Raw genomic sequence first — 71,256 nt, 5'->3', positions numbered from 1 at the left:
ATGCTGTTTGGGCTGTCTGCCAGGATTTCTGTAAGAAAATGACAGAAAAGAAATTATGATTATTTAACAGTTTACAATGCAGTCCAGAGTGAATTTGATGGGCCAAAGTAAAAATCATGTCCTTAGCCTCAGGGCTTTTCCCCTGCTGACTTTCAAATGCCTGTTGTAAAACGTGGACATGTTGGCTTTTCTCAGGGAACTGGCCTGAAGACTCTTGTAATGGAAAGTGTCAGAGAACCTAATTGCAGGCTTACTACTTGCTCCCCTTATAACAGAGGTAACTATACAGTACATACACATTTAAATACGCATTTGAAGTCATCCAGCTAACTCCAGACTGCAAGAAGTCATTCCATGTGTGGACTTACATGTGCCACAAAAGACCTTTTGCAACCTGCTGAGAGCCTTAGATTTATCTTGTGCCTCCAAGACTGCCTCTGTCATGCCTGTTCTTCTACTTTTAGGCTGCAGAAAGGGAATGGCACAAGATCTGCTTTGTGTTGACATGTTTAGGCACAAAATGACAGACAAATCTTTGAAAAGCACGTGCACCTGAGGTCCACACGGGCTAAGAGAAGGGAAGATTTTATCTTCCTAAAGCCGTGTTCCCAGGAAAGCAGTCCTTGGCTTAACCCGTCTTTGCTAGATGGGGTTGGCAAATACACAGCTTTCTCTCTCCTTCCCAAATTGCTGATTTCAAGGTTACCTCTCTTTCTGTCCATACTCAGGTCTGATGGTACTCCTTTTGCACAGAGATAACTCGCAGCCCAGATGGCCTCAGCTGGGCCCTTGGCAGTTCTGCCTGGACTCCAAGCCCAGATCGGCTTAGGATAACTGCTTCTGGGGGTACCTCTGTGTGTGTGTCTGCACCTGTGTATAAAATGGGGAAGCAGCAAGATCTTTGGCAGATCTGCTCCCTGCTGCTCATCGAGCGCTCAGTGGCTCCAGCCAGCATGACAGTAATACACACGTGTGCAGTGAACCAGATGTCCCACTGATGGGCTCCATCCAAGGATCAGGTCTTCTCTGTAGGGTGTAGGTAGAGCTGGCGGGTCTTGTCTAATGCTCTGCTGAAACTTGGCAGAGTGCCACGGTTTTCAAGCAAAGCCCAGTGCTTGGCTGTAGCAGTGGGTCAGGTGGGGGTCCTGCAGCTCATGGGCTCTGCTTCTGGAGTCCTCTTCCACCAGAGAGGCTGAAACATGTGCTCCTAAAGAAGGAGTTTCCAGATGGGGAGCAGAGCCCACACCAACTCCTGGGAGCCCTGACTGGCCTGGCAGCCTCTCCTGCACGAGGGGTTGGTCTGCAGCAGCATGGACAGAAGTACCCTGGCAATGCTCACTGCTGGCAGAAATGTGCAGTACTGGCACTGGTGTGGTTTGGGCCAGCACTTCATTTCAAGACAAAGGTGAGGCTATGGTTTGGGCACTGCTGGGGCGGGGACAAACCACCCAGCCCAGGTCTAAGTCACTGGGAGCTAAGCCAGCGGGGGGAAATAACATCTCATCCCTGCAGGTTTCTCTACTGCTTGCACTGGTCTCGTTCTTGTGGCAAATCCTGCCATGGGGGCATCAGGGTAGCAGACTGAAGATATGATGAAGTCAGCACATGAGGAGACAGGTCTGTGCAGTGGGGACAATGTCCATGGGTGCACAGCAATGATGGGGAACAGGACTGTGGGTAGGTGGGAACAAGGGTGCTGATGAGCCTGGGCATGAGGGACCACCGTCCCTTTCTGCTCACACAGGTGAGACATGGGATGTCTGTTGCCTCTACTTCCCCCACTCGCATCCCCTATCTCCTGTGTTTGTTGGGGAGCACCTGAATGAATAAAAGAAAGAAGGAGGGAGGAAGAAACTGAGTCAGAGCATGAGGTTATTCCATGCCTTCTCCGTAGAGACAGGCAAAGGAGACTGTAGTTAAGAAAAGGTGCAAGGATGCCAGAGAGCAGCCCCCTTAACCACACATGGCATAGAAGGAAAGCAGCAAGACTCAGCAGGGGTCCTCAAACTATGGCCCGCGGGCTGGATACAGCCCCCCAGGGTCCTCAGTCCGCCCCCGATATTTAGAGAACCCCCCACCCCTCCCCCGCCGGGGGTTGGGGGGGGGGAACCAAGCAGCCGCAGATGACTGCCTGCCACTGCATCTGCGTGCCGGCCCCCTGGTTAAAAAGTTTGAGGACCCCTGAGCAAGAGTGTCCCTGGTTGCCCCTATCCCACAGCCTTGCTTCCCATCTGGTGCCTTTGCAAAGCTGAGTGAAGAGACCTGGCAGAGAACCAGAGTGCAGAGCAGAACTCAATTTGGAGATCCACTGGCAACTTTGAGCAGCAGCTTAGTTGGCTGTCCCTTGGGATGGCCCCAGTGCAGTGCATGAGGGTCCCCACCATGTGCCAGTTTGGGGGTGGGGGGGCATGCAGACATGCACTCTAAGGTGTGGAGGTGTGGGGCTTGCTAGTGGCTATGCCAGTGTGAATGCAGGGCCAGGATCCAGACAGAGGGTGTGCGGCAGGCAGGGACAGCATTTGCAATCAGCTGCCCGAGCTCTTGGTGGGAGAGGAAAGAAACAGGGACATGCAGTTCTGTAGCTGCCTCTTCTGAGTCTTGCTCCTCACATATGCAGTAATTCCTCCAGAGGAGGCATGTTCCAACCCTTTTCACCAGCAAGAGAGGAGCTAAGCACCTTGTGTCTCTCTGTGCAGGAGTGTGCATGCAGCCGTGCCTGCCTGTGCCTCCCTCCACAGGTGTGCATCTCTACATGGGGGCAATGTGGGGCTGCTGTGCAGAAGGCAGGTGCTCTGGCTGGTGTATTCAGGATGGGGAGGTTTCACCTGCTGCAGCATCCCCCAGTGAAGGTTAAAGGATCTTGCTGATATTCTTGGAGATGCTTTTCAAATTGGTGCCCTTGGTCTGGCTTGCACAACTCAGAAAACCATGAGTTTTAGACAACCCACCCCCTCTCTTCATGTTGCCTCCTCTCCTAACCGTGCCAGGTCCTGTTTCAACATTAAGCTTTTCTCATCACAAGGAAATGTTTTTGTCCTTCCTCTAGATCTGCATTTTCAAACATTCCTTCAGCCTCAGATCACAAGAGATGCTGGGAGAGATACTCTGTGTAAAAAGTAGGTGTCACTGCACAGGGGAACACATGTTGGGGTTTTGTACACTGCTGTATGGGACCCACTTACCAGCTGAAGCTCTAAACCATCTCCCAGGCTACAGTGTGAATCGGCAAGCCCATCCCTCCCTCTGTGTAACATGTTTTAAGAAAAAAAAGTCTGAGTGAAAGAAATGAAAGCTCAGCAAAATGCAAACCCAAGCCCAGCGCTCAACAGGGAAAGCCAAGGGGAAAAATCATTAGATAGGGCATTACATGCATGGACACGTACTGGATGCAGACACACACCTGCACAATGCGGATGCACTCCTAGAGACCGTGAAATGCTTTCATAAACCATTCAGATGTCTCTACATGCACATAAAAATACAGGGGTTTTTAAACCTTTGTGATTTCTGAACCCCCCGTGACAGAAAAACTGCAAGCTTACCAGTATCCCTGAAATATTTTCCCCTGCTCCATGGTTCTGCAGAGCAGAGCAGTAGAGATGCTCAAAGTGAAATCTTCTTTCACCTTAGATGAGAAATGTTAGGGGCAGTGTGAGCTCCCTGTCTTTGGATTTTATTTCTCAGACCAGAATCAGAATAGACTGATCTTGCTGGTGTTTAGGACATTGTACTAAACTTACCTTTCCTCAGAGTAATTTCAGAAGGGCATGACAGCTCTAAAGGATGCAACATTATTGAAGAGCCTGAGTCAGGTGCTGTCACTGCCTGTTAGCTGGAGGTGGGTTATGTTGGATGGTACAGTCAATCTGCAGTGTTTGTTAAGATATGCATTTTTTCCTAATTCTTCTTCCAAAATCCTAACACCTGATCTGCCCCCCTCTAGAAGCTATGGCTTTGCTGAGTTACATCCTCCAGCCTACTCAGATCACTACCCACACTGCCATCAACATCTTCCTGTAACCTCTCCCTCATGTCTCCTAATTATGCCTGTGCTGATTGCAGCCTGCATTTCCATAAATCACGGTTATGTGTACATCAGATAGCACTGAGGACCTCAAACAAGTATGTCCCTCTGGAAACCATGCTGCTTCTGCATGAGTCAGCTTTGCCTGGATGAACCACTTCCTGGACTACCAAGTTAACACTACTACCAAGAACAACACCATCTCCCAGAGAGAGCTATCAGGTGATCCTCACTGGTTTTATGCCTGTAGTGAGCTCTTGGTACCTTCTGGTTTGGAAGAATGATTACCAAGACAAACACTCTGGCATTCTCACAGCTCTGACCTTTCTGTGACACCAGTGGAGCTCCATAGTTCACTGATTTTGCAGAAGTCAGAAGCACTCAAAGTATATCTCATTAACCTTCTCAGGCTAATCATGGCAGGGGACAGGACCTCAGCAATTACGAAAAACATAAATGCACCAGGAAAGAAATGTTTCAGCAAAAATGGCAAGAGCTGTGTAAATGCCAGACCTCAGTGAGCTGGTTGACTGTGTTTCTGCAAAGAGCTTTTATTCCCAGAATGAGTTGCAAGGCAAAAGCAAGTACTTCACCCTGCCTGTATTCTAAGCAGAACCTCTCTCCAGCATATGCTAGGTGCTGTATAAATATAGAAGGAAGAAAATTCCACCATCTCCTGCAGCCTACACATGTAATTGACAGGCTGTTTGAAGCAATTCCTGCTTCTGCAGGTGCAGTGAAGAAAGCAGCCTTCCCCAGGTGGTTGTGGAAGGTGAACTTGAGGTTCAGGAAGGAATGTTGTTTCTGCGTTAATTAATTTTGCATGTGGAGCATTTACAACTATTTCTTGTCTGCTTTGGCTGATGTGGCTAATTAATCACCTTAAGTGTCTGTAAACAGGAGATTTTTGCTCTCTGTGGCATCCCTTCTCCACCTGCTGTAGACCAGCCTATGTGAGGATACAGACCTGTAGCATCACAGGAATTATACTTTTGGTAATGGCTGTGATGTCAGCACTGTACATGTGAGAGTCAAGACTCAACCAGCTTGGGTGAAGGCTAAGAGGAATATTCTATTCTCAGGGCACTGGAGAAATTTTTGCTGCTGAATGAGAGAAGTATGATCCTAGGAGGTGGAGATACCAAGAATCTTTGTATTCATGTAGATTACCTGAGGGACAGAGATATAATGATTAAGCCTGAGTTTTGACATCTGCAGGCTGAAAAGTCAAGGAAAAGAGGTTATCCATAGAAGAACTCCTCCTCTTGCTTCTGTTTACTCAAGGCCACTGAACTGGAAAGGCTCATCTGGTCCCATCCCTGCTGCTCTAGACAGCAATATCATATAGCCCTACACAAACCAGTTGTGTTTATTCTTGACTCCATTTTAGTTGTTTTCACAGCTCCTTTTGGACAGCTGTTCCAGAACTTCCCTTCTTTGATGGTTAAAATACATCTTATTTTCAAGGCAAATTTCCTCACAACCAGTTGTTCTTGTACCAACAGCGTTTTTCTTCTTAAAACCCCCCTTTCTTCCTCGCTTGTCTATCTGTCTCCCCTTTATTTATAAGGAGCAGTCATATTCCCTCTTGGCTTTCATTTATCTAGGTTAAACAAGTTTTTTAATCTTCTTTTTTAAGGCAGGCTCTCTGTTCCCCTAATCGCTCAATCCAAGGTTATTTCCGATAACTAGCTTTTCTGTAAGGTTCCTCACTGCTTTGCCTAAACCTAGTGTAAACCAGCATGACCTATTACCTGTTGAGTAATTTTGGGTTGAAGAAATATGTCAGCTATCAAATCCAGAGAAAAAGACATCAGGGTACTGCTGTTAAAATTTGCATTTGTTCTCCGCCTTTTCTCTTTAAAGCTAGTCTCCCATAATGACTTAGTTCCTGATATAATTTCTCTTTAATAACATTAATGACATCATCTCTATCCAGACTGAAAGTCAAGCTTGTGGAGCTACAGTAGATCTCTGTAGTTCAGTCCTGGTGGAATATCTTGCACCAGCCTTCCAAAAACTTATCTCAGTCCCAAATGATTCCACTTTATTCATGCATGATTTATTTCTTCACAGTCTACTGCAACATTAAGGTTAAAACAGCATTGCCCAGGTTTACCTTTACTTTTATGTACCCTGAGCAGTGCATACTTCCATTGGCAGTGTCCCAGTTATAATTGCTATTTCTATGGTGCTATTATTCCTACAGTAGCCCTTTTCTGGTCCTGCCCAGTTGTTCTGGTTTTCCCATGTCCTCATTCAGGACCTGTACGAATTGTACTGACAAGACTCTTATTTCTCCCTGGACTCTCCCTGCTTCCCAGAGGGGTTAAGTATGCTTTTCCATCAGCTTCATTACCAATAACACTGCTATTTTCTGCCTGCTGCCCAGCATCTTACCTTTACTTTTTCTATATTTGATCTTCCCTTTTTCATGTATTAAAATCAGGTGTAAAAGTTATGTAAGTTTTTCCCAATTAACTATCTGACAGCAAATATAAAAGACAGGAAGTTTCATATTTACACCATTCACAGATACATGCTGTATATGTTCTCTCATCTAGCTCTAGACACATGTGTGTGTCTCCTCATTTCCATACTATCTGTAAGCCCCATGGCCTTTTCTGTGTTTATGTCCCCAGTGCACCCCAGAGGTGAAAAAATACCACTATCTCCATTTTACATAATGTGGAGTGGAGGCACAAGGGTGCAGATCAGATTCCAAAGGTCCTTGGTGGAATAGGGAATTTCTGCCTTCTAATCCATGCTCTGTGTTGTTGCCTTAGTGTTTCCCCACTAGAATGAACAAGCCCCTCAGCTTCTGGAAAAAAAAACACGTAATAAGGGAGGAAACATAGAACTTTTGGGGAAATGTAGAAAGCAGTTCAGGTCCTAAGAGAGTTTGGGATGGTCTTTCTTTTATTCTGTAAATGAAACCAAATCCTTTTTGTTCCTTTTGTATTTCTTCTATACCCGGAATGGCAGGAATTGAGAGAAGATTTTAAATTAAAAGATTGTAGCTCAGGGCATGGTGCAAATGGGAGCCTGAATGAAATAAAAACTATCAAAAGACTTTGCCCAGACATAGTTCTCCTGCAGCCTGGTGAAAAGCAAGCACCTGAAGGGTCAGGCCTTCCCCTGAATCTTCACCCCAAATATGAATGTAATGCTTCTGAGCATCTTGCCTGAGAAATATATCTGAACATTTCTGGTTTTATCCAGAACTGTCTTCTGTGGCCTAGTCCTTGAAAGCCAAATTTCTAGGAGGTTTTGGTTTTCCATCTGTTGACATTAGTTAGAGGTTTCTCCAGATGCTCCTGTGCTTTGAAGTCCTGCATGCTAGGAGGAGCTTAGAGACTGGCTTCTGCTCTGGCTGGAACATACAATTTTGGAAGTTCATGTGAGCAGCTTGCACTTGTCTGTACTACCCATCTGGGTAAGGATTTTGTAAATGGTGAGACTGGGTGCTGGTCATTTGAACACGCAGTTGCTTTTGCCAGTGTAGGATGTAAGTTATCCACTGAATGAGACTACCAGCTCCTCTGTGTTATAAATATCTTATTGACCTGATAACACTGAAAAGAGCACATGTAGAAGAATAAGGAAATACACTCTCCTGGTATAAATTGCAGCAAGAAGATTTAGGTTAGACATCAGGAAAAAAAAAAACCAACTTTTTAATGGGAAGGATAGTTAAGCACTGGAATAGACTGCCCGTGGAGACTCTGGGCTCTCTGTCAGTGTAAGGACAGGTTAGACAAACATCTGCCACAAATGGCTGTTACAAGCCTTAGCTTCCCTTGGGAGGAGAGAAAAGCCTCTGTTAAGAATTAGTTTCAGGGAACTAATATGATATACCTTTCATTAAAGATGCACGTTAACATACTGCAGAACACTTATTCTGGGTGCATTATACCATGGTTAAGGCAATTTACCAGCCTGCTGGAAGGCTTTTGAAAGGCTCTCATTTTCCCCTGGCATAGGCAATCTTACCTTTTGTCTGCATTGGATAGCTTATATACTTTGGCAAACCAATAGTATATATGATTAACATTTTGTTCTACAATAGCTCTCACTTTCATACTTTGCAAATTTACTGGACTTCTACTTCCAACAGCTTGTTTTCCAAAGTAGGATCTTATATTTAAGGTAAAAGTTAGCTGCTATCCTCTCTCAACACCTCCAAATTAATCCCAACTGAAATAGCTTTCCAGATCACATGTGGTACAGAGCAAAGGGAAGTTAAGGTGAAAATCTGACTCTTAGTAGACCTGCCCTGCCATACAGGAGCATACCTAGAGACTGGAGAATATGATTAGAAAGGGGATTTTAAATATCCCTAGCATCCTTACTTTTGCTGATTCTGTGACCCTCCAGGGCTCCCGGTGGGAGTCTGGATGACGACTCTGACTGGAGAACACCCAGTGGATCTTGAAACTGCAGGGTGACCAATACGTAGGATGCCTGGGATGGTTTATTTTTCTTCTTTTTGCTGAGGCAAGCACTGGGCAAAACCTAAGTAATAACAGTTCACAAGCTGTTAATACCAAATACCCTGAGACTTCAGGAGTGCCTTGCTCTGCTCTGCACAGCTTGACAGGTTATATTTTTTAAGAGTAGGCTTCATTACCTGGACAAATCTGTGACATTTAATTCTGTTGTGGCTAACCTCTGTCCCCACAGCGAATTGCTCCTTTCCTCTCATGGCAGATTATCTAGCATATGATGCACATTTGTATTTTCTCACTCTTGCATTGCCTCCATCCTCTGCACATGTGGTGTTTCTTATTATCCTTACTGTCCTTGCCCACATGCTGCTTAAGCCTGCTCTTCTAACTAAGTGCATACACATTTGACCTTTGCTTCCATGAGCATCTAAAGAAGTCTGCCACCTCTTAATTCACAAACCTTTTCTGACTTTGCTTATTCATATCTGTACATGTCTGCAGGTATATGGCATGCCTGATTGTTCAGGTTAGCAATGAAACATAGTATTTGCACGTATTTTTGAGACACTCCATAGTTAATTTGAAAATTTAGGTCAGAACATTCCCTTACATCCTGTTTTTCTTCCTTATGGGCAATTTAGAATGATTTTATATGGACAACTGTATTTGCAGGTTAAGTCCTTCAGGACGAGGGAGGCTGTGGCAAGACTGTCATTGTTATCCTAATTTCATAATGTTGGCCATGTAGTACAACACTGTGAAACGTGCCTGGCACGCAGCCTTATGAACTCCCCTTTCTGTCCCAGAGAACTTCTGGGTAATTATGAATTGGGTTTGCCTATCTGATCTAATTTATCACTTAGGGGTTTATATCATGCCTATTACTGTGATATCTAAGTGCTGCTGAGATTCTGCAAGATGTCTCTTTCATCAACCACTTATTTCTATGATAAGTTAATGTTACTGAGCTGAAGTCTGGGCTGTTCTGTGCAGCATCTTAATCACTGGTCCCTACTGAGCTCCATGTGTGCAGTTATTCTGCTTGTCTGGTGGCTTCACTGAACTGGTTTTGGGGATTTAAGGTCAGTTACTTGAGGGCTAAAGTTGTACTGCAGAAATCTCTGGCTCAGATGATGATAAATTGACCTGCTTGGTCAACGAGTGGGAAATCTAGGTCTGAGCAGACCCTGGGTAGGCATGTGAGTGTATGCTCTTTATTCCCTCAGAAATGCACTCTTCACATCCAGGCTTAGATATTAGCATGAGTACAGGCCATCTGCTGCCCCAGACAGCACTACCTGTCTTCTGCAGACAAAAGGGGCCACCAGTTCACAGGGCTCCCAGCCAGCCAGCTTTCACCTGCTGCTCAAAAGGTATTTTAAAATTAAAACAACTTCTACCTGCCCACTCAAGTAACAACAACACAACAAAAACAGACACCTCCCTCAAAAAAAACCCAACCCAACTAAACAAAAAAACAAAACAAAACAAAAAAATAGAGAAAGGAGAAAATAGCTATGTACCCTGCTTGCTGGTCCAAGCAGTATGAGGGTGCTGTGTTTACACTGTAGGGATGGATGGGGAATCTACCGTCTCTGGGTGAGTTCTTCTGCCTTTCCTCTCTGTCCACAAGCCTCCAGAGTGGATTTTTCTTTCATGGCCAGATGAAGCATTTGCTTGTTTGTTTTGAAGGTGACAAGTGTTTTATGTGAATTCTAGCTGGTCTCAAATGCCAAACCCCAGCTGGGCTTTGAGTTTCACAGAATAACCGCTGACACCTAATGAGCCTCTAATAAGTGCTTCTCCCTCCCTTCCTGTCATTTAAATAAATAAATTACTGAAATTTGGGGGTGGTGGGAGGGGTGTTGGATTGCAGTGGAATGAAGCTTTTCTATTTACCCACCAAGCAGGTACACCACTAAGAGCAATCGTGCAAGCTTCCCACACACTCACACTGCCTCTGCCATCAAGTCAGCGTATCTCAGCCCTGGCTTGGAGGGCTTTCTTTGAGGATTGTGCAGGAAAATTCCTTCTAAAGCCCATTTAGTTTCTTGCCCTCTCAGCTTCAGCTGCCAGCCAAGGTGCTAATTAGTGTCAACTGTGATGGGGGAAATTGAGAACAAAGGCAAGACTTTGATAGTTGAAAGCATAGTTGATGTTCAGAGTTTTTTTCTTTTCCTGGAATATTTGCAAGGAATGGTTTACCATGGGCAGTGGCTGTGCTACACGTATCATTTCTTCAGGGACTGGAGTGGCTTCAAAACAGCTCTTATTTGTGGCAGTAGGTATAAGGCAACTGAATCCCAACCCCCTTTTCTGACCACTGAAGATATGATCTCTCTTTGCTTAAAAAATGGAAACCAAGAAGGTCTAAAATTGCAATATATAATTAAGCAAAAACAGCAAGAGTGAAAAATCATAGATGCTTTTTGACTTTATTTTTCGTATGTCAGAGACACAGAGCATTTCCTTGTTTCCAGTAAAGGTACGTAACCAAGTCATTGTGAAATGACAAGAGCCGTTATTTCAGTAAGGCCTTAGCAGGGGATAGCAAGAACTACAGCTAGCAAGCATCTCTGTCGGTGTTCTTCACATTTGAAGACTGTCCTGAAAATGTAAAACATCTCCCTCTTCAGTTGCCTCCCTTGGAAGAACTCAGTCCTGACTAGGAATGGGCAACCTTTTTCTAGAACAAAGAGTTATTGCTGGACAAAATGAAGTTTGACTAAAATGAATCTGTTTAATGAATTTCACTGAAAACAAATAAAGACAAAATTTTTTACAAAATAAAGAAGTTCTGTTTTGACTTTTTCAAGTGAAGTATTTCAATTTCTGTTTCAAAATTACATTTTTTCCACCATTTAAATATATTTTTCCTCTTTTTTAGCAGGAAAGAATTATTATTGTGGCTAGGCTGAAGTCAACATTTCAAGGAGACAAACAAGCTCTGTTTCTGTTTTTTGGCTGAGAAAATTGAAAGACACCATGTCTGTTTGACCATAGTAGTGGTGTCCCCCTTGGTCATCCACTCATTCTCCCAGAGGGTGAAAGTATCACAGAGATGAGACAACCCAGACATCTTTCTTGTTCTCTACATCCCTCTGGTTTGAACCCACTTACTCAGAGCCTTCTCCCCAGGAATGTCCTTAATTTAACTGAGCCATGAGCTTGGGTACTCCAGAGTGGTCCTCCTGCCCAGGCCTGTGTGAGCTGTGGTTAATGCAGAGGGATGGGGCACCTAAAAGTCTGTATTCTGTGGTTTATGTCTCCACAGGTGGGGAAATGGAAGGAAAAAAAGTTGCAGATGAAGTATTATGTGTGGCCCCGCTTTGAGCTGTATCCCGACTCTGAGGAACGCGAGGATGATCACCTGAGTATCGTGACCTTGGAAGAGGCACCGTTCGTCATTGTGGAAAATGTGGACCCCCTAAGTGGCACATGCATGAGGAACACCGTCCCTTGCCAGAAACGCATAGTGACTGAGTATGCACCCCTGAGTTTTTCTGCTCCTATTGGGCTTTCCCTTCACAGCAGAATGTAGAAAGTCTCTTAGACCAATACCATCATACCCTGATAATCCTTCCTAGAAAAGCCACTTCTCTTTGCCCCACCTAGCCTGTGTCCATTCATGACCGGCTCCTTTCGGCAAATCATTGTAGTATGCCCCCTCACCCTCCAGCACAGACTGCACAAGTTAAATTCTCCACATCTGATTATGTAAGGGGGAGGGCATATTGACACAAGAAGGGAATTAAGGGAGTTTTCCCTAGTGTTTTAACCCCTTGTTGTTGTGATGGTTCAGGAACAAAACTGATGAGGAGCCAGATTACATGAAGAAATGTTGCAAGGGGTTCTGCATTGACATCCTCAAGAAAATCTCAAAGTCTGTCAAGTTCACCTATGACCTCTACTTGGTGACTAATGGCAAGCATGGGAAAAAGATCAATGGGACATGGAATGGAATGATTGGAGAGGTCAGCAACAAAGGGGGGCATGGTGGGCTTCATCCCTCTGCTGGGTGACATGGGTCAGGTCTGGTCTGCTGTCATTATTGGGTCACCTTCCATGGCAGGGACAGAGGTGGCTCCATAGAAATGATTGACCTGGATTCTTTCTGGGCACCAGGTGAATTAATCGGCTCTGACACTCTGACCTTGTCTACCTTTCCTATGTGACGATTAATTATTATTCTCTATAGTGTCACATATTTGGCCTTCACAGTCAAAGAAAGAGGGTGATATCCATGCACCAGAGAGGCTGCAACCTGTATTATGCTTAGATCATATATAAGGTGCATAAAGAATGAAATAAGACTTTGCAGTGTTAGAGGGAGGAGAAAGCAAGGACAGAAAAATGAGATAAGACGTCTTCTCAATGGATGATGTGTTTATCCTAAGACCTCTGCAGATTTATTTTTTATACACATACCAGCTTTGAGGGGAAGATTAATGTCTGTTGATTTCCTGAAAGAAGGTGTCCTGATGAAAGATTAGAAAGGAGGGATGATAGAAACAATATAGGGAATGGGATTACAAGAATAAAAGGATTGTATGGAAAGGCAGAAAAGTGAGAAGGGGTTTGGCTGTGATGCTTGAGAGGTGCCTCAGGTCTGTGTGTGATCTCTTCCTTTCCTTCCTCCAGGTTGTCACCAAACGGGCCTATATGGCTGTAGGATCCCTCACCATTAATGAGGAGCGTTCAGAAGTAGTAGATTTCTCTGTGCCCTTCATTGAGACAGGAATCAGCGTCATGGTGTCACGTAGCAATGGAACTGTCTCACCTTCTGCCTTCTTAGGTATCATTTTAATCTAAAATTAACATTTCACCTAGTGTTCATCAAAAATTAGGTGAAGGTTGCTCGTGATTCTTAGCCTGAAAGTTCCTTTTTGGGAGTACCTGTGGGACAGGGGTATAAAAATAAACTCTGATGTTTTAGTTCTAAATCCCAAGCAAGCAAAATCCAGGTAAATGCTAACAGGCACTGTTAGGAGGTCCAAGGCATGCCTCAGCAATTGTGTGCCTAATCCCAGCAAAGTCTGGGTTCACTTAGAGTTGTCATCTACTCTGCAGCACATGGTTTCCCAGTGACTCAGCTAATAGCATGTTTTAGGAGTGTAGGCCAGAAGAAAAATGATTCAAACCTTGTAGCTGGTATGCCATAGTACTTAGTAATAACAATTAGCAATAAATTGTTGCACTTTGCGAGAAATTTTCTGTAAAGAAGGTATTAACTTGCCTTCCCTTGACAGAACAACTGGTAGAAGTTAGAGATCTAATAGAGCTTTTCAAGAAGAGTAGAGCCATCGGTTCTGTGCTGACACTGTCTTCCAGTAAAGTGATTTCTAATGTCCTTTGGTGGTGGAGGATGATCAGAGAATGCAGAAATGATACTGCATTTCCCTAAGACTTCCATGTCTTCCTAGTATCTACTATTTGGCTTCATGAAATGTTTTATGATGCAGCAAATGCAGTGTATGTTTTATATAATTACTGTCTGGTCTTTGCCAGTACGCTGAGAATATTTACAAACAGAAATAACTTTATATGGGTAAAAAATATTTTCTAAACCTCTTTAAGTAGGAGTTTCATGACTACTCACTCTTCAGGAGTTTTTGCCTTTGGCCAAGTCCATCAATATTGCTGGGGTATGTAAAAGCAATGATAAAGTTTACTCCAAGATTTTAAATTGCAATTTAAAACAGGCTATAGTCTGGAGCAAAGTTCTAAGCTTCTTTGATCTGTTCAGTCCCATCTTTATGTGTTCAGGCTTGGAGAAATAGAAAACCTGGCAGAGATCAAACACTTACAGAACATGAACAGTAATGTTTCTAGAATGAGCCAGCGTTCCCATTGCTACAGGAAAGGAATAGCTGAAAAAACTACTATCATTATGGCTGAACCTCAGAAATTTGGAGATGCTCTTTGGCTCGATAGCATCTTGAAAGTGGAATGCTTGTCTGAAACTCTGCCAGTTCTGCTTGATTTTCCCCACTCTCTCCAGATGGTGCTGGAGGACTTCCTGGGAACAGTATTTTATCAATGCATTTTATTTTATCAATGCATGCCACAATGGCTACATTTAGTTCCAGATGGAGCCATGTGTCAGAAATATAACAGTAAGAAGGAATGCAGTCATTACAGAGACAGAAACATTTGTCTCAATTCAAGATGTTTTTCAGACTGGGGCTGGAGGCTTTGTTGTAACTCTATTTTTCCCCAGCCCAGTTTGCCCCACACTCTCACTGGGGTGTTCTGGAGAGCAAAGGAGGTGAAGGAGGTGTGAGGTGGTGTATCAGGTCTTTCACCATGCTTTTGTTTTCCTCTCCAGAGCCTTTCAGTGCTGATGTATGGGTGATGATGTTTGTGATGCTGCTTATCATCTCTGCGGTGGCTGTCTTCGTCTTTGAGTACTTCAGCCCTGTGGGCTATAATCGGTGCCTTGCTGATGGCAGAGGTAAGGGGAGTCCCTCCTTGCTATGATCCTCTCTTGCTTCCAATCCGAGCTCCTTTGTCAGGGTGTCTCCTTTGCCTTGAACACAATATGGGTCTAGCCTGCTCTGAGGTCTGTGTTCAGCCTAAAAAGAGCAGGGATGGAGGCAGAAAAAAGGCTCTGAAGAGAGCAAATGTGTATAATGGGTAATTTGCTTGGCTTGGGAGACGGAGCTGTGTCGCCTTTCATCTCTAAAGCATGCACCAGCTCCCACTCGTTTCTCACTGAGGGAAAATGGGTCCTGGTAGCCAGTGCTGGCAGTGCCTATAGTGCTGCACTCTCTGAGGCAATCAGAGCGCTCAGCGCTGTCTATCCATCCTTCAGTGATGCATCTTCCCAAAGAGCAAGCCACTCTGCTGGCCTCCCTGCACACTGCTGTGTCCTCCAGACTCCACATCTGTCAGCTGGGCATGTCCCTCCCCCACGTGGCTCTTCGACTTGCTAAGGCTGACTGAGAAAGTGGGAAGCTCATTTTCCTGGTAGTGGGTGATGGAAGTTTTGCAAGGGCAGCAGGAAAGATGGGAACAAGTGAGGACACATTGTTGTGGTTCTAATCTTCAGAAGACAGCCCAATGAGTTAAAGAGAAGATGCACAGCAGCCTAAGAGACATCCTTTTTTTCTTATTGTCATGACAGTTAGCAAGTTAGCAAGTCGAGCCTTCCATCATCTCCTTATCTTCATCTCCTGATGAATCAGCCCTTCAGACCTTTCTGGGTTTATTGGTCCATTCAGGATAGTGGGAGAGACACAGTTATTGGTAAATGCACTCACTCCCCGATCTAGTACTCTGAGTAAATTTATGCTATCAAATTAGAGAAGAGTAAAAAAAAAAAAATATGTGTTAATGAGAACGCAGCAGAGCCACAAATACAGAGAAGTGGAGAACTTATCTCTTAACATGGAGCTGTGGAGGGCCTTTATATGGCGACTGATTGTAACCACATGCATCTGTGTACACAAGTAAATACTGTTAAACCTGTGAGTCCCTTGAGATATATTAATACAGATGTAGAACTAGAAGCAGTTCTTAGTACAGGTGTGCAGTTGTGCAGTTATTAATTTAGCTGAACTACAGCTGCAAGTATCAATATTTCTGAGCAATTATGAACGGTACTGCATGATCAGGCAGATATTATCCCTGACAGATGTAATGTGAAGATGTAGAAATCTGCTGCAGAGACTGCAATGCTTGTTTGGTAATGTTTGGTAATGAACACTCTGGCTAATGTTACTTTGGCTGCATTTGAACTAGTCTACGACAGTATACTCCTGCCTCCCACCCCTCTATTTTCTCTTTACGGATATCAAGTTTTTCTCTCCAGGGTCAGGTGGGCATGCCCTAATCTGGCCCCTAAATGACGTTGCGCTGTTGTTGGGGCACTCAAGTTGGAGATCTCAGAAGGATTCTGGGTCCCTGGTTTGGATCAGAGGCTCTCATTGCTGTCTTGGTTTGTGGCTGACAAAGTAACTGTGAAAGCACATGGGGTGATCAGTGGAGAAAGGAAGGCTTTAGGAGGGAACTTCTCAAAATTTCCTTACACCTTACGTTTCCCACTGATGATTTGCAGGCCTTGCACCTGTGTGTCTTAGGGCATGTTAGATAGAGAGGGATATAAAGCTACCACTCCAGAATGTAAAAAGACAAGGACTGCCAAATCATGTTTCTTATAGCAGCTTTGTCTCCCTGGCATCTAAAGGCTCCAGTTTTGCCAGATGATGATTCTGCTTTGAATTTGGTGTGTAGTTCCCAGAGTGCAAAATGAGCCCTTGCACCTTTCAGTTGTATTTACAGTAACACAGTGCCTTCAGATGATCTATGATATTTGCTGCTCAGGGGCTTGGAGAGGAGCATCAAAACTTTCTTCCCTTTTGTTCCTCTGGAGCTGGAGCCAACCTTAACCACAGGCAGCAGCACTGGGCACTAGTCAGCATACCCAAGGGAGGAGATAAAACACAAGATACTAACCCAAAAGGTTGCAAAGCAGGCTGGCACCATTGGAAAAGAGACAGACCCCTGAACTGTGCCAGAGTGCTCTCATCCTAAGAGGGTCTTCCTGGTGTCTGAAGCAGGATCCTTGGAGTAATTGCATTTGCAGTCTCCCTGACAGCTGCTCTTGTGCTCAAGTTGAGCAAATTTTCATTTGGGTTCCCACTAATGGAACAAGCATATGCCAGGGATATGAGACTGCTGGGAGACAAGGCAGGATTTCACAAGTTTTCAGGCCTAGTGCTTCATGAGCACACATGACTTTTGGGGTATGTGTGAGCTTCCACACTGAAAAGTGAATAAGAGGAAAATAGCAGCTTTTAAAACATTGGATCTGCTTCTGTACTGTCTGGGGCAGAACTGCTGATTTTCCCAAGATAGACCAGAATATATGTCACTGTTATGTACCTTAGACACAGAACATGGGGAGAGGGAGTTGTCATTTTCGCTGGCTTGTGTGTCTTCAGCAGACTGGGTAATTAAACCCTCTTGCAGAAGTATTTGTTAGAGCCCTGTTATTTCAGATGGTGCTCGTCCTTACACCTGCACAACTACAGTGAAGGCCATTTTTTTGCACAGGTGTATGCTGGGAGTTCAAGGACATCATCACTGTTGAACAGCTAGAAATGAGGATAGAATTTCTTTGAGCAAACTATTTTTGGTGGCAACACTTGAACCAAAGTGGAATGTTTGGGCTTTTAGATGCTCCAATCAGATTAAAAAAAAAAAAAACCAAAAACCAAAACACCTTTGTATAAGGTTTCAGCAGAAATCTTTGAGACAAAATAAATATTGAAGTCTGAGGACGTTTTAAAAAAATAATTTTTCTGGGTTGCACTTTGCTGAGATATATTGTCATGAGCATAGGGAAGCACAGCTGTGGATATTCATCTCAAATGTGGGAATAGGTACTGCTTTTAACTCTGAAGTCAAGATGCGTATGTGAAGAGAAATGCAGACCACTTACTCTAAGATGCTTACTGTGGGATCATGTTTCTCAATCACTCTAGAGCCAGGAGGTCCCTCTTTCACCATTGGCAAAGCTATCTGGTTGCTGTGGGGGCTGGTGTTCAACAACTCTGTGCCAGTGCAGAATCCCAAGGGTACCACTAGCAAGATCATGGTGTCAGTGTGGGCCTTCTTCGCTGTCATCTTTCTGGCCAGCTACACTGCCAACCTGGCTGCCTTCATGATCCAAGAGGAATACGTGGACCAGGTGTCTGGCTTGAGCGACAAAAAGGTAATGGATCCACCCAACCCCCCAAAGCAGCCTTTTCCACAAAGAGGCTGCTCTACCCTCTCTTTTCGTTTATTGGGAAAGAGTTCAGCATTTTGCAGTCATGCCATAGCTTTAGCCCCCAGTTTAAATAGCACAACTGCGCTTAATTGGTATTCAGTTGCATTTTTACATGCTTTAAGCATTTCGGGGATGAATTAGAAACAGAACTGAACTGTGCTTGCTTGCATGATCCCAAAGCACACCTTGACTGTCAGCAAGAAATGAATTAACGGAGCTTTGGAGACAATGTGTATAATGGCTGTAACCTGTTTTTTCAGGATGAAATAATTTATCTGTGTGGGAATGCTGGCCATTAGGCTAGCAAATATGATCTGTTAGTTTATTCTGGGGACAAGTTCTGCCCATGGGGGTAAATCAGCATGGCTTTGAGGATTTACTATTGCTTGCATTTGAAGTTATATTTTCATTTTTTTGAGGCCTTTGGAAGCTTAGCACAAGGAATTGTTTCCTGTTCAGAATGTGTTTCACTGCCTTGTTTACATGCACTGCATTTTGTCCTCGCAGAACATTTCCTTTTACTCAGATCTAGGCACTGAAGATTTTGAGGAGATTTCTCATGCATACAGGGTAGCACTGTCTGGTTCATGAGGGTCTGAAGCTTTGTATACTGCTTTATTTTTGTTTTGTGGCAAGGTTACTCACAAGGAATTAAGTGTTGTCAGTCTCGGTTGCCCATGTTGAATTTGTTACTCAATCACTGAGGCTGCTTAAGGGATCATGCCATTGCAGGGCAACCAAATAGCAATAGGTCGTGTACATTGCTATCGGGGATAGCAGCAAGAAGAGGACTGCAAATGTCAGTTTGCTGCTGCTGAATTGGTTATAGTTACTGCCTCTTGTGTCCCCCATAACAGTCCAGAAATAAATTGTGGCCAGGCCCCCTGTGTATACTGTGTCCTGTGCAGCAGGCTAGAAATTCTGTGGTGGATTAATTTTTAAAAGGTTTTTTTTTTCCCTTTAGTTGTTTTTTCCTGGAATGAAATAGGACACAGAATAATGTAAACCATGCAAAGTACTCCTGTTATTTGTTTTAATTTCAACATCAATTTGTTTCATGCTGTCTCCATATTTTCAGTGTGCTGTGTTGAGGAGGGGGTGGAGGGGAGGATGCTTTTCTGGTAGGTGGAGGTTATTGTGGAGACTCCTTCAAAGCTGTGGACTCCCTCAGACTGAAAGACACTGTTCAAAACCAGCCAGCCCTATCAAAGTTAACATTAGTTTGTCATCATTAGGTTTTCAGCTGTCTGAGCTAAATGGGATAGTTCATACCTGTGATCTATTGTTTCAGGCTGTGCCTAGGCTCATGGAGAGAGCCAGGCTTTCATTCTCACGTTTTTCAAGATATTCTTCATACCTGCAGAGATATGTGCATGAAATATCAGTTGAAAGCGGTAACTCCTGGAGCTTCACAGAGCCTTTGGGTACAAGTTTCTGGGCCCATTTTCATCAATTTCTCTGTAGGGCCACCGGTGTGTATTGGATTGCAGTAATTTTCTTCTACTTTTCTTTGCCAACATACCTGTGTTTGCTTTTGCCGTCCTAACACATATGTGCTTTGTTTCTTGGGGAAGAGAAAGGCCATAGTACGTACTCACATCATTGTGGTGTGCCTCAAACACAGCTGCTAGTGCAAGTACAGCATTTGGGTAAAATTATGATCTACCAGAGCATTTGGAATCAGATGAAAATTGGCTGGTAAAAACTGAAGGCCAGCTGCTGCCGCTGGAGAATAAAGACAGGTGGGACTAACTCCATCCAAAAGATGTGAGTAAATAAGCTTGATCTACTGGGCTCATGGATTTCCATTTTCTGAATGTGCAGAGAGCCCTGCAGAATTTGGGAGCAGCCATTCAGGCATATGTCATGCTGCTTCAAGATGCCCTTGTTTGGGATGAATTCACTCTTCTGAATCTCCTCTTTTCCCTCTTCCAAAACCCACATACTGCTTGCAACTCACTCACCCCCGCAATCCCCCACTTGGCCGGGGTGCAAGGAGCAGCCACATCCAGGGCAGATGGAGGTGTGCTGTGCTGTACCTCCCTTTTCCTGCCTACTTAAATTAGCTGGTTAAGACTTTCAAGGGAGGCAGTCACTGACCAATGCCAGGTGGCCAAGAGGACGAACTATAGCTTCCAGTCTCTTTTATCTCCAATGTGTGATCTGGTGTCCACAGCAGAAGTGAGGCACATTAACCTCCAGGCCTTGCTACTTCAGCTGTCAAGGGCAGCTGTGTCCAGCACAAGGAGTCGGCAGAGGATGTAATCCAAGCCAGTAGGCAAAGGGCTAGTTATTTCGAGTGATATTGTTCCTACTAGCCTAGACCTAGATATGCTTGCAAATGTCTTTGTAGCATGACAGTACCTGGGGAAGGTGTCCCCACTGGCACTGTACAGCAGCCAAAATGCCAGATGCACTCACAAAATCCATTACCGTGCCTGGCTGGGGAATGCTAGTCAAGGTCAGGTTGGCTACACCCTGCGAGAGCCACCCTGAGGGTCTCCTTGGACCCTCTTCCTTGGACTTTACCTTGAAAGACCTGTTCCAAGAGATGCCTCCAGCTGCTGACCCGCTGCTTCTCTGGAAAAGTGGGCTGAAATGCTCCAGCTGTCTAAGGACTTAGATGGTGCCTTGGCTGTGCCCCAGTACTTACTCCCTAATAACATGCAAGACAGTGACTAATGTCATATCCCTGCTGTGCTGTGTGGATGCTTAAGCAGGGCTGTCTGAGCTGGGCTGAGTTGGATACTTCTGTGCCAGAGTACTAGGTTGGACTGAGGGCAGCTGGAGGCTCCCTGTATTGAGCTTAGTGACCTCTGTCACTCTCTCTCTGAGCCAGGTGATACTCACCCTGCTGAGTGCCACCCCTCTGTGCTCAGCTGGCCCAAAATTGGTGCCAGAGCTGACACAGGAACCCAGCTCACCATGCCTGTTAATTCCCCCATGTTAACCCTTGCAGCTGCTAAATCATATGTCAAGCTGTGACTCTTAAATCTGGTGCAGCTGTGGGCAGTTTGAGGGAGGAGAGATCTGCTCCTTCCTGAGAGCAGTGTTGGCTTTGTGAGTCCTGCAGGTAAAGAGCTGCTCTGACAACTCCCTTTCAGCTCCCTGTGCTTGCAGCATGCCAAGCTGCTCTCCTCCTGCACAGATGCCAAACCAGCACCTGCTGTCTCTGCTGGTCTACCTTGTGCAGTGGAGCAGCTGGATGTGGACCTGTGGGGGCAGAGCCATTCTGGCTGGGTCAGCTCCCTGGCTGGAGCTCTGCTCGGTGGCAGCAGCGCTGGCAAGCCCAGCTGGAGCATCCTTGCACATGCCTCTGGGCTGCATCTGTCTGGGGTCCATGTAGGGGGCTGCTATGGCCCCAGCCCCTTGTGAAAACCTTGCCGGTAAGATGGCCTGTCACAGAATACTGCATGCGACTCCTGGGTCTGGATTTCATCTGACTGTAATCAGGAGATATAATCCAATTTCCATTAACAGGAGAGCTTCAGACACATTAAAGAAACAAGTGCCTGAGGTATTTCAGACTAACGAAGGCAATAAATACAGGAAAGATTATATAAAATGAACTAATGTGTGAAATAATCTAATAGCTATATGTAATTTCCATTCATGTACAGTAGTAATAGAATAAAACCAAATGTGGACAGCCAGCAGGGCATTTAAATAAAATAATTTAGAATGCAGTAGGTTAATAATAATAAAAAAAATAGTATCCATGCCTATAAATTAGTTGGAAATGCCAAAGAAGCTAATAAAGTATCAAAATGGTAATTTTGTAATTGACATAAAAGGGAGAGAAATGGATTTCTGCATGCCTGCAAATTAATACAGATTGCTGAAATTTCACACATATTTGACTGACTTGCTTTTTAAGATGTTAATGAAATGTTGAGACAAAAGTCCTGTTTGTATGCATCAGGGGTCAGCTATTTTTTTTTTTTCAATAGATACGCTTTTTTTTCCAAAAAAATTAAGTTTTGGAGTTAAAACTGGCCAATATTTTTAATGTAAAGGAATGTGAGGAGAGGGCAAGAAGGCAGAAGGAAATTCTGGTATTTGCCAAAGTAGCTCCTTTTAATTTACTTGAAACAAAATACTTGGTTTGATATTTCTGACATGTATTATTTTTTTTTGACTTTTCATTTTCTAAAGGCGCTACTCATAAAATTGACCTACATTAAAAAAAAAAAAAGGAAAATAAAGATTTTTTTCTGTAACAAAGGAAGGGGACAGAAGGAGATAACTGGAAGACAAAACAGCACATGTTATTCTGAGGTGAATGAAACATTTCAGGTTGATATGAAGCAAAAGTTTCACTGAAAAACCTGCAGAAAAGTATCTGCTGTGTTTCTGCAGTAATAGATGCTTGGCCATGAAACTGAAAAATGAATTATTATTTCCCACATTGCACTGTGCGGCACATTAAATTTAAATTATACAAGGATCCCAGATATGCAGAACACTTAAGCATGTGCTTAACTTTGCACTCATGAGTGGCAACATTAAAGTCAATGGGCATAATAGAAGTTAAATGCTTTTCTGAGCTTGCAGCTTTTGTACAACAAATATCTGTTTTGGAGAAGTCCAGGAAAAATTCAGAGCGTATCTGTCAGCTACAGATTTTCCAAGGGAAAAACAACAGGGTCAGTCTTGTACCTTGTAAGATCTGTAAGGGGAAGATTTTCTAACTGGATGGCTTGGAGGCAGTACAGACCTTCCACGGGACTGTGCATTTACTGTCAACAGATATTTGTGGTCCTTCCACATGTTTCTTCATGGTACAAAATAAGTTTTATATGGTCATGTCCAGAAGCAGAAAATATGCAGTCCTTTCATCAGCAGTGTGATGTTTAATGTCAGGAGACCTTTGTGGAGATATGAGCTAGCTAGACAGAAGTTAGACCATGCTACTTCCAACTCTGTCTTCTTGTGATAAATCACAACCTTTTCCAAAATGTGTAGTCTGGTGTACCTTCCTTGACCAAACAACAAAAAAAATAAGGAAGTCCCCAAACCCCCAAACCTTATGTCGTGGGGTGGAATTAAATTTCTTTCCACTGTTCTTCTCTGGGGGGACATCCTCCTGTAAATAAATTGAACTGTGTTCAGGTTTTTTGCTTAAATATGACCTTTATATATAAACTTAGTACTACTAACTGGTGTTTAATATAACAAACATTAATTCATAGTGAAGTGTGGAAAACTCAGAGCCCTGATAATCTGAAATTTTATGCCTTATAATCTGATGATTTCTCTGGACCTCTTTGTAAATTATGTTAGTATAGTATGAACTATTTACAAATACTACATAGTGCAGTACATATCTGTGTAATTATATATTATGCTAAAGTCTTCATATTAACAAATAGCTATTAAAACAGCTACAGCATATCGTATGTTAGTAATAGATCTAACTGGTGACTTACATTTTATTGTGTACATAAATATGATCTCAGATAATTTTTTGCAGTTGTAATTGGGTACATTTATTGTATATTTAGTCATTCTGCACTCTTTGGATTGGCACAATTTTTGTGCTTTCTGAGATTCTTGGAACAAACCTCTGCGTCTGTGTGCTAAAAAGTGATTCAGTAGTTTTAAGGCTATAAATGTTTAAAGTCAGTGGGTTTTCAAGCATGCTTTTTCTCCCTCCACTTCAGTCCTAGTTTCTTTGTCATTCACCCTCTTTTTTTAAGCTCAGTGCTGCATAGTGGTGAGGAGGCTGTGATATGCTTTAGCCTTGACTCTCAGGATTCTCTCTTTTCTGTTGATTTGGAGGGATTTAATGGCAGTTAAAAACTTGTAATGGGACTCTTCAAGATTAGTGCCAGTTAAAAGTCAGTTTAGTTGGGAACTTAAGCAGGTAAGATACAAGGGAAGGGGATACTCATGAGTCAGACCATAGGCTTAATTAATCCTTGCTGGAAAAGGAGAGATGCAATCCCTAGGGCTTTGCTGGCAGCATGGATGGGAGTCACTGAAGGAGAGATGTCAGCGATGGGACTGTGGCACAATTCTTGGCTTGCAGCTTTTGCATTCCCCTTGCTGCGCCATCCTGGCTTTTCCCAGGCCTTGGCCACCACTGACCCTTCCTTTTAATCTTCCTTTTAACTAGCTCTTGGAGCTGACCCTTTGGAGGCTCTGGGCAAGTTTGGTCGCTTCCATGCTAATTGCTTGGCCGTCTGGAAAAAGCCATCTTCACAGAGTTACATAAGAGGAAAGGGAGAGGGGGAGCAAAGGATTGTCCTGCTTCTCACATCACTTTAAGTCAGTGGAGAGGCAAGCAATGAATATTTTTATGTATTATTTATATGGTGCCATAAATGTACTTGGCACTCTGGAATCAAATAAAAGACTATGGCCCTGCCACCAGGATTTGGCAGCCTAAGAGGTGAGAGCTGGACTCCTTCATCTGAATGATCAGGGCTGAATTACTAGTGGAAAGGAAACGGGAGGATGAGATCTACAAGATTAAAAAAGCCTAAACAACAGCCTGCCCCCCGCACCTCCCCCCCCTTCACTGCTTCTGCCTAGTGACTGTGACATTTGAAGTTACATATACATATATATGTCTGATAAATATTTGGCAGGTTGTATTTTCAGAGACATTTTCACTTCACCTGTTGGAAAGGAGCTCTGCTTCTCCCAGGCCTTTGGCTACTCAAGGTCAGGCTTCTCCTGAGTCTTGGTGGTCCAGAAGGCTTGCTTGGGTCTACCTGTTCCAGTGCACTAGTACTCACAAGGGAATGATACGATTTTCCTTCCTGCGCTATCATGCACTTGCAGATGGGAGGCAGCTTTCTGCAGTAAGCCAAAGGAAGACATTATTTCCCACCTCTGGGATGGTGCTGGGATGCCCCAGCTGCCCTGCCTCAAGTGCCCTGCTTTTTGCTTTGCCTCCCTGCCTACAGGGGTGCCTAAGAAGTTGCACTAATGCGATGACTAGTATTTTCTAATTACTTGAATGAATATTCTGGCCCCAGTGAAGTCTTTGGGAGGTTTGTCAGACGTGTGCAGCATCTCACCCTACTGCCCAGTGGCTGGTATCCACATACAAGGTGCTGAAGCAGGTTGGCTACTATTAGTGTTCTGAAGACAGGAGGCTCTGAGCTGCCTTTTTTAGTGAAAATGGATGAAAAATAGAATTGCTCCTCCACCAAACTATATCTTCTGAATTTCTCAGTGTTTCGTGATTTGTTAACTACCTGCTTCATGTGCAAAAAAAGTAGATTTCAAACTCCTCAGTACTCAGCTGCCACTTCTTCTCTCAAGTTCTTTTTCATCAGTTAATTTTCTCCCTCTGAATGAACATCTACACTGCTAATGATATTAACATGAGTGTACTAACTGGCGTCTTTGTGCCTCACTAATTTCTGTTTTCTGCTTGCCTGGGATTATTCAGTAGGTGCCTTTTGCCCCAATGAAGCTGACTTCCCAGGATGGAATACATGGCATGATTTGATACTGAGATAAACAGATGATCTCCATCCTCTACATGCATGCAAGCAAAAGTTGAATGCGCTGTAGCTAAGATCGCATAGCTCAATTGCAATAGATATACTGTATTCATCTGATACCACACCTACTAATACGAGGGCTGTGCAAGGAGCTTTTGTCTCTGACTGGTGAAGCTCAGTGATTCCACTGCAGACATTATTCTCTGATCAAGTTTGAGAGACAACCTAGCAGTGTGACTGACTTGAACCTAATAGCCTGCCAAATGTGTCCCAAGCAAGTTTCAAAGCTTTAGTGTTACCTTTTGGGTGGAGAAGCTGCACTGAGTCCATAATGCTTACATATTTGGCAGGCCCAGAAGACACCTGGTTTGTTCGTGGTGGCTGGAATCTTTCCACATGTGATGGTCTCATCCTGGAGTGGCCCACAGGCCTGGTGTATCCATAACGCCTGGGTCAGCAGAAAGGCAGTGTGGTCCCAGCATGCACATGTAGGTCTGGCTATGGAAGATGTGGGACCCCTGAAATGCCATCTGTCTGGGGCAATGCTGTGCTGCTTAAGGTTTTCGGTTTTCTGCTCTGTGCAGAAGTGGCACAGAGCAGTTTGCACATAGCAATCCAGCTTGCAAAGAGGCTGCACAGCCCTACTGTGTGCATTGCTCTGGCAGTAACTGCATGTGATGGCAGCTTCTTCCACCAATTGGATCTCTGCTTTAATCTGTTATTTTACAAGGGCAACTATTTTTGAAGTTGCTATATTTGAACTTCTTTCTTTTGCTTTCACCTCCCCCCCCCTCACCTCTGCATTGTCACTAGGTTGCTCTGTTCCCTTCCCTGACCCACACATGTCCCTGTTTCACCACCAGACATACATAGATATTTTTCTTGTTTGTGGGTCTGACCCACCCTACATTTTCCTTTAAAAGTGACTTTAATCTAATTCTTTGCCAACTTTACTGCAGTCAGCTGCACTAACTGATAACTCCTTTCTCAGACTTATCTAGAGGAATTCATGGGTGAAAGCAGTATGCAAAGCAAGACCAGAGAATTTGAAACATCACTGGGTATTGAATAATAAGATTAACCACAAAGTCAAAGTCTGAGAGAGCACAAGGTATTTTTATGCTCCTCCAGAACTGACTTTATATTGGATTTGATGTTGTTCATTACCCACCCCCAACCCCCTCTTTTTTTTTTAATTTTATTGTTAAATAAAGCAAGCAATGTATTGTTTGACTGGTGAAGACAAGAAACTAGGTTTTTGCCACTGCAATCTTAGGGCTGATCTCTGTGACTGGGCCCAACAATCAGGAAGAATCGATGTGGTGACTCCATTCTGAGCTGTGAAGAGTCCCAGCCACTGCTGGGGAGGTGGAGGATGATGTTATGAAAGAATACAGAAGAAGAGAGGAAATTTGAACTAGGGTAAAAGGAGGGTCTGAAAACCTGTAGTCACTTAGAAATGGTATGAGTTCCACTTTGGAAGAAAAAAATGTCTGAAATGTCAAAACTAGGTGCTGGTGCAGAGGGGAGAAAGATGCTTTAGGAATGAAGCTTGAGAAGTATTTGTACAAGAGATTCATGAGTAATAGAGGAATGACAAGCACAGTCTCTTTAGTCTTCTCTCCTCACAGATTATTGTATCAGTGCTATGATTTAGATTTGCAGCACGATTTTCTACCTGTACTGTTGGGCTGGCATGCCTCTAGCTGGGATGCTATTGTAGCAATGTAAAAATGCCCTGAACCAACATACCAATAAAGCAGGCTGTACACTGGGAATCTGTAGTGCACTTCCTCTACCAGAACCAGTGATGAGGCACAGTGGTGTGGATGTGCCTATGTGCATAATCAAGCTGGATGAAGAAAAGAATACAGTAAAAGCCCTAAGACAGTGCTGGGAGTGACAATTGACATTCCTGAAACAAACTGGTCACCACCTGAATGCAAATCAGGACAGAGTTACAGCTTTGAAGAACTTGCAAGACTAAAGGACAGAGGGGAAAAAGATATAACATAGGCACTGAGGAAAGTAATAATGAGCATTACTCTCACTAGCAATGTTTTTATTGTCTTGCTGAAGGCTTTTTTAATGTGTTGTTCTCTCAGCATCTTGGGGTCCTGATCAGATTGTTCTTGGTATGGTAGAAAGCATGTCTACAAACCAAAGGCAAGTCAAGGAAGGACCTACTGGATACAGCCAAAGGACAGCAGCAAGAATGGTTACAGGTTTAGATAATACAGCTTGCAAAGAAAGACCGAGGAAACTGGGCCTCTTTATCCCCAATGCAATAACACGGAGAAGAAACAGCTTGGCGGTCTTCAAAAACATAAAATGCACTTTCAGAGAAGAAGAAACTATTCTGATTCCCATGTCCATGGTGAAGATAACAAATTATTGTAGTTGGATTGCAACAGGAAGGCTTTAGTTCAGACACTTGGAGGGACTTTCCAATAGTAAAGCCCTGGTCTTGATTATTCAGGGAATGGGGGGGATCTCTAGCACCTGGCATCTTCCACAGCCGTCTGAATGAAGAGCTGTCAGGAACAGTGATGTCTAGCAGACACCCACCAGGGAGAGAGGGGCAGAGCAGATATCTTACTGGGGCCAGATCCAGGTTTATGATTCTGTGGCATAGTTCATGGTGCAACTTGGGGACAAAAATGGCATAATTTTTGGTGGTATGAAAAGGACAAGCCTCTTCTCTTTGAAAGCTATCTATTAGCTGTGAAGGAGTTAATTTCCTGGATGAAGCAGAGGATACAAAAGCAAGGCAACTAGGGCAAGCCATGTTGCTATGGACATGTGTAGTCTATCAAGGCTTAAGTGTAGGGATAGAACTACCTCAGAGTTAGACCTGAAAACCACTGATCTGCTCTACAATTTTTTACAAGTTCTGGATGAAGTTTCTGTGCAAACAGCCTGACTGGATTCTCAGGCAATGAAGGAAGGTGCAAGCTGGCTGTAGTGACATGCAATTGAATCAGAGCAAGAGGGGATAATCAAAGATGTTTGGGCAATGCAGAGAGGTTGTGCTAAAATTGTGCACCTGAGCATGGACTTCACTTTTCTAGCCTGATATCACTAAATCTTACATTGCAGCTCACTCATAGATGCCATCTTTTTTAGAGATATTTGGCCCGTGCCGCAACAGCTATCTGTGGGTTGTATGGTTGCCAAAGAGCAGGCAGAGTGCTGCTTATAGGTGCCTACGCGAAAGGTTGTGACTGATGCCCTAATGGGCAAGTTCAAGAGAGTGGTGGGCACTTTGGGCTGTCTGCTACCCACAGCAGCTGGCTTCCTGTGCTTTTGGTGGGAGAAACTGTCCTGAGGGCCAAATGGTCCAGTGGCTAGATTCAGCTGTACAAATGTAGATGTCTAGAGCCAATTTAGGTGCACTAGTATATCGAAGATACTTGGGTGGCTGGCAAATCTGACACAGGGCCTAGGAGACAACTGTTGCCAGGGTGAAATTCCCTCAGCATCTCAACTTGACACTTAACACTTGGGCAAATGAATTGAACCCAGAGTATCTAACATGGTCTTAAGCTTTTTTTGGACTTGCAGCTAACAGAGGAGCTGTACATGTGGACTTTATTTTGGTGGGTCAGGACTGTGGCGCTTCCTGCGATAGAAAATTTAAACTGAGTGTCTGGGCCTTACAAAGTGAAAGGAGCCCTCCCAGAGAATCTGTGTAAGGGTAAGGTACTACACATGTACACACGTACACACACACACACCAAGTTTTGCCAGCTCATTATGTTATCCAGCAGGGGATTATTTTTTTAAAAGCAATGTAAAAGTAGATTGACTGATAAAAGAGCCTTTTTGTTGTGAGAGCTTGCTGAGCTTGGGAAACTGCTTTCAATGCTACTGGCAAACACTTTACAGTGTAAACAGGGCCTACATCAGGCAGATAAATAAGTGCAGATGTGCTTTTCTGCAGGAACCATTTGGTGATAGACAATATATTGAAAAAAAAAATCTCATCAAATTAATTGTGGCCAATTAGACACAACCCCTTCCCTCATCCCTGAATCCCCTCCAACAGCAACTGCCTGAATGGGAAGAGCTCCTATCACCTGTTTCATTATGCAGATTGATATTCGAACATCTGAGAACAATGCTGCTTTCTGCACGGCAGGGCTCCAAATTGCTAATGAAACAGCTCTGCCAGACAAGTCACTTAAACCCTCTCTTGCTGCTGCTGCTGACAGCTCTCATGGTGAGTTGCAGGGGGGAGTGGGAAAGGGTCTCTCCACTCTGAATGTGCTAATAGCTTCCAGCCTGTGTGTTTATCGCTCTCCAGAGCAGGAAGATTTCTGCTGTCTGATTCTGAGAGGTTACTTTCCCAAAGCCATGGTCTGATTTCAACCTAATGTTTCTTGATTTTAATTTGTGAAGTAAGGGGTTGAAGAAGTGGGCAGCCTCTGGGCTCTGAGCACAGACATCTCATGTCCCAAAGCTACCCCAGCCCTTCAGGCATGCTTCTTGGTGTTTGCTTCTACCCCCATCTCTAGCATCCACCTCCTCCCTACATTTGATGTGAAGCCAGCTCCGTAAGGGATTTCTTTCATGGGTGAGAGCATGTCACATCACTTTGGGTACAAGGGGACCTTCTCATGGCTGAAGCCCCATGGTGAGCAAGTATGACACCGCAGATGGGCTACACCTCTGCCCAGGGCTCTTTGCGTGCTGGGTTGTAGCCATGCACTGTGGGTTCCCTCCCAGGCACCCCTCGAGTTAGGCAGAGCTGGGCAGCAGGAGAGGGATCCTGATGCAGGGAAATGTGAGATGGGCCTGCTGCAAGTGCGGACCCTGTACAGCCCTGTTTGTGGCTCGGCTCCCTGTGACTTTGCAGCTGGGTTTGCTCAGCAACCGGTGCAGTTGTTAATCTTCCCTTCCCCTGTTATCACCATACATTTTGCCAAAGCCTCACAAGGCTCCTCTTGGCACATGCTTGGGGTAGAGTAGTGACTTGGGGCTCTGACAGGAGAAACATTTACATGAAATGGTGGGACAGTTCTCTCATTAATCTAAATTTTGACCATTTCTGTCAATATCTGTGGTTAATTACTTTGTCGATATTTACTGAGGCATCGAGATTATCTTTGTGCAGGCTGCCTCCATGTAATGGCCCCTGCACTGTGCCTCAGCTCCTGCCACATGTCTCTCAGACTCCTTCTAGACAAGCCTGCCAGAGTGCCTTGTTCCCCTGAGACTGACAATTCTGATCCAGGACCAGTCTTCCAGCATTTGGCAAAAGCCAAACAACTGCCTTTCCTTACTGAACTCTTTGTCTGTTCTGGTTTTGGCTGGGATAGAGTTAATTTTCTTCCTCATAGCTAGTACAGTGCTGTGTTTTGGATTGAATATGAAAATAATGTTGATAGCACACTGATGGTTTAGTTGTTGCTTACTCTGAACCAAGGACTTTTCAGTTTCCCATGCTCTACCAGTGAGCAGGTGCACAAGAAGCCAGGAGGGAGCCTGGCAGGGACAGCTGGCCTGAACTAGCCAAGGGGATATTCCATACCATAGAATGTCATGCTTGGTATATACACTGGGGAATGTTGGCCAGGAGGGGCTGATCACTGCTCAGGGACTGGCTGGGCATTGGTCAGCAGGCAGTGAGTAATTGTATTGTGCATCACTTGTCTTTCTTGGGTTTTATTCCTTTCTCTCTTTTCCATTATTGTTGTTGTTATTAATATTTACTTTATTTCAATTATTAAACTGTTCTTAGCTCAACCCACAGGTTTTACCTTTTCCCAATTCTCCTCCCCATCCCACAGGGCAGGGGGGAGTGAGCAAGTGGCTTTGGGGTACTTAGTTGCTGGCTGGGGTTAAACATGACAGTGTCAATTAACTTTGCTTCTTATAGATCTTGTCCAGTTTCTCCACGCATGTTCCTCCACCACGTTGCCAGGAGAGGACACACTCTCCCCATCTGTCCCATATATTTTCTGGGAAGGCTTGTATGTCTTCTTGTTCCTTCAGTATGAACTGTGTAGGACAGAAGTGAGCTCATAAAGGTGCAGCTGGTTTTGGCTCTGGAGAGCTCTTTAGGTATCCCTTCATCCCTGGACTGAGCTATGCTCATATACTGCCAAGTAACAAACACAGGGGGGTTTCAGATGCCATCTCCTGTAAGAAGGCTGTGTCTGTGTACCCCTGTTATTTCTAAAATGTGGAGAAGTTAGCTGCTTATCTCTGGCTCCAGCTTTGCAAACACCAAACCAGGTGGCTGGGGATGCATGTTCCTCTTAGGCATTCAATCTAAGGATCTCTGGTGTGAGTCCCTTATGGATCCTTTCAGACTGTTTCTCATCTTGTTGTCCACCAGACTGTGGTTGAAGTGTGTGCACATGTGGGTGTGTGGAGAACAATTTGCATTTACAGATCTGTTCTGACTGAGGAATGAGCAGGGGGTAAGGGATGATGAGTGAATGTGCAGTATGTGGTTTTGTAGAAGGCATCAGCCTGGCTTCCTTCTCTAGAAACATGCTCCTCCAGTTGCTGAAAACAATAATTTCCTTCTGGAGGAATGTTTTCATTTATTTGTTGATTTCTCAGGAGGTTAAAAATTCAATTAATAAAATAAAATAAAAATTAAATATGGAACCTTTTATCTCTGACTGCTAAGATGGTCCCTTGAACACAGTGGGGACAGTAGATAGTTCAGAGGTGGGTGGTTATCACAGCGCTGCTTAACTCTGTAATCCTTCTTGCTCTGGTTCATAGGTGCAGTGATGGAAGCAGACAAAATTAGAAATTGTGTCACTGCAAATGGAGAGTGGAAGTGTAAAATAGACATTGGATGGGTCTTTTTTTCTCTTAACACTCTTTGGGCCCAGAGAGGGTCTCATAGCTGCTGCTTCTCCAAAGGACATGCTGAAGCTGAGGTCACACCGATGCTGGTCAGGCCTGCTGCTGTTTGCTCTGCTAACTTTACTCTGTTGGAGGGTTCTATTGGGGATGGAGGGTGCCTCGGCCTCAAGGCTGGGAAAACAAGCTGTCCACTTTGCAGACTCCTGTGATGGGTCCCCTAAGTTGCTGCTACAGTCAGCTTGGAGAAAAAGCATAATTTTAGCATGTTGCAGTGATCTTTCTCCCATTAAAGTTTTCTTTCATTACAGGTTTTGATAGCTATGAGTTTTTCTTCCTCCCTAGGGTGTGTGACGGGGTTCTAAGAGCCACCTTACTGCTTGTTTCATCCTGTGTGAAACCTCTTCTTTTTGGTGATGTGCTAACCTGTGTTTCAAAAAACAGGCCTGCTGTTTTCTATTGGCTTAAAGCAGTAGAACGTGTTCTCTCTCACACACTCATGTGTGCACATACAAGGCAGCCCATCTCACCATCCAAACTGGAGAGATGTTTTCTTGCACAGCTGGATGTGTTGACTAGTATGTAGAAACGGGTGATGTGAACGGTGTATTCACCCATCCACAGACAGAACTCCTGGTTGGCCTTATTGCTGAGATGATGTGAATGAGATACACTGCTTTAGTGGCTTTGGCCTCCTCAGCTGAGTTGACCGGGTTCCAAACTGGCTTTGAGCAGAACTCAAGAACAAGGCTCGTCTGCATATTTTTTAAGCTATAGCTGTAGACTGCAGCCACATTTCTACTATAGAAGGTCGCAGTATATGACTGCATATGTTCATGTACAGGTGAACTGTTGCTGTTAAATGGGTTTGGTTTGATGGTTAGCATGTTCTTAGCATGCTTCTCGGGATCATCCAAATAAACAGTCACAGGTGGGAGTCAAGAATTAACACCAGGCAAGCTACTGCTTGATAAATCGAGAGAGGAGGAAGCTTCTCTCCATTTAACCTACTTTTGCACCTTTTTCTTTACTGCTTATTCAGTTCCTGGCTTACAATTCCGTGCTCCTTCCTGTCTGCTAGTTCTAGGGGTTTTAAGCAGTCTCGATAATTTACAGTCTAAATTTTACTGCTCATAAAACACCAGAGAGCATTGATTATGACTTGAGTTAAGCAAGTGGCATATAAAATCTCACAGCCTTTCAGCCGTAGGGGAATGTTATGATGAATGTATTTCTTGGGAGCAGCAAAAGGTTTGGAGTATTCTGCCAGCTCTGTTCAGGGCATCAAATGTTACTAGTGACTTGAGCCACTAACAGCATTTCATTTGGGACATTTGCCCAAAAGTTTGAAAGGTGATCATTCCTTTGGTGAAGTCGGTGTGAGGTGTTCTGAGAGGCATCTCTCACCATTAATTACTTTTCCACTTCAGACAGAATCAGGAAGTGCAAAGACATCCACAGAGCTGAAAAAGATACTTCTTAGAAAATAAATGACACTTTGTAGATAAAATGCACATAGATTTTATTGAAAATCTTCTCTTGATTGTGTTCCAAAGCTGCCGTTACATTTTCCCTTCCCTTTTTCCTTTTTCTTTTTATCTATCCTCCTGTTAATCTTTGATCACTGGCTATTTTTTGCACTTAATCCAGAGGGGACAGAAAGACCACATTGCTCAGATTCACTTCTTGGTTCTTAGGTACTAACAGGAGATGTTTGTGTTTGAAAACGGTGAAATATAGTATCTTCTCAGTATTATTTTCTACATGATAGTAAAATAAAATCAGAACTATCTTCTGAGGAGAACGTGTTCTTCCATTCAGATGACTGCTTCTTGCTGAAAGATTGTGAGAAATGTTCTTTTTCTGTCTCTCCAGTTCCAGAAACCCAATGACTTCTCACCTCCTTTCCGCTTCGGGACAGTTCCCAATGGCAGCACAGAAAGGAACATTCGCAACAACTACCCTGAAATGCACAGCTACATGGTGAAATTCAATCAGAGGGGGGTGGATGATGCACTGTTCTCACTGAAGACTGGGTAAGGCTTTCTTTCATGCTTGCTCACCACAGAAACTTTCTTTGCATGTTTGTCTGAAAAATTTTTTGTAGGGTTTGGAAAATGAGCCTCCATTATCGTTCCATGATTAAGACCACAAACAGCACAAGAGAATAATTCTGTGGTTCTCTTAGCTAGGTTTTTCTATTGACATCTGTATAAGAGTTTCTGGTTTTGCTGTGTTTATAAGACTATTTAAGAGAAAGAGGATCTTCCATATCCTTGTGTATGCTAGCCTTGTGTATATTAGTATGTATTAGTGTATATTAGTCCTTGCTTCATCAAGGTGTTTCATGCTGATGGGTCCTTATGCATACGCAGGAAAAGCTCACAGACCTCTGTAGACAAAGTTTTTTTTTCAGAGCATTTATACTGTCACCTCGAAATTCCTTTGTTTTCCCTTTGTTGCTGTTGTTTCTGGTTATAAAAGATTACGTTAATCAGGAAGCTGAAACAATCCTTGCCAGACCAATCCCACCCCAGTGTATCACCAGCTAATATACTGTTATGGAAGGCGTGCTTGAAGCAAATAGTTTGGAAGTAGCCCTTCTCTCTGGAATGTTTTAGTGTCAAGGACTGAAAAAAATGTTTGAATAATAAAGAAGTATATAAAATGGGAGCATTTATTTGGGTAATTTGGGAAATGTGGGAAAAATCATTAGCAAAATGTATGTTTGAACAGCTCATCCTATTTTAATATCAGTGAATCTGCAGAGGAGCTAACTTAAAACACCATATTGCAAGCTTTTGTCCTTTATCTTCCCAGGTAAAGACCTTGCCCCAGAGCTGACCATTTTGATTGTCATAGCCCAGGCCCAGTGAAAAAAAAACACGCTTGCTTACACTCCTATTGCATCCTTACGAGAAAGTTCATTCCAAAGCACGAATGAAGATGTTCAGCCAATTTAATTACTAGATTGACTGAATATTCCTAAACCTGATTGCCAGGTTCAAAGGCACACAGCCCATTATAAATGATTGTACCATTGTTGGATGGTATCCTGGGAAGGTACGTTTGCCAGGATAGTCATAATCCAGGAAATAAATATGCTCTGTCCTGGAAATATATGGATGAAATAGAGCTCATCACTTGTGGTAGATGTCATCCTGGCTTCAAATCCACCCTTGGACAGACTTCCCCACAGATACACACTTGAACTGAGATAATCACCGTACTGGAAATACATGTGCAGGAGGTGGATTGAAAAGATAGTGTGGGTGTGAGAATGTGCAAGGTGGAAGGTCTTCAGTCTTTTATCGGAAAGTGCTTCTTTTCAGATCTAGTGGGAAGATTTACTCATCCGCTGTCTTTGGTTATGTGGAAGATGCAGCCCCCTGAGACTGTCCCCCACATCCAAATCAATTTGTTGCATTGAGAGGAAGGCTTTCATTAGTCTGTTGTGCTGTCTACCCATCCCAGCCAATAATGGAGATTTCTCTGTGTTGAAAAAGATTTTTTCTTCTGGTTTTCCTCTAAGCACTCTTTACCAAAGAGCTACTCAGCATGGTAAACCATGAAACTGCTGTCATGTCCCCTTGAACACTGGGAAAGATCCAGTAGTGCTTTTCACAGTAACTGAGGTGTTAAACACGACGCCCTGACTATATTAATTTGAAAACAATTGCATTTTGCTCAGCTAAGTCATGCCAGCAGTTTGAATTTGAGATATTTTCCTTACTTCAGCCCCTACTTTACTATCTAATATTGATACGTTGGCAGTGTTGGCTTAACAGTCAGACTCCATAATGATCTTAAAGGTCTTTTCCAACCTAAACGATTCTATGATTTTATAAAGCATCTTTAGATTCCTTTGAGAAGAAAGTCAGTACAGAAATACAGGCTATTCTTAGGACTATAGATCCCCTTGACTTCCTCTTCATTCATCTTTATCTTGCAGTATGTTTGTATTCCAAATTTTCTTTCAGATCAGAAATTATGATTATCAAAGAGTCAGAAAGAAATAGTTCTCATTTATAATCTAACTTTACCTATAAACAGGTTCTAGGCTCAGATTTTAGTTAACTGATAAAGGTGAAGGTGCAACCTATTGTCTGTCTGAAGGAAGTTTGTTTCTGCCTTAATTACCCAAGAACACCATTGAACTTATACAGATTCTGTCTTTTCTGTACTATACCCCTCTTGTTTCTTGCACCTGTGCAGGAAGTTGGATGCTTTCATTTATGATGCAGCAGTGCTAAACTACATGGCTGGCAGAGATGAAGGCTGCAAGCTGGTGACGATTGGGAGTGGGAAAGTGTTTGCTTCCACTGGCTATGGCATTGCCATCCAAAAGGACTCAGGCTGGAAGCGCCAGGTGGATCTTGCCATTCTACAGCTTTTTGGAGATGGTAAGTGACAAGAAAAAGAGGAGTTGGGGTTTTCCTAAGAAATTCCAAGTTTTGCATGTATGAAATAGAAGTTCCTGGCATTGGCATGTCAGATTTCAGTTGAGAACAGGAAATTATTAAGAAGGGTTCATTAGAGACATTACACCAAAAATGTAAGGGTGTCACTTGTTTTATGTTGTTGATGCAGGGTAGAAGTATCATCAAAGGCAATGTCAAAAGCACTAAAGGTTTCATAGGACCAGCTCACGTGTGTTTGAAAAATATCTTGTGCGAAGAATGTCTTGTAAAAACAAGATTTCTGTTGTGAACTTGCACTACCTTTAAGGTTTTGCTATGACCAAACCCACTAATTACACTGGACTTTCTGTGGTCATCACATGTGTTAGAGTTCTAGCCAGGATCAAGTCATGCAGAGTTTACAGAATTAAAGAATAAATATTTATGTATGAAAAAGTTAACACAGATTTCCCAAAACATAAAAAAAAAACCCCAAGGAAACACTTGAGACTCAGAAACATATTTGGAAGTGAGTTTTTAATCAGAACATTATAGTTACCTAGTTCAATATTAGCCTTCACAGAGAAATTGCTATTATTAAAAAAATTATTCATGGGATAAGGGATTCCTTTTTAGAAAATATTTTCCTGGCTTTCCCTTTCCATTCCATATTATATCTTGCTGTGCCCTTTTTCTGAATACATAAAATTCACAGGCTATTTTATTTATAAGTATTTCTTTTTATCTGAAATCTGAAAATAACATATGGTATAAGAAATATGAAAAGAACGTAGCTCTGACATACTTCAGCAGAAAATTGGCCACCTGATGGATAGGGCGTTCTGTCATCTAAACAGCCTAATATGTATTATTTCAGAAAGAAACGTAAGTTCTCCATAAAGTTTTAAAGACTGTGCTATAGCACCACATAAATATACAGATTTTTTCCTCCTTGTCATTGGATTGGAAGTTGAAAAAGTGAAAAACTAGATTTCCTAACAACATGAAAAGAATTGCCAACCTGCAAAATTAGTTTGTTTCTGAATATCTCAGTGTATGTCTCTGTGTGTGTGTGTGAGAGTGTTTATCTCTCTCCCTCCTCATGAAAATAATATAATGGGAGTAAGTGGGGTATGAAATTAGACTACAGAACATTTGTTCCGCGCTGATACAGATTAGTAATATTTTTGATTGGTCAAAGGGCTTGGAAGTGTTGAATTTGAACAAAATTGAAGGGAAGAAAACCATGTAAAAATGCACAAATATTTTGCGAGTATTGCACCTAGTTTTAATGAGCTATGGATATGATGGGAACAAATTCAAAATCATTTAAAAAAATGAACATTTTGAATTTTGAATTGGAAACATACAATGTTTTTATTTAGAGGTGATTAATTTTTGTCTACCAGTATCAGTCACTGATTTTCCCCTTCATTGACCTAATATGAAAGTGGAAATTTCTGAGGCCAAGTTTTCAGTCATCTGGTGGATAACTTTTTCAGGATCTCACTGTAGACATTTGGCAAATGTGATAGCTGTGTCCTGTGGTACGGGTTTTGTGGTTGTGGAAAAATACTGTTGCCTTCCCTGTGACAAATTGCACTTGCCCCTATCAGAAGGGCAGTCAGGGTATTTCATGGATGTAATAGAAGTGGAAAAAAAGCATGGCCACTGGAAATGACCTTAGATCAGCTTCTTGCTTTCAGTCTGCCCCGGCTTGAGTTCTTTAACCATTGCAGAGCTGTCTATCTAACCTGTTTCTTTCCTTCTTTCTGTCTTTCTAGGGGAGATGGAGGAGCTGGAAGCACTGTGGCTCACTGGGATTTGTCACAATGAGAAGAACGAGGTTATGAGCAGCCAGCTGGATATAGATAACATGGCAGGTGTCTTCTACATGCTGGGAGCAGCCATGGCTCTCAGTCTCATCACCTTCATCTGTGAGCATCTCTTCTACTGGCAATTCCGCCACTGCTTCATGGGCGTCTGCTCTGGCAAGCCCGGTGTAGTCTTCTCCATCAGCAGGGTGAGTGTCATTGGCTAGTGGGGATGAACAGAGGCTTTATTCAGACAGTCCTAGGTACTGGAGAAGGGGAAATCCACCAAGACTGTCTAACACACAGCATAGAGTAGTGGTCTGCACGATAAAGGCTGGTGTCTTTTCACCATTAATGTTGCAAGAACATCTGATGGTTTTCTGTGACACCTTTGGTTTCTGCTGGATTATGGTCATGTAAATGAAAATTTACCATGGAAATGAAAATGCAGTATAAAGAGAAGTAAAGTGTAACTGTCTGCTCCTCCAAAGTGAGTTGCAAGAAGGCCAGATTTGGGGAGAGTAAGTCAAGTAACGGTGGATAACATGGTTAGAAATTCAGGAGTTTTTCATTGTCCTCTGTATTCCAGCTTTTCACTTGACCTTATGTTAACTAAAAGTGTGCTGTTATGGACAGTCATAAGTCCCTAACCAAAAGCCATACCCTAAACCATGCAGAAATCCTTCCAGAGAGGATGACCGCATAAACTTAGCAATTGCTTTATGCACATCTGCCTTAGGGTATAATATTTACATTTAAAGCAGGTTCTAGTCATTTCTGAGTCATCTTTCTGATATTATTGTAACAGTATTCCATTTGGAGGTTTTTTATCTTCTTTTAAGCCACTGGTCCCTTCCCCTGATCCATTCTGAAGTGAGGTCAAATCTCAGCATTTTTTACTTCAGTGTCCAACGTAACAGAATTAACTTTGATTATGAAAGGAGTATATAATTGTCACATATCATATCGTTGAAGAGAAATGACAAAGCCTTTTGAAGGCAGGGGCACAGCCTCTCTTCTATATTGTTAATTTCTAACCTGGTTTATTCTGGAGATGCAGTGCGGAATTGTGGTTGGTGATCCTCAGCTAGGGTTATGTTAGACCTGGACCAGGTTGGTGAAAAGTATGAAAAGTGTTAATCATCTTCTAGCTGCTGAGAAACCATGGTAACATGATGTGATGGTGTTCATTTTACAATTGACATTATTAAGCAGGCGCCATTCAGCAGGCCAGGGAATGAACGAGCCCCTTTCCTTCTGCTCCTAGGGGTAGCCCTCGCAAACAGTCTGTGTCATGGATGAAATGAGCTAGTGGAGAATGTGAAGGAACCAAGCACTTCTGCTGGCTGATTTGAGGTTGAATAGAGGACTTTACGCTTTCATCTGGGATGTCAACTTGGAGGCTGTTATCACTGTTAAATTTAACAGCACGCAATTAAAAATTCTATTGTACCTCACTCAACCAGATGCAAAAGACCTAAATACCTATTCGGCAGTCTTGCTCTTTCTCTGTTTCCCTTTCTAATCTGTACTGGTGATTAATGTAACTCGGTTTATGACAAATGAAGCTGTTCCCTTTTTAAGATAGCTCCTGTCTTGTTGATTCACTGATGTCCAGATGAATTTCAAGGGCCAAAACAGACTTTCTTCCTCTCATCCACACAGAATCATCTGTCTTGATGCTTTTCTTCCCAAGGATATTATTGTCCCCATTAGCAATTCTGTTACACCTACTAGATCTGAGTAACTCTTAGAGATGCAAACAGGTATTCCTGCATCCTACAGATATAACATGAGGCAAAGCAGAGGAAGAGGAATGAGGGGGAAGGAAATGTGTGACAGGTGAGAAAGAGGGGCAAAACAGCAAGGGTTTGTAGGGCAGGTCTGATTTAATTTGATTTGATTGTACATCATGATGGAAGGCTGACAGGCCTTCTGTCCTAGAGGAACATGCTACTGCTGCACAGGGTGCTTCCTGGCTTCCAGGCCAGGTCCTCTTTCATGTATTCTTTGCAGGACCACTCACCTTCCTGCTTTTTCTAATTTCAGGGTATCTACAGCTGCATCCATGGCGTGGCCATTGAGGAACGCCAGTCAGCTATGAACTCCCCCACGGCGACTATGAACAACACCCATTCCAACATCCTCCGCCTGCTTCGGACAGCCAAGAACATGGCCAACCTGTCAGGGGTCAATGGCTCACCACAGAGTGCCCTGGACTTTATCCGCCGTGAGTCATCGGTCTATGATATCTCTGAGCACCGCCGTAGCTTCACTCACTCAGACTGCAAGTCCTACAACAACCCCCCCTGTGAGGAGAACCTCTTTAGTGATTATATTAGTGAGGTGGAAAGGACCTTTGGCAACCTCCAGCTGAAGGACAGCAATGTGTATCAGGACCACTACCACCACCACCACCGCCCTCACAGCATTGGCAGCACCAGCTCCATCGACGGGCTTTATGATTGTGACAATCCACCCTTCAATGCCCAGTCACGGTCCATTGGGAAGAAACCCTTGGACCTGGGGTTACCCCCTGCCAAGCACAGCCAGTTGGGTGACCTTTATGGCAAGTTCTCCTTCAAGAGTGACCGCTATGGGGGCAGTGGGGCCCACGACGACCTGATCCGCTCAGATGTCTCTGACATTTCCACTCACACGGTCACCTATGGCAACATTGAAGGCAATGCAGCCAAGCGGCGGAAGCAGCAGTACAAGGACAGCCTGAAGAAGCGCCCGGCTTCCGCCAAGTCCCGGAGGGAGTTTGATGAGATAGAGCTGGCCTACCGCCGGCGTCCGCCCCGCTCACCCGACCACAAGCGCTACTTCAGGGACAAGGAAGGGCTACGGGACTTCTACCTAGACCAGTTTCGGGCAAAAGAGAACTCACCGCACTGGGAACATGTGGATCTGACGGATATCTACAAAGAACGGGGAGATGATTTTAAGCGTGACACAGGAGGAGGTGGAGGTGGATCCTGCACCAACAGGGCCCACCACAAGCACAGCTCAGGCGAGTTTGGTGGAGGCAACGAGCACAAGCATGGCGTTGTGAGTGGGGTCCCAGCACCGTGGGAGAAGAACCTGACCAATCTAGACTGGGAGGACCGGCCTGGGGCTAATTTCTGCCGTGGTTGCCCTTCTAAGCTGCACAACTACACGCCATCAGTGGTGGGGCAGAACTCCACCCGCCAGGCCTGCATCCGCTGTGAGGCCTGCAAGAAAGCAGGCAACTTGTATGACATCAGTGAGGACAACTCTCTCCAAGAGCTGGATCAGCCACCTGCCCCCGTGCCCATGGCCACCAGCGCCACTTCCTCCTCCAAATATCCTCAGAGCCCTTCCAATTCTGCCTCCAAGGTACAGAAGAAGAACCGCAACAAGCTCCGCCGGCAGCACTCCTATGACACTTTTGTGGACCTGCAGAAGGATGACTCAGCCCTGGCCCCCCGCAGCGTCAGCCTCAAGGACAAGGGCCGCTTTTTGGAGGGTAGCCCCTACGCCCACATGTTTGAGATGCCAGCCAGTGAGACCACCTTTGCCAACAACAAGTCCTCAGTGCCCGCCACCAGCTACCACCACCACAACAACCCCGGCAGCAGCGGGGGCTACATGCTCAGCAAGTCGCTCTACCCCGACCGGGTCACCCAAAACCCTTTCATCCCCACTTTTGGGGATGACCAATGCTTGCTCCACGGCAGCAAATCTTATTTCTTCAGGCAGCCTGTGGTGGCAGGAGGGCCCAAAGCCAGGCCAGACTTCCGAGCCATTGTCACCACCAACAAGCCGGTGGTCTCAGCCCTTCACGGGGCTGTGCCAGCCCGTTTCCAGAAGGACATCTGTATAGGGAACCAGTCCAACCCCTGTGTGCCTAACAACAAAAACCCCAGGGCTTTCAATGGCTCCAGCAACGGGCATGTTTATGAGAAACTCTCCAGTATTGAGTCTGACGTTTGAGTGAGAGGGGAAGAACGCGGGGAGGGACTGGGGGTGTATGTGGAGTGTGGGAGGGTGGGGTGGGATCAATCCCGTTGGCTACTCTCCTGGGTCATCCTTAGTTAGTGGGATACTGGAGTTCTGAGTAGTGCAGCACTGGTGACAAGTGCCACCTCTTTGGTTTCCCCTCTTCCTCCTCCTCTTTCCCACCCCTCCCCTTTTATCTTTTTTCCATGTTCTCGCTCCTTCCATTCTCCTCCATTCCTGGCCATTGCACTTTACAGTGACGTTGGAGTTGGATATCCTTGCTCGTGATTTCAGGAAGTGGAGAAAAAGGCAGGGAAGGGGTGGGTTGAGGGAGAGTGGCAGTGACTCTACTGTTTCACTTTTGCTGGCTCCTGGCAGAGAAAGGCATGTGCACACACACATGGCAGGAGAAGACAGCAGAAGCAGTGTAATGGACATGCAGGAAAATACGCTTGCTCAGGCAACTCTTCCTAAAACTGCCTAGCAAAGAGTAGTGTTTGAAGATGTGGAGAAAGGGAAGGGGGAATAACACAACTAACTTGACGATGCACTTATATGTTAGTTATACTGAGGTTCTCGTTACATTATTTTGTGAAGACTATGGGGGTTTAGGGCTGAAATATATATATATATATTTGCGTATATGCTGAGAGATTTTATGCTAAAATTTTGGATTGTCTGCTGGGGGTTGTGGGGGGAGGGAGAGAAGGCTTGTCTGCAGGTCTGGCTAATGGTTTCACTATGGCTATTACAGCCATTGAATCTGTGGCAGACCAGTGGAAGAGATGGAAAGGAAGCAGGGTCTGAGTTTGGGAAAGCAGCCCTGGAGTCAGGGAGGCTTGCTGGGATCTCTGACAGAGGATGCTGGTTTGCACTGAAATGAGAGGAGTTTGGGGGAAGGGGCACAGGGTTGGTTCATTAGCTGTGAATTGCTTACTAATTGTGACATACTTCAAGGGTGGGAGCAGTGTGTAGTATGGGTTAGCCTATATGCGAGTATATACAATAACTTTATACTTGAAATGTCTGTGGAGAAAGCAAAATGAACCCACAATCCTATAAAGTGTCTGGAAACAGACACAGTGGAACAGAACTAAAGAATAAGAAAAAGTGGGGAGTTTTGTCACTGTCACTTCAGGGGACAACAAGCCTGTTTTGGCATCTCCTTTCAGCAAGGAGGGCAGGGGAAAAAGGGTTTTTGTCCTTCTGTCCTCCCTACCCTTGGCCAGCAGGTTGGAACAAACAGAATAGGGTGTCCTCTGCCAATGGTGGCATGGTGCTGGAGAGGAAAAAAAATGCCTTGAAAGGGTGTGTGTGGTGGTGGTGGTTCTGGTGGACTGTTTCAATGCCTCCTTGCACGTGTGGAAATGGGAGGAGTGTGTATGCACCCATGGGAAACACATATGTATATTTACTATTGAATGTACAGGGGAAGTACACAGCTTGTCTTCCTGGGAAAGGGTGTGCTTGAATAAATGCCAGAGAGCACAGAAACATGTGCTGAGGGCTGAAGACAAGAATGTGCAAGGCTGAGATGTGTGTGTACATGTACGTGTGCCTCTGTGTGCAAGAGAGATTGATACTAGCACAGGTGCAAAGCTGGAATAGCCTAGGGTTTCCCATCCCTGCAGTTGTAGTGACAGCTTTCCTGGTGCAACTAGTATCAATAAAAGTGGGGTTTTTTTTCCATTGTCTCATTTTAGATGCAAGTTAAACTAAAGTGAAGGGAGCAATGGTAGAAGTGAGAAGCTTTCCCCTTTCATATGTCTTCTTTCCCCTGAGGTGGGTGTGTGGGCCAACCTTTACTGTCCTGAGAGATATGGCAAAGTCTCTCCTGCTTATCCTGGGTCTGTGACAGTGTCTTGATGACTGTGGCTCACCAGGGGAAGGGTTGAGAGAGCCTTGTGCTTAGGGCATGGGGACACTGCTGGGGACTGACTTGGGAAGGGGATGGCAGCCCCATCTTTATGAGCCACATTTCTTGGAGCTGAAAGCCACCTCTCACATTCCTCACCACACCCTGGTTGATTTTATCTTTCTCTTTTTAAGCCAACAGAAGGCCTTTTATTTATTTGCCTATTTATTTTATTTATTTTTTAAAGCTGGGGTGGGGGGAGGGTGGGAGTTGCCTGTAAAAACAAAGAATGTGAGGAGAGGGTGAGCAGGGTTGGTGAGGGGAATTATTTTCTTACATTTCACTGAGGAAATTAAGGAGGGAAGATGGGGAGAGTCTTTGTAATGCCACCCCTTAGTCTTCAGGGTAAGGGAGCTTCTTACTCTTTCCTTCTTATCTCATTACAAGGACAAAAAGGAAAAGAAAAAAAAAAAAAGAAACCAAACAAATTAACAGAGCGATCTGCAATCCAGAACACATAGCAGCTTGTCAGATGCCTCTGACAGCAGCCACTGAGAAGACGTTCCTTTCATTTGTAAATATTTCTTTTTTATTGCGTTTTTGTATAAATTGGTGTTTCTCTTCTCGTGATATTCAGGTCGTGGGGTGGGAGGGTTGGGAAGTTTGTTTCCGTTCTGTTTGTTTTTTACAACTTTTCAGGCTGTGTTTTTGGAAGCGGTTTACGCGGGTCGAGGCCGTATGAATGAGGGAGAGAGAGAGAGAGAGAGAGAGAGAGAAAGAGAAACCCATGTGTGTTGTGTTCCCCTGAGGCCCCCCGTATTGCCCTGTCACCTTTATCTTCATGAATGGAAGACGCCGGAACGTCACTTCAAGCCTTGCCAGCAGGGTTTCATGTTTTGATGGGAACACCCCCAATTCCTTTTTGCATATAAACTCTCTGTACCAGCATCTCTCTGTGGAGTTTGGGCCTCAAGGCACTACGCTGTCTTGATAGTGGTGGGGTGAACCATCAAGTTGGCTGCTCAGGTTGGACCATCACTTTGACGTTAAGAGACTTCTCCAATGCTACTTTGGTTTAGAAATCTTGGACCTGGGAAAGCTCGTGATAATTTCTGGTATTTCCTAAGGGCTTGGGGGGCAGCTTGACAGCTGGAGAGGGCAGCTAATCTCTTTGGTGGTTATCTCAGTACTTTTCCGTCCCTCCCCACCTGGAACGAGGAAACCTGGAGGGTGGCTCTGCAGGGAAATTAAGACGAAAACAAACCAAAAAGAAGTTAATGGAACTTTTTTCAAATCTCTTCTTAAAGGTTCTGATTTTTGTGTTCTGGGGTGAAAGTTGGTTCGTATTTTCTCTGAACTGGTCTGTCCCTTGTTCCACTGATTGGCAAATGATAGTTTGCCAATATCATTATCTAGTGTTGATACTGTTGTAGCACTGTTAACACTCTGAGTGCTCTGCAAATATTAACTGTGCCACAAACCACTCAAATGAATGCTCTAGGGCAACCAGAAAAGAAGAACTGGAAATTCTGGACTGAACCACTGGTCTAACCACAGGAGCCTGGTATTTTGCCTTCTCCCATAATAGATTAGGCCACGTGTCCATCAGGTTAATCCTTTCTCCTATAAGCGATCTTTTCTGGTTGCTTTGTTTTATTTTAGTTCTGACAGGTCAACGAGTTTTGGGACAGAGATGAAGGGGAGGGGGTGGGAGGTGGGAGGGCATAATTCATAATCCAGAAAATAAATCAATGATGTTATTAAACTCTGATTATATATTTAGAATTTTAGATTTGGTGTATTTTCATTCTAAGTATTCAAGTGAATCAATCAGGTAATGTTAGCAGCAGGTGTTGCCTATACTAGAAAACCACCACTGTGCTGTTTATTACCTGTCCAGAAAAGAACGGGATTTCATACCAGAGCCTGACAAAACTCCACATCCCCTCCCTTGCCATTTCTCTCTCTCTCCTGTAGGAACACCAGAATTTTCTGGGGCAGTGTCTGGGAACATTTCCCCTTTCTGAAAGTTTCTGCACCCAAGAATACCAAGCAAAAACCATTGTGTCCTCTACAGTTTGGTGACCTCTACTGTACATAATTGCAGCCAGCCTCCAGGGAAAGATTAGGCGCCTTTGGCAATGTTTCTGACATTTGTCTCCTCACTCTAGCCCCAGGCATGTCTCTCTGAGAGGTATTTTCATGTGCCATGATCTTCTGAAGTGGTACTGAAGTATGTACTCAGCTGAAGGAGGATATGTATGAAGGAGATGGAGGGAATATTCAAAAAATATCAGAGATGTGCCATGCACAGTGGAAAGCAGCTGGCAGGTAGAACTTGCAGCTGTGGATCACATCATAAACCTTCTGGGAGTATTCACACTAGCTTTATACTGTAGTGCAACACAACACAGGCTGGTGCAGCAGTTCTCTGTCTCCCATCACTCCTCCCAGTGAGGGCAGTGTCAGAACTTGCCGTGTCACATCAGAAACAGGAAAGAAAAGCTGCAGTCAGGACTTGTCAGTTGAGACAGTGAAGCACACTGGCCCCATCTCCTCAGCAAAAAACCATCCTGTTCTCTCTGAAATCCAGCACATGTTGTCAGAACTCTCCAGGCAAGAACCCTAGTGGGTTCAAAATGCTCAGCAATATGCAAGTATGAACTTTGCCCTTTAGGGAATTGATATTTCAATTTCCAGTGCATGGTGGGAGGAAGGTTCCTTTGTTATGTCCTGAAGGACTTGGTGGAAGAGTTAAGAGTTGCCAGGATGGGCCTCTTTGTTTCTGACTTTGCAGCAATGCATGCTGATGTTGAACTCCTCACTCCAAGAAGACACTAACATCCATCTTGAATAAAGCCCCTTTTACCTTCAAATCAGGGTTGTTTCTCACAGCATCATTGCCAGCAAAAGAGAGAGGGGGAGACAGAGAATGAATATGATGGTGGTGACAGGTTAGAGTGATCAGAGATACCTCAGGGATCTTTATAGGCAAGTCTTTGCTTTAGAGCTTTCTATCAAATGTGGCATATCCTCCCGCCTCCATTGCTTATCAACAGATGGAAGCAAGCCTGGGAACACAGCCAATGATCAGACTTAGGCCTTTCACACATCCTCCACTCCAGTCAAGCAACCTTTGATGAGCCCTTCCCATGGAGAAGGGTGGGAGGTTGCATTTCCCCACATATTTATGGTTGCCAAGAAGAAAAGAAAAAGGAGAGGGGATAAAGATGAGGAGTGTTGAAGGGACTTTGTGCTGACTCTGCACCATTGCTCTAAGGAATTACACTTCACCCTGTCTGCTTAATGCAAGCTGGCAAAGAGTAGGGTCCAATTATACTGCCTCTCCTTGGTGTGTGCCTGGCTCACCACAGGAGCCCTTGGCAGCCATGTGCAAGAAAGGAACTGGATTACTGGCAACAAATGGGGACGGACTCTATGCCACGATCCCCGTCTGCACCCACTCTTTCCCATAAGTGCTTCCCTGCTGCTGAACACACCTGGCGTGTCCACCTGGAACACACCTACCATGCTGCTGGATGCTGCAGGGCACATTGAGATAGTAACTAGTGGGACCTGATTGTTGTCCCCACAAGGGCTTATTTTCAATTTGCAGCCAAATAGATTTCCAAGCCATAGACCCTCGCTGCATTCACCCACCTACACTTTCCTGTGGCTCCCTCCCTCCTCCCCTGTCAAAGGCAAACTGGGGCGCTGACTTTCTCACTGGCAATATGAATACTATTGCTTCATCTTCACCATGGGCTCTCTGGACCTCCCTGTGGCTGACTGCAGACAGACCTGGGTGTCTGCCTTTAGAATGGCAACAACAGCAACAACAAAACCCACTTTGCAATTGGCTTTGAGTTCTTTCTTAATTTCTTCAGCATCCCCAAATTCCTTTCCTAGCCATGCCATTTGAGTGAATTCTGGCACCCTTCTGTCATTGCTGACAACAAAACTGACACGGCATGAATCTGCTTGTGTATAGAATAAGGCAATGAAGCCGTAATACAGAGAGCAGGACTCATGTCTGCCAATGCCAAGGGTACAGTCGCCTGGGTGCTGATGTAAAGGAGGATCTCTGTGATGCGTTACAGATCTCTTAACCTGCTGGCCTCCTGCCGTTAAAGGTTCACAGCAAGCACCGATATACACTCCAACAGGTCAGAAAAATATTCCACACTGTGGAACGGGGTTCCTCTGGGCACACACACACACATGAGACATACTGGGGAAGTGAAACACACATGTACAAACCTGACACAGCAGGAAGCTGTGAGGCTTGCGTGCCTGCACGCACGCGCACACACACACAGACACACACAGTACATTGCAGTACGCTTAATGACTCTGTCCCACAATGCATTTTTGCCAAGTAGGAACAACGTGACCTTTCCTAATGTTCTGCTGGTAGATATTTAATTTATGTATTCATTTTGTGACTTTTACATCATCTGCTTTCTTGACTGCAGCATTACTGTGTAAATATGTGTGTATATATGTACAGAGACTAACTCAAGCAATTATATTCAGGTTGGGAAAAGGGTGGGTTTTATATCTGTACAGTATTTCCTTATTAAATAATGGCATGGGGGGGGCTGGGAAAGTTAACTTCTAAATTGTGGTTTTATTGGTCTGTGGTGTTTGAAGTTGTTTCAGTGGTTGCTTTTGCTGGTTCGGAAAGTTTATCTGGATGTTATATGTGTGTGCCAAGAAAGGGTCCCCAAACAGGGGAGGTTTGGGATTGGTAAGGGGTGGTGGGTAGCAGAGGGTGTTAATAATTTCCTGTAATAAAAGCCGTGTTGATTGCTAGGGACTGTTTGTGTGAGGCACAGGGCTGTTTCCTTCTCTATGTGCTTTGCTCTTTGATGACTTTCTCTTCCCTGGTCCCCATTGTCTTCTCCCTGGGACGTCAGCAGAGTACATTTGTTACTGTGGATTACAGGGATCTCTCTCTGGGCCTTTATCTCCTGACCAGCTCTTCCATCTCCCTCTTTTTGTGGCCTTCCCAGTACCAGTGTGGGAGGAGGCGGCATAGTCTCAGACCCTCTGTGCCATTCTTGTCTACTTTGCTTCCTCTCCTTTAGACCCTCTTTCTCCATCCTCTAAGAAGAAACTCATTTTCAGGTGTTTTGATCTCTCCAGCAGTTTACTGCCTCATCTCCCTGGCCTCCTATCTACTTATTTCCCATCTTACTCACACTAGTTCTTCAATTTCATCTCTACGCCTCTTCCCTCAGAATGACTTACACTGGCTGTTTGCCCACTCTGCTCCTCTTATTACTGTCTTGTTGCTCTGTTGTCTTCATCAAACTGTGCAATGCTGTGCAGAAAATCAGTGAAAGGCAGGCCTCTACTTCTCTTCTCCTGGAAAATTCTAGCATTGACCAGTTTTTTAGATCATACTTGGTAGCCTTTTTTGACTTCTGCGTCACTTTCACTGAGGTGATCTGCTCTTGCCCACTCATCAATGGGCAAGAAATAAGGAATGATCAGTCTGGCAAATTAGCCAGTGCAAGGAAGCAGCGAAATTGTCTTTTCTGAGAAAGCCAAGAGAAAGAACATATTTTTCATTCTTGGTGTTTGACTGATGAATTTAGAGCAGGGGCAGATACAGTTTTTATCCAGTCTAGGTTGACTTGCATCAGGGTTGGCAGAGTTTCTTTGCTTTTATTCTATGTGGATAAGGCAAGGCTGCTGGAGAGAAGTATGCTGTCTTTTAGAAGCACAGGGCTAGCTTCCTTTATTGCCTAAAGGCCATTGGCTTGTAAACACCTACATGATGTTCTGTTGTGTTGCAAACCTGGGAGTGAATGCCTGGTAGTACTTGGTCCCTTTCTGTCTGACAAGTCATTATAACCTGTGCTAGGCACTAGCTGCCTAGGGTTTGTGGTCTAGTGTCAAGTCAGTAAGGGAGAAGAGTGACAGGGTCTGACATGGTGGATAAGCAAAGACAGAGCCAGTGCAAAACTGATGGGGGCTCTAGGCAGATGCTAAGACACCTCCCTCCTTCCCTTTTGGACAACTTGCATTGCTCCTTAATGAACCCATCAACCTACCATCCTCCACAGCCATGGCACTGGCTGCTCATCCCTGAAGACATCTGGGTCTGCTGGTAACAGCCTGAGAAACACAGTGTGCATGTGTGTTGCCATGTGCCATGGTCTTTGAAGGTTTGAGTTGTACTGTATGAAAGCATATGGGCAGTGCAGGGAGCAATGGAAGGGGTCAGCATGACTAGAAGTCTTCTAGAGCAGCAGTCTTCCCACAGCTGCAGCTAACTCTTGCTCAACCTGCCATTGCAGGCCTGCATCTATGACTTCTGGGTGGGATAAACCACTACAGCCACATGGGAATGGAGCTCTGCTCAAAGGCGTGAGCAGGGTAGACATCCCTCTCATGTACCTTAGCTATGACCTTGACATGGCTGTCCCAGAGTGGTCCACAGTGGCCTGTGTACTTGTGAATACCTGGCTGCAGATACATGTTAGTGTGGGAGGAGGTGTATGTGCATTTGAGTGACTCCTGGCAGAACTCCAAAAATAAGTGAAGTTGGAAACTGCTGGCCCATTTGGTGCTACCCCAAAGATGTGGGCATTGTACTCCTTGGGAGCAGATGCCATAGATTAGCTTTTGGCCAAAATAGTGAGTTACCTTTTCAGCATTACCAGCGTCCTTACTGTGTTTCCTTTGCTTATTCAATGTGCCATAAGCACAACATACAGGCAACATTTCAGGGTGTCCAGAGAGAACATGTCTCTCACACGAGACTTCTATCTAGGCCCATGGGCACTGGCTGCTAAGTCCCATCTCAGCTGGGGAAAGATTGCACCTGTCCCTGAACAGTCAAAACCAGTTACGGGGTGAGATGAAAGTTTTGTGCTTTCTCCCTCTGCTTTCCTTCCAGGACTTGAAACCAGATCCATTGACACAGGCAGCTAAACTGTGACATTCAAGGACCTTTTGAAACAGCTGCTTAGGGGTTTCAGATGCCTAGAATGCCTTTTATGGATTCTTTTCTTTGGGTGGGCCTCTTCCTGCAATGCATTTTGCCAGGATTCATCTCCCAGGAACTCACCGTGCCTGAAAATAGCTTAAAGGGGCTCCCTCTGCTTGGGATCACCATTGTATGTTGCATGCCTGTTGCTACTTGTCTGTATTTCTTGCACGTGTCTACTTGTGGGGGGCAGGGGTGGGCTCATATTGGTATGTGTATTTATGCAGCCTGCACACATTTGTACATGTGGTGCCATAGTCTGTATGTGTGCTGAGGTGTTTGTACGCATGTGTTTGAGCAGAGAGAAAAGTCTTTGAAGCTGTATGCTGCTAAAGCCAGGTGATAAGTACCTGTAGGTACCTTGGCAACCCTGTTGTTGCTTTTGCTTACCTGGTAAGCCCTGGCATGGCTGCTTTGTTTGGACTCTGGGGGACCAGCTCTGAATCAATTACAAGGCTGGGACACAGGCTTCTCCTGGAGATGGTTTGAATACAGCACCAGAAACCCATTCCATGCGTTCATTCACTTCTGTGCTGAATCTGCTGTGCCATATTTACAAACCATTGGGTGACACTCGTTGCCTAGTTTGGCCTTAACTAGTAGGTGGAGCAGGAAGACAATCGCGCACTGATTGTTAAGATCTTTTGGGAGAGATCTGGTCAATCTGTCCTGTGATTAAAACAAGAGGCTCCCTTGCTTTTCTTTCCACTGCCTCCTAGGGCAATGCAAGCACCAAAATTCCACTTGCAAGCGAACACTAGCCTGTCCTTCCTTGCTCCTGTGTGAGATAGACACTGGCAAAAGCTGAGCTGTGGTGCACTGATCTCCTATTCCTGCTATTTGGAAGAACCTCACCATTGTTGCTTGGAGCTGGGTACAGAGCTTGCAAATCCCAAGATTTGGAGTGGTCCAGTGTCTTCAGAGGGATTAGTAAAAGGGAGGTCAGGGAGAGATCAGTCAGGGGTGGGAGGGAGTGAACTTTCTGCAGCTGTTCTCTGTCCCATTCATTTCTGGGAGAGATCATTACACTGTTAGCACCAGAGAGGATGACCTGCTGGGAAGGCCTTACAGTGCCAGCCAGCACAGCACTTTAACTGGGCAAACTGCTGAACAAGACACTGATGTTGTCTATCAGTAGCCAGAAAAGACAATCAGGACCTGATGAAGAGATGCCATGACTAGTCAGATAAGGAAGGAGCAACACTCGGGGGCTAGGGCCCTCATCATCTATACCAAGTCTGCTTAACCAGCCCTTTAGTGCTGATGTCACTGGACCTGTTTGATGGTTTCTTTTTTTTTATATATATAAAATGTAACAGAATAATCTGTGGCCTCCAGTGACAACTCCTATCAGACCACATCCATCCACCTCCTCTGCTTTCTTCCATGTTCAGCTGCTCTTTCCTTTCCATCAAATTGTATCCTGTGCTCTGCCAGGCTTGTCTTTTATGGAAGAGAAGATATATGTGTGTGAGTGCGTGTACACATGTGTGTGTATTTTAAGTATTATTACTATTATCAACATGCTAGACACCTAAAAGCTCCTAGCCAGCTGGAGCCTTCAAGAGGTGCTGTAGGAAATGACCTTCCCACTAGACAGCAGCTAGTGAGGAGGTTAGCACAGAAAGCTGCTAGCTTTGGAGGCCTCTTTGCCTGTCTGGTTGCTTTTCTTATATTTGGAGCAGGCTCTCTCTCACATGTGTTCAGAAATGCAGCAAACTGCTCTTTTTAGCTTTGCATTTTCAAAATTTCTAACATGGGGGGAAAAATGTTTGTTGATTTAGTTTGTTTGTTTGTTTGTTTATACAGTCCTTTTAGTGGGAGCAGGGAGGTGTTTTCAGCAATACAACTTTCCGAGACCTCAGTTCTGTGCAGTTACTGTTTGTACGGTTTAGCTGTGTTTGGGGTCTTTCCTTTGTATGTGTTTTTCCTGAATGGCAGGGCTATCTTGAAACGTCTCTTTGCCAGTGACCAAAGCACCATCTGTAACTGGAGGCAAGGGCTAGTATATAGAGGAGGCAGCAGCCTTTTGGGAAGTAGCTTTCCACTGACTTCTCTGCGAAGTCACAGAAAGCAAACTATTTAACTGTTGCACTGGTGGGTTTTGGGGTTGTTTTTTTTGGTACTCCCCGTCTTTTCCTTCCTTTTTTTTTGTTTCTCTCTTTTTTCCCTGTAAAAAAAAAAGAAAAAAAAGATTCTCCAGCAAGTTTTGGCCGTTGCCCCAAAGGCTTCTGTGAGGTGGGTAGGAGGCAGGGAAGGGTGTCTGACCCCTGGGTCCTGCCTTCCTGAAGCCATGCAGGATTGCCTGGGAGAGGAAGGAGAAAGGTCCTTTTTGGCAGTTTCCATGGCCATTCGTGGGACAGGGACCCTGTGGCTGCTGAGGGACCTGACCCAAAGAGAATGAGCATCCTCAGGAGATCTCCTCTGGCTTGTGCTAAGGATCAGCACATGGATCAGGCTGGAGGACAAGCAGGGGAAGATGGCTCACTGACCCTTGCTCAGCCCTTCCCATGCGGGAGCAGGAGCAGGGCACATCGGTTCGCAACAGGGACAAATGAATGACCCTAAACAGGCCAGAGGGGTTCAGCCTTGCCTCTCCTGAGCTATTTGCCAGTGAGTAGGGCTGACCCTCGACTCTGACAATGTCATTCAAGGCTGAGCAGAGCCTCACAGACCATGAAGTAGGGGTTAAAGGTGGTGCATGGGTATCTGGCCAGCTCTTAATGTCATGACACACAAGGGAAAGCCCAATACCTTCATCCTTTGGCACTTGGAAGTGGCTGAGAGTAGTAGTGGAGGACTGTCGTGTCTACTAGGGTTGGGGCAGGTAGCATCTCTAGAGCTGGCACAGGTCAGCTTCAGCTGTATTTGCTTTCTAACTAATGTACATTTACTTTGAAGAGCATGTTTGATGGGCTCAATCTATCAACCAAAAGAAAAAGAAATACTCACCTCTCGTGCAAGTCTTCTACTGCCCAACACTGCTACCTCCTCTTCTCTTGAGCTGTTGGTATCTTGTGGTGAACCTGGCCACCCATCAGGCTGTTGCACACAGCAGATATATCCTATCTGCTTCTGAAACCATCTTTGCCTAAATTTTGCCTCCTCATCATTCCCTTTATGCACACACACACACATGTGCCCACCTCCAGCCACTCCACTGGTGAAAATCAGAGCCACAGAGACATGAGTGCCAAACGACTTTTTATTTCTCAAGTAAATGATAAAAAAGTTTTGTTCTTTTTCTTTTTTTTTTTTTTTTACATATGCAAATGTAAACGGGAACCGACAGTGAATTGGTGGTGGCGAGAGGAAATGGGATGTTTTGTAACCCTAGCTGCAGTAAAAAAAAAAAATAAATAAAAATACATTAAAAATATTTAAAAAACACAAAAAAGAAAAAAAAACCCTTGAACTATTTTGGAAATATTGTGAATAATTTTTTGATATAAAACCTAATTTTTATGTAGCATGAAAACCACCAAAATAAAATGATCAAGAATAAAAGCTGTGCAGAGGGTGTTTTTGTTTAGTTGTTGAGGAAAAAGAAGGAACAGAGAAGCAGTGATGTATGAGAGAGGGATGCTATTGCCATGGCTTTTACTGTGAGTTTTACAATACATTATGTTTTTCTTCAGTCTTGGTAACTGGATTCTTGTGATTATGTTAAAAAAAAAAAAAAGGAAAATAACACAACTCATTTTCATCTTCTACGAAAAGATGTTTTTATCTCTGATTGCTGTGGAGAAAACCTTGAAAATAAGAACAAAATTAATCCCAAAGATTCAAAAAATAAAAGGCAAACTGAAAATGGCCATGAATTGCTTTTAAACGATAACAGCTATCATGAATTTTTTCTACCTGATTTATGATTTTTGAGTAATTGAAGTTGCAGTGTAGGGGAGGCAGGTGTGAAGGAGGTAAGACATTAACAAAGGGCTGACAAAGTTCTGTGTTTTGTTACGTGAGGCACAGGAGTTAAACCAGGGTCTCTTCATATTTCCTCATGAGTAAGGGAACAAGGTAGTGTCCTTTTGCAGGGTATATTGGCATCACTCTTCCTTAAAAAAAAAAAAAGAAAGAAAGAAAGAAAGAAAAGAAAATTACAGGTTTCTTAAAGGAAGCAGACTGCCTCTCCCAATTTCAGACAAAATATCCTCTCAGCACTCCAGACCCTCTGGAGAGATGGTGATTCTCTGCTCCCCCGAAGGAAGTGGGGTTTCATTGCTCTTTGCTTCTTTTGGGGGCTCTGACTTTAGGTGCTGGAGCACTAGATTGCCTTTGAGGAGGCGGTAGCACCCGACCCACCCTGCTGTGGATCAAGGTGTTCCTCCTTTGAATTGTCAGAGGAAAGGAGATGCTTATTTCTGGAGTGTCCCAGGGAAGCTGGTAGGTTGCTCTGTCCATTCTGTCTTGAAAATATTCCTTGTGCCTGAGTGAATCAGACCTCCTACATATGAACTTCATCTTTCCTCCCTCATGCTCTCATCTCCCACACAATCATTAAAACACTGTCCCATCAGCTAGCAGGGGACTTTCTCTGTTGCTCCTGTCCTTGCCATCCGAGTGTCTTCTACATCATAGGCTGAAAGGGAGGTGACAGATAGCACACTATGTAGCTTGAAGTATGGGTTCAGCACTGACTGAGAAGAATGAAAATCAGTAAAGACTCAATATTAGCCTACACTACTTCTCTGACAGTGTGCAGAGAAAGTCACCTGGGTCAAAGTCTTATCTCCTGCTCAAGTCAGGGTACAACTTGGGTACAGTAGACAGGGAGGACCAGGAGGCAGCGGTGGTGTAGACCAACTTGACTGGTGGGTTCTTGAATTCTGACCACCAGATATAGGTATGAAAGAAGATCCATGGGAGCATTACCTCTTGGTTGAGGAAAGAGAGACGGGGTCCTTTTAGCACAGGAGAGTCCAAATCCTGAAGCAACTTCTTGGCTTATCCAGGTCTGAGTTAGCCTGTCTCTGGCTGTTGCCAATCTCTATACAATGCACTATCTTTTATTGCTTTTTGATTCCTACAGGAAAGCAGAGAGTGACTTTCCTCTGCCTTGTAAAGCTTTTGCCATTATTAATTACAAATCCATGTTGTTCCTCCAGTGAGTATCTGGCTATTTATCCTTCTTCCCACTTGCTCCGTCTCCTAGTTCCATTGTCTTGCCATCAAATCTTGACAGCAAGATTGTCTTGCTGTGAGGAACAGTATTTCTCTGTGGCCTCCTGTCCTTGCATGTTAAGAAAAGGGGCCCTTTCTCTCCTATGGGAGGAAGCTAGTACTGTTCTGTGTCCTTCAATGAACCATGAGGGCTGCAAATTCACTACATGCAGCTTAGGGGCATTGCTTACCTTTCTTTCCTCCAGTGACTTGGACATTCCAGTTCCCTTCCTTACAAAGAACATGGTATCTCACATCTGTGACCACTGTGGACTAGGTCTGTGTTTGCGTTACCAGTTGGCATTTGCTCACTCAAGACAATAAGGAGAATCAAAAAGAGCCTCTTATCTTTAGCCTGGACAATCATCCTGTGACTGGTGCTCTACCAGCAGCTTCCTATTTATATGTGACTCTTTAGCAGAGTCAAGGATCATAGCAGTAGCAGCAAGATAGGGTAGGAAAAGTAATCAGGGAGAGGGTGATATGGGGGTGGCCATGTAATGCAGTGCTGCTCTCACTACTGTGACTTTATGACTCCCAGGTATTCTTGTCTCCTCCACCATTCTCTTCCCTGGGCAGCAGGTTGCCCCATGGAGGATGTGAGGCAGGGGACAGCGCAAGGGTCTGAGCATATGCAGGGACCTCAGCTTCGGTGCTGAAATTGCATGGTGCACATCAGAGCCCAGGCTGCTGACCTGGCAGCACAAGTGCTGCCTCTGGCAGCAGGCAAAGAAAAGTCACAATTAAAACCTCAGCTCTGGGGGCTTTACCTTTCATCAGGAAATGTCTGCAGAGGAATGAATGTAGTCAAGAAGAACAGATACCCTTGCTGCACAGGATGTTAGGAGGAGGAAAATCATGGCCTGGAAATATGGGTCTGGGTGGAGTACATTTTGAAAACAACTCCCTGGAAGTAGAGGGGAACAGAGCTAAAGCAGAAACTTAGCAAATGCTCTGAAAATTCAGATTTCCAAGCATAATGTCTCAAACTGGGGCTTTGGCCATGTTTTATGCTATCTGGAAGTTTAGCCAGAAGCAAATCTTCTACTCCTACTCCATCCTCTGCACTTACTCACCTTCCCTTCCCTGGAGTGAAGGGGCAGGCTCATCTGCCATCATAGCAGATCATAGCCATCATGCCTCATCATAGCCAGAGGGAGCTAACAATGAAGTGGAACAGCTTGCATTTTGCCCACCTTGTCTCTGCACTTCAGTGCTCAGATCTTTCAAGGCAGACATTCAACCAGGCCAGAGCAAGGGCAGAAGTCCTTCCAGTACATGTGTACAGCAAGGGCAGGAGTCTGGGGGTTTTGAGCACACAAGCCCTAGATGCTCTCCTTGAAACATCTCTGTGTCTTTGTTAACGTGAATGCCACTGGGTTGGTTTGCCCTCACAGATGGTTTGCATGGTGCATCAGGAAGACAAGATTCTGTCAGTGAAGAAGGGCTATTCAATATGGCTTTTTGACATTTGAACAAGGTACTAGGATTGTAGTTACAGAACAAGGCATTTGCAAAGATGAATACCCCCTACCTAGGGGATATTAGCTGACTTCACTTCTTGGAGCAAACAACTGCAGGGCTTTGACCTCCCACACATAGGGACTTTCCCAAGTGATACAAGCACTTCCACCACCTCTTACGACCCTTGTCTGCACACAGATGCTCCCTTTTCAGCTCTGGGAGCTTAACTTCGCTGTACTAGGATACAGATGGAAGCACCCCTTTTGTTACCAAAGAGAGCTAGCTGTAATGAACCAGCCCCTTCTCCCAACTTTGCAGCTTCATATTGCTTAGAGACTAACTGCTCAGATGTTCTCTTTGCTCCTCAAGCCACTTTTGGTCTCTCCCTGTGCTGCAGTGGCAGCCCAGTTTGCTGTCCCTGCTGACCTTCCTCTTCTCTATATGCAGAGAGTAAGGGCTTTGTGGCTGCTTTCTTATCTGAGGCATTAGATTAAAATTGGAGAAGCATGACGTTTTGGACCTGCCTCTGTGGCTCTCTGATTAGTTATCCTCACTGAGGAGGCAAGAGACCAAGGCCTGCCAGCCGCAAGGTTAGGCTTTGGGTAAGCAATCACCCTTCAGCTGCAGGTTGCTGCTGCGCTGTTAGCAGATGGGATGTGCACTGGAATGCTAAGTGACTTACACCATGCACTCACCACTCTTTCATGACTGGTGTGTAGACTTGCATCTAGCAGAAAAGAAGAGATTGGTTTTCTCCTTGTCTATTTCCTCTGGTTCCAAGGGAAAACTTCCTGAAAAAGGGGAAAGGGGAGGTTCTTCCCTCCCCTGAAACTCAGACTATTGTCTCTCCATGTAGAGTACTGTCTTACAATGCTAGAATAAGACAGGTCTTTGGCTGGTGCCTGGACACAGGCTCTGGTTGTGTTTCTACATCCTCTATCTTGAGGGAATAGCATAGTTTCTGTTACAAAGGGCAGGGCCACCTTGGTCTCAAGGGATGAGCCATGAGTCCAGAGCCTCAAGCACTTGGTGCTTGCATGGTTCTGTTCAAGTCACCCTACTACACGCCCTGGATAGCTGGACATGCCTGTGGGTCAGCAGCACTGAGTGTTAGGAAGAAATAATTAGTAAATGCTTGTACCATGTTTGCGTCAAGTAGAGGATTTTTAGAAGCACCTGAGAGATTTATTAAAACAAACCCTATCTCACTGAAAGCCAGTAGTGCTTAGCTGCTCAGGTGCTTTTAGAAATTTCTGCTACAAAAGCTAAGAATGTTTATTCTTTTTTAAAATCTCTTTATGAAGGGTCTAGATTATTTAATAGTGAGGTAAACCAGTTGAGCTCTCCTGAGCCTAAAATATTGTGATAGTAATCTTAACTAGCAACTACTCCTGGAAGATGCCCTGGATTGAACGGAGGATACAAAGCTACCTTCAGAGGGTGCAGGAGCTCCTTCCTTAATAGCACCTGCCACAGAGCAGGAAGCAGGAGTAGGTAGCACATTGGGCAGGATTTCATCAGAAAGATACGCTTGGGGATGCACATTGAATGCAAGAAGTGATTGGTGACTTTAGGGGTAATTCTGTGTTGGTCAAAATGACTCCATCTCTCCTAATAACAAACAACACTATTGCTGTGGAGTTGGACAGTGTCAGTATCAGTCATTAATCTGGGAAGCAGCAAGTAAAGTGAAATGCTTTGCCAGCAGGGTGAAACCCTGACATAAAATTGATCAAAACCATTTAGGTTCTGTTTTCAAACAAGATTTGTCCATTTGAAGCTTTGCGCTGCCATAGTCCTTACTTCAAAGAGTTTGCAATTTTGATGCTAAACTGAAATACGTTAATATTAGCATTTACATTAACAAGTAAATTGACAGATGCCATAGTTTACATATATTATGCAAATATCCTGAAATCTCGCATGCATTTGCATCTGATTTTCTTGAGATTAAATGAGATGTACACTTTATAGGGGAAATAATTGAGGCGTCCAGACATATGAGAAGCTAGGTGACTTGATGTGGCTTGTTTGAACTGTGGTAAAGCCCAGGGGCAGAGGAAAAGGGCATCCAACACTTTCATACATAAAAATATTGTGTTTATGGTTGCTGTTTGGAGAAAGTAGTGTAGGAATCTCTCTGGGATATGGTCAGAAGTAGTGCAGGAAGCTCGTGCTGGGAGACATGATTTGGGATGTTGAGTCTTCAACCTGAAGGGCTAGTCAGGGTCTCAGCCTGGGGGTTTTTTTTTTGAGATTTGAGAAACACTCCCTCTTTGCAGCACTGTGTAAACACCACTCAGTTGAGCTCCCCCGATCTGGTAAGTGGACAAGATTTTCCTACACAGGCAGGGAACAGTGAGGAGGCAAGTCTGTGATCCATATAGGAGCAGGCCACCAGACCCCAGACTTGCCTGTCACCACTTCAATACCTGGCAGGTTGTTGTCTTCTTCTTACTCCTCTGGAGGTCATGAAGGGTTGAAAACTGTTGGCAAAGCTATGCCCAGGGCAATCAGCTTTTGCTTCAGGTGAGTTTGGTGAGAAATTTTGCTATTTTGACAATGCTCTGGTTTGCCAGCTTCATTTCACTTCTTCCACTGGGCAGAGCCTACCTCATCCCAGCCTTGGAAAAAGAGAATATGAACCACAAATAGTGGCAGTTTTCTCTGTGCATTTTTAATTAGTTCCACTTTTACAGGTAGCATGAAGAAGTACTTGGGATCTGATCCAGAGAGGTGCTGGGCTGTACAGGCTCTCTGAGGGTGTGTGCAGTGCATGGGCCTCAGCCTCTGCTGCCACACTGACCTGACTCTTCTGAGCTTATCATGGAGGCTCTGCTAGGATTTAAAATACAACTCATTTCCCTTCCTTGGAAACTTGCACATCAAGGTCTTAGTGTACTCCTCACAAGTAGTCTTGAACATTCCTCTGCTGCTTTTGTCAGCCTGCTATAAACTTTCAGCTTTTACAGGGAGGCTGTCAAAACATTGTATAGAAAATAATTTCCTTTTTTGGTTCCACCAGTGTGCAGTAACACCTCAGGCTATCACATTGGAGAGGCTTCATCAAGAGCCTCTTTGTACCACGCAAAGTGCTCATCCAACTTGGCATCTCTTGATGAAGTTCATCCAAGACCTCCTGATCTGTTTGAATAGTGACTGAGCTTCCTGGCCAGCTTCTTCTTGGGCTTTGCTTCCAAACCTTGCAGGATGCTTTGTAGTGCAAACAAACATGCAAGCGGACAGAGGCTGACCTAGCTTCCTTTTGTCTTCAAAAAGCTAGGATGATAAAATCATCCTAGGGTTACAGTTCAGCTTAATTCAAGTTCCAGTCTCATAATTGCTCCAAAATTTTAGTTCTGCCTTGCAAGTACCCCTTTAAATTATGCATACTCCTGCTTACAGCATCGCTGCCACTCTTCAAATATTCAAGGGTTCCATGCATTTAATTTTGGATGGTTTACTCTCTTCAGGGAGGAGGCAGTTTTTGAAAATGAAATTGCTGGCAGAAAAAGTAAAGCTTACATGACTAGCAGCAAACAGCAATTTGAGTTCTCAAGAACATGTATGTCTAGGACATGTAAATTTTACTCATTTGCATTTCAAGGGCACATATGACATGCAACACTGCTTTCTCACCCAGTAACATTATCTAAACTTAATGATTAATGTCAATTTTTTATTAACGTTTACAAGTACATTGGGAGACTAATTTGTTTGCTTTCATTATGCAAAACTGATTTAAGATCGTGGTTTGCATTTACACACATTTACATAGTGTTTCCTGATTAATACATTATAATACACACAAATAATGTGTAAATTGCAGGGTCACATCTGCAGCATAAACTTCATTTTGTGCAATGTAATATTTGACTTGTCTAGCAGAACTTTTCCAGCAGGTTGCAGTTGAAGTCAGGATACAGCAGGAAAACAAAACCAAGGAGGAACAGGGATCAGAGGTGGATTTGTGGTCTTTTCTTAGCACCTGTTACTTGCCGATACCCTGCAGCCATGAAACAGAAGAAGAAGATGCCAAGGATAGCTGGCAACAGGATGAGTTTCATGTAATGCTGTGGCCCCAGGGTCAGGCTCCTGTGGACATGCAGTTTAGTTGCACGCTCAGTGACTTTAGGCTTGGAGTGAAATGGGTAAACAGCAAGAGGAGCTGGTGGGAGGGGAAGGGCCAGCAACCACTGCTGTCAGAAATGGCCTAGTTACCTTGGCACTGATCCTCATGAAGGTGCTCAGCTAGGTGCAGTAGAGACCCTTGAGATGCTCTGCTCTGCTCCCTGTAGTAATTTTGGCTGGGGATGTTCAGGGCTGGCTGGCTGACATGGGGAGGAGCAGTGGAGGATGTAGGGAGGAGGGCAGTGATGACCACCAAGCAGCTGGTGTGGGGCTGAGACGGGGACCCAGAAAGGCAGCACCCTTGCACTGAACATGGGTGCAAGGGGACACTGTGGATACTTTCCCAGTGTAGCGTCTTCCTAAGGGAAAGCGCAGTCGAACTCAGGCTTGCCTCATCTCTCCGAGGCCCTAATCCTACTATCTATCCTCCACCAGTCACAACCTCATCCTCCTCTTCCCTACACCCTCACCCCCCTCCGGTTCTTCTTTCTGTAAATAACTCTTTCTGATTTTGGACAAGCAGGGATCAACAGATTCTGGAGGGGGGCGGGGAAGACACTTGTTTTGTTTTGGTTTTTTCCTTCCTTTCTTGAATTTTGGTGTTTGAACTTGAAAAAAAAATAATATATATAAATATATAAATATATATATTTAAGCAAATGGATTTCCTGGAGAACTACGAAAAGAGTTGATTTTTTCCCCTTTGATTTCTCTTGTTTCTCATTGGGGTTTGCTTTTTGGGGAAGAGAGCTTTTGTGAACTGTTGAGATTTCCAGTTCAACATTGTTTAAGGAATGTGGAGGGAAAAAAAAAATAAAAGAAAAAAAAAAAGGAAGAAAAATGAACAAAACCCATGAAAATCTTTGTGATGTACAAAACCTGTAAATAGTTAAAGATACTTTCTCTTTTCTAACAACAAATTATTTCTGTCACTTTATATTCAAAAATAAAGAAACCTACCACAGAATATCAGGGTTAAAAAAAAAATGGAACCCGTAATCAGAACATTTTCTTGGTTGTCTTCATTCATTTTGTTCTTAATTTGGAGAATGCCTGGGAATTTTGCTGCATGTATGGTGTTTTAAAAGTCTAAAATGGGGATGAAATTAGGAATACAATGTTACTTGAGAGGGGCTTTTGTCCTGGTGTTTGCTAATAGCAGTGGGTCCAGGCTAGTGTCTTAGGGTTACATGGTGAGAGTGCAGGAATAGGTTCTAGCACCTTTTACGTTCAAGAAGCACAAACAGATACTGAGACAGAGGCATGAATGTAAGACCATCCCCATGGGTTGAGTATCTCCTTATACTGCCTGGAAACTGGCTGGGGGCTACACACTGAAGGCCACCATGAAGCTGCTGATAACACTGCTAAACAACCTGTAGTATTTAGGAGCTGTCTTGAACATCTTCTGTCAGGCCAGCAAGTGACAAGGCATTGGCACATTGTCTTCATAAAACAAAGCCCAGTCTGGGGCTCTAGAGGAGGACAAGGTGGCAAAGATGATAGGGAGGTCTCCAAAGATGTCAGTTCATCTTGGTACCAGCCATTAATCGTGACCCCCAAGACTACAGGGAAGTTGAGAGAAGAAGTTGATCTTTGCAGAGGTAACCCTGATTCAACCAACCAAAAAGGTCAAAGAGGATATTTGTGAAGAAGTGCTAAGAAGTGGCAAGTTTTGGAAACATGGAGCATTGTGTAACCTTTAATATTGAGAGGGCAGTCACCTATTTTTAGGGGAGCTAAAAATAAAGAAAGCAGACTAGCTGAGCCAGTCACAGGATGCTAGACTACCTGTGCTGTGCAATTAAAAGGGTGGAACACCACAGAAAAACTCAGATGCAGCAAGCCAGATTGAGAACAGGAAAAGTGTTCAGCCAAGGGACCTCATAACAGCTGACAGAAACTAAACATTAGTAAATGCAGATAATTGGTAAGGGGAGCAAAATTATGAGCCAGGGAAAGAAAATCCCTGGCTAGTAGATGTAAAGGTAAAGACTATATATACATAAATACATGAATACATGTTTATTGAGAATCCCAAAAATAGATGTTAAGTACTAACTGTGAAAGGTAAGTCAATAATAGCACAGAAGAGACTGAAACGTTCAATACTCCATTTTGATAAGAAGCTGGAGAGACAGCAGGTAACGTCAGCACTGTTGTTCCTCACCAAAGGAAGTGGGACATTATCTAAGACCCAACTGGACACCTTTCTGAGGGGTGCAGTAGTAGGGCCTCAGCTCCAGGCCTCCCTTCTCACAGCTCTGTGTCCCTTGTGGTACCTGCCCCGTTCTCTTACCAGCTATAAGGCACTGGGCTTGCTGCAGTGAAATGACTCAGCTGCTCGTGTGGATGGTCTCGTGACAGTGGTTCTTCCCAACCTCAAAATCCACCAGTGCAATAGCTACCTTAGTGATACCAGAAGGCAAAAAAAAAAAAAGTATCAAGGTATTGTTTTTCAGTCTCAATACATGTATTTTAACTACTAAGGCAGAGGTGCTCACCCTTCTATTTCTGAGTTCAAAACAGTACCATTTTGACGAGGAATGTTTGGGGTTTTTTGACAGTGACTTAGTGCAAAAATGAAATGTGATTGTTTTGGGCCAATTCTGACAGCACCTGATATATTTTGTTAAGAAAACAAAAGTATTTTTTCCAGGTCTGGGACAGAGTTGTATTAATTCCCACTCAAATGCAGGACACTGTCATCAAAAGTGGCTAACTTCCAACACATAGCTGAAATACTGTAGAGGTCATTTATTCAAGCTTTAGCTCTTGACCCAGGTTCATCTGCCAAAGGAAGGAGGGTTTTTCACTGGATTTCGCTTGCTACCCACAGCTAAGTCTTGGCTGGAGGTGCAAGGGAAACATGAACAGTTTGAAAGTTTCAAACAGTTTCATGGTTTTATCTTTTCAAAACGTGAAGATTTTCTGCCTCTTCGATACTATTCATAGCATTTTCTTGGGTTTTGTTACTGAAATTGTTAATTGACAAGTTCTGTTTTGAAAAAAAGAAATGTCTGCCAATTTAGTTTCAGGTTTGAAAATATTTGTCTTTTGGCCAAGCTGCATACTTAAAAACTGCTAAAACCAATCCAAACAGGAAACTAAATGGAGTGTGTGAGTGAAAAGCAAAGATAATCATCAAAAGAGATTGAAAAAGTAACCAAACAGTAGAAAAAAATTTCTCAGGAGGTTTCTATTTCTGTAAATTTCACTGAAATAAAATCCAACCAGAACTTTTCAAATGGCTCAACTGACAGTGCTTTAGCTAAAGTGAATGGTTTTTAAGAAGTCTGGAGATCTCAGTGAATGAGATAGCAACCAAAAAATCAGGTTCTCTTTCTGAACCTCCCAGATACACAACAATGGGCTGGAACTGGAAAGAGATTGGTTAGTTTTCCTCTGTATATTTTTTTATACTTCCACCTCAGCCAGAATCTGGTGGCCCAGGACTATCTATGAAAAAATGGGGGGAAACAATGATATTATCCCTAGCATTATGATACTCACATTTGAGAACTATAGGTTTATTCTGATGTTACCAGCACTCACTGACCCCTTTGGTCCTTGAAGAGCCAAGGTTTATGGAAAAGTTTTTAAACACATCACAGGAAGACAGTGATAGAAAAGAGCTATTCACTGCTACATCCAGGGTCTGCTACCCTTGCCATGTAGGTGAGGATGCACCTTCCTAACGTTAGGTGTCTAACAGGGGAGATCTTCAAGTCTCTTTCCTTGGTCATGGCAGAGCAGGAGGCATTTCTCAACATAAGCTATAATGGCCTAAAGCCAGTGTCTGGGGTACAACTGCCCATGGATAAACATTTCTTTTGATAATTGTCCACATGATTGGCACTGGTGTGCGTATGTGTGTGTTTGTGTGTACATGTGTGTAGCTCACCTAAGCTTTAGGGGTTAAAATCTCACCAATTTGCTTAGGTTTTCACTGACATGCAGAATCAATGGACTCCAGAGAAGGATTTGCATCATCTTCAAATAAATGACCCTTCTGGCTCAGACAAATCTCCCACCAAATCCATTTCCTGGGGGTCTGGACCCATGGACATCTTCACTGAAAGACAGCTAAAGGTAGGTCAACCAAAGCCCGCTGTTTGTGTTTAAGTTAAAATGGCAGGGGTGACTGGGGGATACATGCCTCCCTTACAGGTGAGTTGCACTGAGTGGCAGGCCCTGAGAGCAGAGGAGGGACTGGAATTCCCTTCGGGGCCAAGTTCTCTGATGCAGCGTAGCTGAAAATGTCAGGCACAAAGGAAGGGAGGGCTGAGTGATGTAAAATGGGAGCAGAATGAAGTGTAATGAGGTCTATTGTCTGAGGCATCTCTTGGCAGCCTGTACTCAATGGCAGATCAATAAGCAGCAAAAGAAGTCAGAAAATAATGTGTTTGTTTGGGGGAAAAAATGCAGCTGGAATCAAAGATACTTACAAGTGCAGTGGCTGACATTGCCTTCAATACAGCAAGGAGATCTTTGCACGTCTGTCCCAAAACATGACCACTCTGCCATCCTACAGGACCTAACTCCTGACAGTTCCTGCAGCACTGTCAGAGCAGCTGTAGCTGAGAAGGAGCTTTGGGGGACCAGCCTCTTCTGTTGGTGCACCACATCTTGGGGGTATCCCTCAGAAAATGCTGGCAAATGGACCCAACCCACCAGGAGTGGGCAGGTGTCCCAGCTCCTTCCCTCAGTGTGACTGGGTGCACTGCCTTCTGTCTCCATAACCGCTATCTACTCAGATCTCTTAAAAATTAATCCCAAAATCTGCAGAAATCTGGTTGTTCCAGTAGAGATTCTGTGCCAGATGCCACATTCTCCTGTGTGGGGTGTGGAGGATGAAACCACTCCATCATGTGTCATCAGTGAAATTCAGGGAGAAAGAGGGTCCCTTTCTGTCCCAGGAGGACAAGCAAAACTGTATCAAGCAATTAAAACATATTAGTGCCCTCCCCAACCTCTACTATCCTGGGCTGCCCTCTTCTTTGACTGGCCTGTGGTCTGTAAACCCTTCAGTCTTCATTATTCTCAAATTGGGAAGGCTTATTGGAGGACCCTAGAGCAAAAGTTATCACTGTGGTGCCTTGCATAGGAAAAAGCCTTAATGGGAGAGGGAAACTAGGATTCTGCAGGAAGATCAGAAGTACTCGCTGCTTTGAGTCAGGACTCAAAAAGTTGAAAGAGGCTTGGCAGACTCCTCCCTTTCACCCATTTTTTGCCACATGAGATGGAAATAAAGCACTGTACGAGTGGAGGGCTTACAGGTCCCTGTGCACTGTTCAGCAGTATCTGCTGCACACAGGTGTTTTTCATACCTAAATCCAGGTGGTGTAATGTTAGCACAAATGTCTGCAAGAGCATTAAGGACAGTGGTGCCTTGTGCTTGAAAAAGGTTGTGTTCAGTCAGAGACTGCATCTTGACTGACTTAGTAGTCAGTGGGGCCCTAGAAAAATGTGTTAAAAAGCATGATGTCCCATGGCAATAGGACTAGAGTGACCCAGAGGGGCCTGTGCTGGCTTGCTCCTGCTCTCAGAGGAAAGTTGTGCTCAGCATTGTGTCCTCTGACTCAATTAGCTACAAGCATGTTCAAACATGATAACGTTGTGTAGTATAGAAAAGGACAGTGTACTGGCCCAGTTCCAGACTGTATAATTAATTTCCTCTTATCTGAAAATTCTACCTGTAATTTTGAATTGGGTATGCCTGGATATTTTAATCTTTTCCCAACTACGGCTTCAAACCACCAGTTTACTTTTTTTTTGTCTCCTGTGACTTCTAAAATATCTTGTGGCTCCTTTATATACACATGCATATTTATATTCCTCTTTTTATCTTTTGCATTGTTGCAGCAACAAAAGCTGTAATTCACTTTGCTTAAATTATTGTGTGGTTGTGCAATGTACTATATAGGGCTATAGGCAATATCCTGCTAAAAAAATGTAAAAGAAAGATTGTACATCCATATACTGAAAACACCCTGAACTATCCAAACCTCCCAAATACTGACTGCTTATTACTGCGTGGTGTTTCTTGCACCAGCTATCTGAATGCTGCTCTTTATTCAGTATTCAGTCACGTTCTCTGCACTGTGTACGCATTTGGATATGTCTGAGCTCAGGAGATGCAATCAGCAAAAGATTACTCTGTGAGACAATACCTGTTCTTTGCAGATATATTCTCTAATTAACAATTTGGAGGAAAACATCTGTCCCAAAATTATCAAAAAGTTACATTAAAAAATCCTTGGTTTAGTGCATGACTGAAGGGCTGCTGTGCAGCTTTTCTTACTTGAACCCTGCCCAGGGGAACGGCCTGCTGTGGTCCATTCCTAAGTGTGGATGAACTCAGCAGCCCAGACATGGCAAAAGTGCTCTACCCAGCTCCGTGCAGCAATGTGCTCTGTAGTTAATCTAGCCAACACTAAAACTGTTTACATTAGCATATTTGCTTTGTCAGTGATAGTGTTAAACATTTTCTAGTGAAGGGCAGCCTTGTTTAACTGCAAGATGACACATGCCCAGAAAGCAGTGTTTGCTTGAGCTGTGAGGCTGCTCTTCCAAAGCAATTAGGCATGTCCTTCTGTACATCCTTTTTCCACCTCTGATACTAGGTTGTGATAACCTGAGTACCAGGGCACCACTGACTGTGGGAGGTTGGTGCATTTTAGCGGTAAGTAAAGTGGTATTTGCACATATGTCCTCTTCCATAGGATTTGAGTTTTAACCGGTAGAATTGCCAGTGACCCTTTTGCAAGCACAGTAGGCTTGCTGCTCATCTGACAGAAGGTATTTCCAATGGCACAACAGCTCCCACTACCAGGCAGCTGTGGGTGGGAGGGTTGTTCAGTATGGCTGTGCAGTGTAGAAATAGCCTCCATGCCTGACTTCCTTAGCATGTGGACAGTACTGAGATCACAGCCTCACAGTGATGTCATTGCTGGTGCTGGGAACAAACAGCTTTAAGCATCTTTTCCAAGCCTCTCTGTGCATCATGTTGGGAAGGAGGCTGTAGCTTTTCTTTTCACCTCCCCAATGTTTCTGCTGCTCTGCTTGCACCCACACAGATGGGAGGTAGTGATGCCTGTGGCCAGGCAGGTCTCCCCTCTCTCTCAGCTCAGTAATACAGCAATCTGAATGTGTGTTGTTCTAGGTGACTGGATGTCTGAGCCAATTCCTCAGTCAGCAGCACCTGTGTAACTAACATGGCATTTTGACGGCTATCCAGCCCTTACCAGCTAAGCTGTTTCAACGCCCTGTCATCATGTGTTGCCAGGTGGTTGTAAAACAAGCAGAGGTGTGCCAATACAAACAGAAGGATAAACATGAGGAGGGAAAAAGGGAATGGAGGAGTGCAGAAATCATAGAGGTCCAGTGAAGGGCAATTCAAATGATCCACAGCAAAAGGGGCTGGGGAGCTGTCAGGGGTTGAGCAAGGATCTCATACATGGACAGGCTAGGGATGTTGGAGACCAAAGTTAAGGCAATAAACAGGTGCATGATGAATGATCACAAAGAGGCCAACAGACATTCCAAGTCAGCCTGCTACAAGAGAGGAACTCTTAAAGGCTACATGCTTTTCCTTTTTATAGATTAAAGCACTTAGATTTCTCACCCTGCAATTAATCAGGTTTTGCTCTTGTTGCATACATAAAATACACATAATGCAACAGATTTTGTGGAAAGTCAGACAGGTATTTGTTCACAGCAAGGCTCCTGGGCAAAGAGAGACTTACAGCTCTTCTCCCCTTCACTCCAGCTTGCTGGAGTTCTCATTGCTCAAAACACCCCTCAGAGAGGAACAAATTCATCAATTCCCACCTGTCCAGACCAAAATCACTGTCACAGACCAGCACAAGGGCTAGTAAATTTACAGATTAGACATTTTTATAGGAGGGCTGTAACCCAACAAGTAGTTTGAACTTGGTCGAAATTTACCAAGAACATGATTAAAAGCATAAATTCATCTTTGGCAGGGACAGGAAGACATTAGAGGATAATACAATTATGGATAGTGTAGGACTCAGGTAGGGGAAAGAAATTATTATATCTCCTATTGGTGCATCTTAGCCCATGGCAAAAGCACACTGCAGAAGAAGGAGGGTCTCTGCTCTAAGGGATCACTCAGGTATATTGAGATGAGGTGGATGATTCTAAAGCAGCCACCTAAAGCAAGCTGACTGCTGGTAGCTACACACAACATGGACAACCGCATCTCCATTACTGCTTTTTTACCACAAAGTCCCTAAGTGGAGACAGCCACATCATAGTGTCTGCGAGGAGATTTGCCACTACTGACATTAGCAAGAGGGTGCTGTGCATACCCTTGGGTGCTGGACCACCCAGCAAAGGCCCTCCATGGTTACATCAGTCATGAAGAGGAAGGTGGAGCAGCAGAATCTTCTCTTTGTCTTAGGTGGGTACCTCTGAGGGTCATCCCAGACATGTAACCTGGATGTGGGTGGCAGAGGTCTTTCACTGGTCAGCCTTCCCAGTTTCTTTCCAAATCTATTTGCACTGCCCTTGGACCCTTGGTCATGCTGTGATTTCACCACTGGCAGGCTGTGTTTTAATCCAGACTCATGCTCAGCCTTCTATTTCAAACTCTGTTGATGTAATTTGTCTTTATACAAACATGTCATGGTCACTTTTGCCACATGGTCTCATTTAGTGCTTATGACACATCTAATTCTTTCTCATTTCTCTAGCAAGTAACAGTTTGACCCTCTTTTTAGAAAGGTCTGCTGTGTCTCCTGGCACATAGGGGGGGTTTGTAGCAACTTCAGTATTAATTAACCTTGGATCCAGAAACTTTTTAGATGATGGCAGAGTTCCTGTTCAAGGATCTCTGAAATGGTGAATCTTATGAAGTGCTTCCAGATATTTTGGTCTGTGCTAAGACAGATTACTTAAATCAGA

At 44.2% G+C, this 71,256-nt stretch overlaps 2 protein-coding genes across 2 annotated transcripts; both read left to right on the top strand.

Moving 5' to 3' along the window:
* The first annotated feature begins 11,506 nt into the window (after nucleotides 1-11,506).
* Nucleotides 11,507-18,400, top strand: LOC130150701 (glutamate receptor ionotropic, NMDA 2B-like). Its single transcript, XM_056341894.1, has 5 exons — nucleotides 11,507-11,955; nucleotides 12,275-12,446; nucleotides 13,114-13,267; nucleotides 14,801-14,926; nucleotides 17,961-18,400. The coding sequence occupies exons 1-5, from the start codon at nucleotides 11,702-11,704 to the stop codon at nucleotides 18,386-18,388; spliced, it is 1,134 nt and encodes a 377-aa protein (XP_056197869.1). The 5' UTR covers nucleotides 11,507-11,701; the 3' UTR covers nucleotides 18,389-18,400.
* Nucleotides 18,401-27,922: 9,522 nt separating this feature from the next.
* LOC130149826 (glutamate receptor ionotropic, NMDA 2B-like) lies at nucleotides 27,923-42,703 on the top strand. The gene is made up of 5 exons (XM_056339903.1): nucleotides 27,923-28,084; nucleotides 34,408-34,568; nucleotides 36,748-36,935; nucleotides 38,717-38,955; nucleotides 40,796-42,703. Exons 1-5 carry the CDS (start codon nucleotides 27,923-27,925, stop codon nucleotides 42,701-42,703), a joined length of 2,658 nt encoding a protein of 885 aa, XP_056195878.1.
* Nucleotides 42,704-71,256: the final 28,553 nt, after the last annotated feature.

Source organism: Falco biarmicus, chromosome 5, assembly GCF_023638135.1.
Source record: "Falco biarmicus isolate bFalBia1 chromosome 5, bFalBia1.pri, whole genome shotgun sequence".
Classification (NCBI taxonomy): domain Eukaryota; kingdom Metazoa; phylum Chordata; class Aves; order Falconiformes; family Falconidae; genus Falco; species Falco biarmicus.
The sequence above is the reverse complement of the archived record's forward strand: the minus strand, read 5'-3'. Positions and strand labels throughout refer to the sequence as shown.

What these genes read in the sequence shown, in the direction of transcription:
- LOC130149826 (XM_056339903.1), top strand. Translation starts at nt 27,923, where the DNA reads ATGGTTACAGGTTTAGATAATACAGCTTGCAAAGAAAGACCGAGGAAA. An exon ending in CTGTTCTCACTGAAGACTGG is followed by an intron (nt 34,569 to 36,747) that starts GTAAGGCTTTCT and finishes GCACCTGTGCAG; the next exon opens with GAAGTTGGATGCTTTCATTT. An exon ending in TAGTCTTCTCCATCAGCAGG is followed by an intron (nt 38,956 to 40,795) that starts GTGAGTGTCATT and finishes TTCTAATTTCAG; the next exon opens with GGTATCTACAGCTGCATCCA.
- LOC130150701 (XM_056341894.1), top strand. Translation starts at nt 11,702, where the DNA reads ATGGGGCACCTAAAAGTCTGTATTCTGTGGTTTATGTCTCCACAGGTG. An exon ending in GGAATGGAATGATTGGAGAG is followed by an intron (nt 12,447 to 13,113) that starts GTCAGCAACAAA and finishes TCCTTCCTCCAG; the next exon opens with GTTGTCACCAAACGGGCCTA. An exon ending in CTCACCTTCTGCCTTCTTAG is followed by an intron (nt 13,268 to 14,800) that starts GTATCATTTTAA and finishes TTTCCTCTCCAG; the next exon opens with AGCCTTTCAGTGCTGATGTA.